We start from the raw sequence: 72,089 nt of genomic DNA, 5'->3' as shown, positions 1-72,089 counted from the left end.
TTGCTATGCAAATTTCTCATGCAAACTCAGGTCCACAGTGTGTGTTTCAGTTCCAAGCAGTGTAATGTATCAAACTTCCTGGCTGATTAAACTGTGTGCCAGACCGAGACTCAAACTTGGGACCTTTCCCTTTTGCGGGCAACTGCTCTACCATCTGAGCTACTACCCAAGCACGACCCACGCCCCATCCTCACAGCTTTACTTCTGCCAGTACCTCGTCTCCTACCTTCCAAACTTTACAGAAGCTCTCCTGTGAACCAGTGTAATGTAGCATTTCAGGCATGCAGTTGGATGACGGAAATTGTATGTTGCATCTGTGGCTGCTCACCAGAAATAATATGTTAACATCAGAGCCAGTTCCTACAAGGAAGTATTGATTTGCTGCTTGCTCTTAACACATGCAGTCTACTGACATCACTTGTAGATGGGGCAAAACATGTTTGGCCCATATGTTTGAACTGTAGTGTGTGTGTGTGTGTGTGTGTGTGTGTGTGTGTGTGTGGTTGCACTGTGTAGAACAGTTGTGTGCCTCGTGTGATATTCCTGGCTGTGGCCGCCAGTATTTTATCTTGTTAGGAGCTCGCCGCCTTGACGCAGCTTCGTACATGTGAAGTAGCATATGGCACAAAAGTGGAGTGAGATACAAGCAACAAATGGTACAGTATGTACCACTCCCATGGGAGAATCCGCCAAATTATCTGAACTTGCTTCTAATTGGTTGGCACATTCGGGTGCTAGGCGTCGAAACACCTAACTTCTCTTATTAATTATTTATATACTGTTCATTATATTTACCCCAGTTCTTAGTATGACAATCTCTCATGGTTACCCTACAAGTCTATTGTTTTTGTTTAATATATTTCACTAGTTTTGAGAAACATAAGAGGAACGATATTGCAATCAAAATGCATCTGACACCTTGGGGTCCCTTTGGCATGCCTGGAATATGAAGTATTTCGGCTGTGCAAGTCATTCTGCTTCAGGCGTTCTGGAGAGACGGACAAGTAATTCTGTTTTGGGCGTTCTTCAGAACTGGACGTCGTACTCGATATCAGAGGTCGGATGGAAAAAGTTAGCGTACAATTATGAAAGCTATATCATATGTTGCAAAAGACAGTGTAAAATATGTGAATATTTAAATAATAACCAAACAGGATACATTAATGAGAAGTGTCGCCCACCATCACTGTCGGTACTACACATCTTGCCCTCTGTAGATACAGAGACTAACCTTGGCAAGTGGCAGCCCAGGACGAATAATTTATACTGGTCGCTGAAATTTGAGTGAAACCAACACAGCTGTGTGCCCCTCTTTGCTGCTGGGAATGCTATTGTCAACCATGGGTGTGGCAGTTGCGGTTGGCCGAATGTCACCATTCCCATGGCAGTTACTCATGACACCATTAACGTGAATGTACTTTAACACTTGGGGTTCCGTATTTCCTCGTGGCTGCAGGTTATGTGGTACGCCAGGAATGTGCTGGTGGCATACATTGTACACCATATCTGAATATAGTCATCGCTTTGTGATTGTGAAGAGCCTGTCATCCAGAAATAATATGTTTTTCCTCATGTTACATTCACGCAAAGTCGTTGCTTACTGTATCAGAGACGGTAATTTAATTAACTAGAGCATTAAAAGTGTGCCGTGTGGTATGATAATCAGGGTTGATTGATTCACGAAGATGTCTCCTCCACTGACAAGGAGAGGTCCCGAGTGGTGGGATCAGATTTTTTAAGCCCTCTGCATGCTGATGTAGCTTAACCTTGAAGGTATCAAACTCAGCAGCCATTCAGTCTGGGGGACCCTCATTTGTGAGTAATTGACGGAAAAAACTTCTGTATTTTGTGTGACATTCAATAGCATTAAAAAAGTAGTATCATATAGACTGGATGTGTGCTATAGTAGGTGACGTACTTCACATGCAGAAGCTGTGCGTTCGAATCTATCAGACATAAACCTTCCACTTTACTGTGTTAAAAAAGATTTTTTAAAAACCACATGTGGTGCTTTAATTATTTTTTAAAAAAGTTTATCAAAATTACTTTCATAATTATTTTTCTTCTAACTGGTTTAAATGTATTTTTTTATTTATGTTCCCTTCTCACATTATTTTAAGCATCGTATCAATTTCTTCATTTGGTCTCATTTTTCTTCCTGTCAGTTTTTTCCACTTGAAATCTTTGTTCATGTGATTTCAATTAATTTTTTTCATTACTTTCAGTTAAATTTCTTTTGTTTTATCATCCATGTTACAGCATTTATTAATTTTATTCCTCATTTCACTTGGATGTCGTTTTACTTATAAACCTTCCTTCATTCAAATCTTCTTTGGTGTTATTTTGTACATAGTGCACAGGAACTTAGGCTATGTTTTAAAGGTTTGTATGACAATTACCATTAAAAATATGCTCAACCTGCAATACAATTTGGCGTCACTGCATAATCAATGTAACTAAATTATTTCGTCTTTCGTTTTTTTAATTGATAGATCAGCATTTTGAAATATTTAGCTATTATAATGCATAAATAAAATTAAGTTCACTTTCAGAAAAATTCTGAGTGGAAAAAGAATGATATGAATAAAAATGAGAACAAATGAAAAAGTTCATATGGTGATTAAAATGATCTGACAAAGATGTTGTTGTTGTTGTTGTTGTGGTCTTCAGTCCCGAGACTGGTTTGATGGAGCTCTCTATGCTACTCTATCCTGTGCAAGTTTCGTCATCTCCCAGTACCTGCTGCAGCCTACATCCTTCTGAATCTGCTTAGTGTATTCATCTCTTGGTCCCCCTCTACAATTTTTACCCTCCATGCTGCCCTCCAGTACTAAATTGGTGATCCTTTGATGCCTCAACACATGTCCTACAACCGATCCCTTCTTCTAGTCAAGTTGTGCCACAAACTCCTCTTCTCCCCAATTCTATTCAATACCTCCTCATTAGTTATGTGATCTACCCATCTAATCTTCAACATTCTTCTGTAGCACCACATTTTGAAAGCTTCTACTTTCTTCTTGTCTAAACTATTTATCGTCCACGTTTCACTTCCATACATGGCTACACTCCATACAAATACTTTCAGAAACGCCTTTCTGACCCTTAAATCAATATTCGATGTTAACAAATTTCTCTTCTTCAGAAACGCTTTCCCTGCCATTGCCAGTCTACATTTTACATCCTCTCTACTTCGACCATCATCAGTTATTTTGCTCCCCAAATAGCAAAACTCCTTTACTACTTTAAGTGTCTCATTTCCTAATCGAATTCCCTCAGCATCACCTGACTTAATTCGACTACATTCCATTATCCTCATTTTGCTTTTGTTGATGTTCATCTTATATCCTCCTTTCAAGACACTGTCCATTGCGTTCAACTGCTCTTCCAAGTCCTTTGCTGTCTCTGACAGAATTACAATGTCATAGGCGAACCTCAAAGGTTTTTTCCTTCTCCATGGATTTTAATACCTACTCCGAACTTTTCTTTCATTTCCTTTACTGCTTGCTCAATATACAGATTGAACAGCATCGGGGAGAGGCTACAACCCTGTCTCACTCCCTTCCCAAACGCTGCTTCCCTTTCATGTCCTTCAACTCTTATAACTGCCACCTGCTTTCTGTACAAATTGTAAATAGCCTTTCGCTCCCTGTATTTTACACCTGCCACCAACAGAATTTGAAAGAGACTATTCCAGTCAACATTGTCAAAAGCTTTCTCTAAGTCTACAAATGCTAGAAATATAGGTTTGCCTTTCCATAACCTAGCTTCTAAGATAAGTCGTAGGGTCAGTATTGCATCACGTGTTCCAACATTTCTATGGAATCCCAACTGATCTTCCCCGAAGTAGGCTTCTACCAGTTTTTCCATTCGTCTGTAAAGAATTCGGGTTAGTATTTTGCAGCTGTGACTCATTAAACTGATAGTTCGGCAATTTTCACATCTATCAACACCTGCTTTCTTTGGGATTGGAATTATTATATGCTTCTTGAAGTCTGAGGGTATTTCGCCTGTCTCTTACATGTTGCTCACCAGATGGTAGAGTTTTGTCAGGACTTGCTCTCCCAAGGCTGTCAGTAGTTCTAATGGAATGTTGTCTACTCCCGGGGCCTTGTTTCGACTCAGGTCTTTCAGTGCTCTGTCAAACTCTTCACGCAGTATCACATCTCCCATTTCATGTTCATCTACATCCTCTTCCATTTCCATAATATTGTCCTCAAGAACATCGCCCCTGTATAGACCCTCTATATACTCCTTCCACCTTTCTGCTTTCCCTTCTTTGCTTAGAACTGGGTTTCCATCTGAGCTCTTGATATTCATGCAAGTGGTTCTCTTTTCTCCAAAGGTCTCTCTAATTTTCCTGTAGGCAGTATCTATGTTACCCCTCATGAGGTAAGCCTCTACATCCTTACATTTGTCCTCTAGCCATGTCTGCTTAGCCTTTAGCACTTCCTGTCGATCTCATTTTTGAGACGTTTGTATTTCTTTTTGCCTGCTTCATTTACTGCATTTTTATATTTTCTCCTTTGATCAATTAAATTTAGTATCTCTTCTGTTACCCAAGGATTTCTACTAGCCCTCGTCTTTTTACCTGCTTGATCCTCTGCTGCCTTCACTACTTTATCCCTCAGAGCTACCCATTCTTCTCCTACTGTATTTCTTTCCACCATTCCTGTCAATTGCTCCCTTATGCTCTCCCTGAAACTCGTACAACCTCTGGTTCTTTCAGTTTATCCAGGTCTCATCTCCTTAAATTCCCACCTTTTTGCAGTTTCTTCAGTTTTAATCTACAGTTCATAACCAATAGATTGTGGTCAGAGTCCACATCTGCCCCTGGAAATGTCTTACAATTTAAAATCTGGTTCTTAAATCTCTGTCTTACTATTATATAATGTATCTGAAACCTTTAAGCATCTCCAGGGTTCTTCCATGTATACAACCTTCTTTCATGATTCTTGAACCAAGTGTTAGCTATGATTAAGTTATGCTCTGTGCAAAATTCTACCAGGCAGCTTCCTCTTTCATTTCTTAGCCCCATTCCATATTCACCTACGACGTTTCCTTGTCTTCCTTTTCCTACTGTCGAATTCCAGTCACCCACGACTATTAAATTTTCATCTCCCTTCATTACCTGACAAAGATATATAAATAAAAAATTACTTTTAAACCAATCATAGAAGAAAAATAATTATCTAGGTCATTTCGATAAAGATTTAAAGCTAAAAAAATTGAAGAACTTGATGAGATTCAAACCCACAACCTTCTGTACATGAAGGCCATATGCTGTCCATTACACAACACACACAGTCTATACAATGGTGCATTTTAACACTATTGTTACACAAAATTCCAAAATTTTTGTTCATCACTTACTCACAACTAAGGGCTGGTTGCAGTGTGTGATAACTGGGATTTTAACCTACACCACTATACATATGGTTTCAAAAAGTCACTCCCACCCCTGCGGACCTCTCCTTGTGAGATGTTGCCCCACTGCCCAGTTTTTTGTCATATATTACTTGTCGTAGCTGTTGTTCTGGCGTCTTTGCAAGTCAGTGGGGTTGCAGTGTCGAATTTACCTTCAGCTAGGAGTGCTTGTATGACATTAATTTGGTGAGCATAATCTCTTGTGTTTGCTTAGTAGGGCCATGGACTGAAGTACATTGGCAATTCTATAACTGTACAGTACAAATTCAATTGTCGTGAACCATGTTGCTGAGCGACCCATTGGAACAATTGGAAAATTGGTAGTTTATATACAATTTTCCACAAAAGTCCCATTGGGGACATGCTGGAATTTCCAGTCTGAGATTGACAGTGGATAAGATCCCACGGACCACGTGCTGCGTGGGTGGAAAACTTAGTCTTCTCACATGGCCCAGCTGGCTGGGACCTGCATTTGATTATAAATGCATTCGTCTGGATGATTCCCTATGCGGACAGACCAGTAAAAGCACAAGGTATTGTCATGGAGACCGAATTAATTGTCTAAATACTGTCTTGCTCATGTGAGGCAAGATATGTCTCATCACCAAAGAGGTCAAAATACATTACACACTGTTTGTGCACACATTCATCACTCTTTGTAGACAGTACGACATAGCAGAATTCACTTTCACATTTTGCATCAGCTGTAGTCTGCTAAAGGTGGAAGACAACATTACGCAAATCACCCTTAAAGTCAAGATTCTCTTCTAATTGTTCGAAAATACAGTGATCATGGCATGACTCCATTGTTGAAAATAACACTACACTTGTTACATGAAAATAGAATCTATTGTCCATTGGGGGTCACCACTGTAGGAATTCTCGAGTGGGTGGCTCCTGGCATGAAGTTGAAATTTAATGAGAGAGGTTAACACAACTTATGTTGCAAACAATTGCATGTACAGAATAATGGTGTGCACACAATACCAATGTTCACAATGAACTGAGGAAGGCAATTATGTCAAAGATATTCCTCCCTGTGGCAGGGTCATGCAAGTATAATAAGGAAAGCTGTCATGATGTCACAAACTTGAAGCCAATGTCAACCATGTTAGCTACCCGAAATACACTATGTGATCAAAAGTATCCGGACACCTGGCTGAAAATGACTTACAAGTTCATGGCGCCCTCCATCAATAACACTGGAATTGAATACAGTATTGGCCCACCCTCAGCCTTGATGACAGCTTCCAGTCACAGAAGCGTATGTTCAGTCAGGTGCTGGAAGGTTTCTTGGGGAATGGCTGCTCATTCTTCAGGGAGTGCTGTACTGAGGACAGGTATCAATGTCACTCAGTGAGGCCTGGCATGGCGTTCCAAAAGATCCCAAAGGTATTCCATAGGACTCAGGTCAGGACTCTGTGCAGGAGAGTCCATTACAGGGACGTTATTGTCGTGTAACCACTACGCCACAGGCCGCGCGTTATGAACAGATGCTCAATTGTGTTGAAAGATGAAATTGCCATCCCCAAATTGCTCTTCAACAGTGGGAAGCAAGAAGAAGCTGCTTAAAACCTCAATGCAGGCCTGTGCTGTGATAATGACATGCAGAACAACAAGGGGTGCAAGTCCCCTCCACAAAAAACATGACCACACCATAACAACACTGCCTCCAAATTTTACAATTGGCACTACACACACTACCAGATGACGTTCACCGGGCATTCACCATACCCATACCCTGCCATCAAATCACCACATTGTGTACTGTGATTCGTCAGTCCACACAACGTTTCTCCACTGTTCAACCATCCAATTTTTATGCTCCTTACACTAAGCGAGGTGTCGTTTGGCATTTACCGGCTAATAGGCAGCCGCTCGACCATGAAATCCAAGTTTCCTCACCTCCCGCCTAACTGTCAGAGTACTTTAAGTGGATCCTGATGCAGTTTGTAATTCCTGTGTGATGGTCTGGATAGATGTCTGCCTATTACACATTACGACCCTCTCCAACTGTCGGCGGTCTCTGTTAGTCAACAGATGAGGTTGGCCTGTACGCTTTTGTGCTGTACATGTCCCTTCACGTTTCCACTTCACTATCACATCGGAAACAGTGAACCTAGGGAGGTTTAGGAGTGCAGAAATCTCGCATACAACCATATGACACAAGTGACACCCAATCACCTGACCACATTCAAAGTCCATCAGTTCTGCAGAGTGCCCCATTCTGCTCTCTCACAATGTCTAATGACTACTGAGGTCGTTGATATGGACTACCTGGCAGCAGGTGGCAGCATAATGCACCTAATATGAAAATCATATGTTTGTGGGTGTGTCTGGATACTTTTGATCACATAGTGTATTAGCTTCTGGTTGAAGTGCATTGGCATGTATAGTGTATGGTTTTCTTTTCTGATGAGATATCAAAACCAGGTTACAGATATTTTACTTATCTATAAAAAGCAGATTAAAATATAGAAAAATTGAAAACAACAATGGACAACTAGGTGGTGCAAATTGCATACCATATTTACTGTAACAATTTCGTGGTTCCAAATGCGTTGTTTTTTCATAACACATTGGCGTCATCTATAGTGTCACTGTAACTGAGACCCAACAATATGGCAAAGTGCAATAGAAAATGTAAAAAATAAATAATGTTTGCTGTCACTTCTTATGCCACCAAAGAAAAATTGTTTATTGTATATAATGTGGACTGTGAGCTATGATGCTGTGGCATAAAAGCACAATACCATTGCTTTTCTCATTTTTAAGACAACTTCAGCTCCTGATATCAAATGGCTAAGATTTCTGTACAACTCATATCCAGAGTTTCACGGTACTTCTGAAGGTGATTTATCTGTAGTAGCGAAGCAATAACACTCAAAATACGAAAGTGTACACAGACTAAAATGCACCATTCCAAAATCACCTGACTAGAGCTGCAGAAGATATTGTAGACGAAATTCTCATTCTACGCATCCAAATGCTCACTTCACAGATATTTATACTCTGAGTGGAGAGGTCACTTCAAATTAATAGACCATCCGACCTATTTTGTGGCATCCTACTCACATCCCAATTGACAGTGCCGCCCGGGTCATATTGCTAGTTGTGAGTTGCTCATCCTACATTCACTGATGTTACATGCTACAAGATTATAAGCTCCATGCTTCTCTTTGCAACACAAACGTTCTGGGCCACTCCCACCCCCCCCCCCCCCCTCTAGACGAACAATCACTCCAAGACTTACAATACACAGCACTAATGCATCTGCAAAGTCACAATCAATTTTCTCTTCTGCAACAAAAAAATAAAATAAAATATAATAGAATTAAAAAAAAAGCTGCTTATTGTGTGTTTACAGAGTTTAAAACTGTTGTCAACATTTTGCAACAGTTGCAAGATTGCCCAACTCACAACAGGTGTGAGTTTTCGTTTGTTGGAATTGATTTTCAATGCAAAGGCACACAGACACAAAAACTGGGATTTCCCTTGGCTGCTTTAGAGCTTACAAGGCCAAAAAGAGCCAAATGAAAGCTGTAGGCAAATAAATGGATAATGCAAAGGATGAATTTGACCCCACACACTGTTGTTAAAGAGCTGGGAGTCAATAATTTTCGGAATGATTTAAGAATGGATGTAATACGCTTTTTGGAGCCACTGAATGTCATAAAATCATATTAGATTAAAAGTAATTCGCTCATGAGAGAAGGTGTGAATTTCGAGGAGGCCATTAACTACATTACAGTTTCTAGACAATGGCAGAAATTACGATGACTCAAAATCAGCACAGCTGTATCCCTAAAATTACTAGCTAAAATGATTCCTGAAACCTGCAATTTGATTTATAGGTATGGGGAAATACATCGTGCTAAATCAAAACAAAACAAATGATGTTCTAAATCAAAACAAAACAAATGATGTTCAAAATCAAAACAAAACAAATGATGTTCACGTACAATTTACTGAGACGCTGAGAACAATAAGGGCCTAAGGCACACAGTCATCGATTTTGAGATTGTATTATATACACTTGCTCCTGAAATCTTTTTATTTTATGGTAAAACAGTTTTGTCAACATCTGTAGGCCCACACTGTTTATACGAGCACTCACGAAAAGCTGCCTCACCGATTTCTTTGATATTTACTTCCATACGGGCCCAAAGTACGAAGCATAATATTGTTGCACTGCACTGCTCAATTGTTATCTAGTGTTGCCAGCACGATTTATTTACTACATCACATATATAGTAGTAGTAGTAGTAGTAGTAGTAGTTGTTGTTGTTGTTGTTGTAGCGGCGGCAGCACTTCATAATCAGAGGTATATCAGCAGTTTTAAGTGAACATCAAGTCACAAATGTGCTTAATGATAATTATAAAAAGGACCATGAAGTGTTGGGACAAGTTAGAAGTGGATATGTGGTGAATTTAGTACCTGTTCTTTGCGTTCTCCTCCTAGTTTCACATTAATTACAAACTTTACAATTGTCAAAAGATACTATTGTCACTAGCCTATTTCCAGAAATTTTGTGTATAATATAATCCTAAATATCAATTAATATTTTATAACTTGAAGTGGGTACAATGTCTATTCATAGGCAATTCAGACTTATGAGACTGGTGACTTGTCTACAAATTTGATTTTCACAAACATCTGTGTTCCTCAAAACTTGGTCTGTGCATTTGGCCCTTATGGTTCTTAGGGCCTCAATTTCTTTTCTATGTAACATAAAATATGTCCCCTATAAATTTAATAAACTGATTTCAAATTAGAAGAAGAAAGACTACAAATGGTGGTGGCACACTTCTGATAAATACAGCAACAGCTACATAAGAAATGAAGCATTTCACAACTGTTAGAACTGTATTTGCTCTTCATAGAAGAAAACTTGGAAACCAGCTCGATTTTTTAGCAGATCTAAAAATTAAGCACTTACATATTACGAATAAAAGTCACTTGATTGTCTGTATTTTGAAATTTTTTATTTTATTTCCAATACTCATTGGAAATGGAATCTAAAATCCAGTCATTTCCATATGTATCGGACTATATATACAGCCTGTGGCTTCATTTATTGCATCCCTATTGTTATACTCTTCGCACGTGTCCCACTACAACCTGCAATCTTGAAACTTCTCCCGAAAAACTTGTTGTCAAACTTTCATACACCTTGCACCCTGTCATGTTAGCCACATTTAAAATGCATTTAATCCTGTGCGCACTGGCAGAAGACTAAGTTTTGTCACGTTGTTGTTATGAAATCGCTACACACGGCACAGTTTGTTGGTTAAAGTGTTGGTGGTATTGACTGTCGAGCGGTCATACCCAACCAACCTCCCAACACGAAAAATTAGATGTTCATATGGCCAGAAGGCCTATGCACATCCAATTTGTCAGATGTTTTGTGCTGACCTCTTTATGTATCGGGCTTTGGTGGGTGGAGAATGCTTTGTCCACTGTACAGAGGCCCCTGGTATCTTGGTCAGGATGTTATGGACAACCTAAAATGCTCACTGGTTGTGAGGTCGAGGCTATAGGCTGAGTGGCCATAACATTCCCAATGGGAATGTTGACACTCAGCCTCAGTATGGGCACCAGTGTGTGAAGGTGCATTGTCATGTTGGAAAACTCTCCCAGTCTTTGGGATTCCCTGAATACTTGCATATTATTTAATCTACTCTTAACTATTGTCAAATGCAGGTATCTAGGGCATAAATGTGCATTTTTTTCACATCCATCTATTGCTGACGGGGATGGATTTTTTTTCATCTTTCGATTATTACAGCTGTCCGTTTTGGAGATCTTTCTTTCAATATGTGCCATACTGTATACTGATTTCCTGCAGAAATTGTGAATTACCTCAAGATATAATGCCTGTTCACAAGTAATCACAAACATTACAATGGTTTTGAAATATACTTCGTACTACAAATATGAAATGTACATGTAACAGATTACTCCTCAGGATGAAAGCTAAGGCCACCTTCATAAGACAATGCGCAGTTTTTATTAGGAGATATATTACAATTAGTGTGTGTCATTCTATATTTAAAACAGTTTACAAGACCACTCCACTGAAATATAACAGAATGCAAACCTGTCCCTCTGGGGAAAAAAAAAGAGTCTCTGAACAAATGTAAACATAGAACTGCTTTCAAATGTACTGCATCATCACTTCTTTTACCTCCAAAGCTAATCAACTATTTAATTTACTTGAATGTGCACTAAGTCATTTTTAACATTCTGGGAAAATACTGAAAAACATTCTCATCATCAATACAAGCATGGCATCCGTTCTCTCTCTCTCTCTCTCTCTCTCTCTCTCTCACACACACACACACACACACACACACACACACACGTGTGCACACACACAAAACTCTGTTTCTAATTTTAGAGCAAATAACAATGAAGCAAACCTAAGGAACATAACTAACAACCTCAGATCACTAAAATCAGCTAAACATGTTTTATTTAACAAAACTGTTGTTTTTTTTAAACTAATAATATATTTATCCACTGAAAAAAATATTTGAGAAAAATATAACCACTGCATTAAAAAAAACAGTTTCTTTTAAAATTTAGATTGGTACACAATAACAAAACCCTTCATTGCATCAATCATACAATTTAACAATGTCACACACAAAAAATAAAGATCGTGCATTATTATTATTATTTTTTTTTTTTTAATTTACACTTTGAACAACTTCCTTTGAAAATGGCTTGCTTAATCCCAAGTTAAAAGGAACTTCATATTTTCAACAAGGACACAGCCAACAACTTTGTAACTACAATCTGTATTAAAATATAAGATCTTGTATGTGGACTCACTGGTTAATACAAAAACTTTTAGTGTGCCAGCCAATCACAGTATTTAGTACTGGTAAACAAACTTAATGAACACACAGAACAGCTCAAAATCTGCAATGAGCTACAACCACAACTGAACATATATGCAGAGGTCAATGTTACCATTAAATGCAAAAATGGACATATTACCCTGAAACATCTTAACATCAAGAAACTGTTTCTCAACTCGCTGCTGGCCTGTTTACACTGCCACTGACCAAAGACACAGGTTCCCAATCTTTAAATGCTGGTGCATTCTCATAGGTACAAAGTCCAGTTGCAATTCACACATACTGAAAGGGTAGCATTATCAGTCTGTAAAAGCGGTAATTTCTTTTATTGTACATCTGACATAACTAGTCCCTACATATCTTTAAACAATGTACAAATCTGTCTAAGATGAGTCTCATGGCATCACATGAGAGGGGAAAAGAGGACAGGGATGCAAAAATCGCTGCAGAGGCCAAATGACTTTGATCATTACGTAATCTCAGGAAAACTGATCAAATACAGTTCAAAATTTGTATACACAACATTACAGTCAGACTGTTTACAAATAACTTTCACTCGTCATTTGCTTCATAAACATATGGCCGTGTGTGACTTACAGCACTGCTTCCTGACATGGAGAAAAAAAAGTCAACAGTTCACAGTTTTCAGTGGCAAACACTGAATTATCCTGGTGTGATTCGTTGTCACAAACTGCCAGTTATGTGTAAGGACTGTAAGGGCTGTGAGATTAACATATATTTGTCAGAAAAGAATATATAACCAGAATTGTCTGTTAGTGCTACCTTTTGTATCCTGGATTCTGCATATAGCTTCTTCCGTGTCCAAATATTTCAACAGAAGGAAGTTTACGATTTGACATCCCGGACAGAATGCAAGCTCGGGGTGACGAATGATGGGGAAGGACACATCTAAGCAACTGAATTAAGCAATTGAAAAAATCATGGGAAGCACTTTAAATACAGATGGGGATCTGAACTACTCTCATTCCAAATGTGAATATGGTTTCTTACAACTTCACTAACTCATTCAGTACAGATATGAAACTTCCTGGCAGATTAAAACTGCGTCCCGGACTGAGACGAACTCGGGACCTTTCCCTTTCGCAGGTAAGTGCTCTACCAACTGGGCTCCTGCAAGCAGAAGAGCTTCTGTGAAGTTTGGAAGGTAGGAGATGAGATATTGGCAGAATTAAAGCAGTGAGGGTGGGTCGTGAGTCGTGCTCGGGCAGCTCAATCGGTAGAGCACTTGCGTGCGAAAGGCAAAGGTCCCGAGTTCGGTCTCGGTCCGGCACACGGTTTTAACCTGCCAGAAAGTTTCATATCAGCACACACTCTACTGCAGAGTGAAAATTTCGTTCATTCAGTTCGTACTGCAAAAAAAGGAGGAAGTTAGATTTTCACATCTCATTTACTATGTGGTCATTACAGATGCAGTATAAGCTCACAGGACAAAGCTGGGGGAAGAAAATGGCAATGTCCTCGGAGGGGAGGGGTGGGGTGGGAGGGGGAGAGAGGAAGGGAGGGGAGAGGAACAGGTATGGGAGAGGGACATGAGAGGGAGTGAGTCTGTAAGTCAGCACAAGACAGAGTAATTTTAGTGTCCACTTGCTCACCTTTTGTTAAGACTGGTAACTGTAGCAGAATGTACAAGTACTGCATCTCACCTGATACACTGCAAGAAACGGAGAGTACAAAGATTGAGGACCTGTGTATGCCTCAAGACTCGATACTAATGATCGCAGAATGAGCAAAGTAACCGCATAAAAATTACTTCCTCTGGAGCAGTGCTGCACCGTAAACGAGACACCACTGTATCGGTAGACTCTGTGCCAGCTCTCTGGCGATGCTAGTTGCTACGATACTGCTAGCCTCCCTCTCCCCTTCCAGTACTTTGTTCCCCAGTCGCAAAGACTGATGTCACAAGAGATTCCGGCCATGGCAAGGTGTGGAACGTGACGAGAGCACTCCACACCATGACTGCTACTCCACGTGAGACCACCAGACGAGCCGGAGGGAAGCGGACACCCTACGGACACCACAGCGAGGAAGTGTTACGGGCACGCTGCTCCTCTCCTCCCAGGCCACCTCTGGACCGGACAGGCACGTGACACGGTTCGACTGGCAGCGATATTGCAGACCTCAGACTCTGGCGCCGCCACCCTGGAGAGCCAACTGCGAGTTGAGCTGCTGCAAGACACCCAGCACCACATCGTGCAGCGTCTGCAACACCAATAAAGCATCGTCTGCAATGAGTGACAAGGTTACAGAATCATCACCACTTATCTACATGTGCACTTGTGAAGGATGTAATGCAACTGCAGTATGGCAGTTTCTTTCAAGGGGTATCAGTATCTTCACTGTATGTCACTGTGCAATAAACAAGTTCAATTTGTCAGTTTTGTTTATATCATTAAGATGACTCACACATATTTACTTTTGGAGCAGATTAAGCTTAAACAATGATTGTATATGTTGTCCTGTCATATCTAAATACAGTTATTAGTAATGTTTTCAAATTACCTTTTCAACTGTCTATAAACAATATGAATACTTCAGACCAATTAATTTATTTCACAAAATTATTTCATAATCTCAAATTATTATAAGAAGTACACAAAAAACTTAAAAACAAGAAGTGTTATTTTACTTCAAATCATTTTCATCACACATCTTTTGCATGAAACATTATGTCTTTGATTCAATTTGTGTCCTGAATTTTGGCGGGAGAGGTAGTTGCAGCACAGCTGTATGATGGGAAGTAGTGCACAGAGTTACAGTGCATGAGATTGTGGCTGAACAAGCAGAAGGCAAAAATTTGCTTTCGATGTTATGTCGGCAAGAAAAATGTGAATAAATGGAAGAATTGCAGTATTTGGCTGTTGATACTTATTCAAAAATCCACACTTCTACAGGTTGTGTGCAAATTAATAACAATCCAGCCTACTAAAGAAATGTTTACAATCAACAATCATTAAAGGCATTGATCCGAAAAGGCAAGTTTCACTTCCTGGTTTTGAATAATTTTGAAATTATTGAAACAAAGCTGTTAGTTTGGAGTAAACTGCAATTATACCTAAATGTTATACAAATATTAGCGAACAATGAGAGCAGGAATGTTACAAGGTATAAATACGCATGAGACACAATAGGAATGACAAGACGGAATACACGAACCAAGTGGGTTACTGAAATACAAAAGTATGGGTCTCAAATGGGGATCACATGGAAGGAAAGGAAAATTGGAGGAGCAAGTACACACCGACCAATATACCACAGATTGACGACTGAGAAGGATACAGGAAAAGGATAGTGTGTCACTAGTGGAGTAAACAAGAGAAGAGGATACTAAGGATCTCGGAAGAAGAACAGAATAGGAGAAGAGAAATGTTGCCGGCACATAACAGCAAGTCATGACACGCTAACACTACTATAATCCGATCCACGGATGATGGCAGTTTGTGCATGTCAAGGCATGGACAGGAATGGCATTGTTGACAATTCCAAGCACCAGTTGCAGTACGCGCATGCTTTCCGCTTGAATTCCTGCAAATTATGTCTCTCACTTGCTTATGCAGAATTTATCATACCACCACCGTCAGCAATGACAACTCCCAACAAATGAAATAAATTTACTAAACAACTCACTACAATCACTCATGTTTAACGCTTACATTAGCTATGTCATTCAGAGCAGAGCATTCAGAACACTACTGAATGCTCATTGGCTGTTGGAGTATCCATGACGTAGGAGCGCAGAGCATTCCTAAGCTCGACCGCAATCACTCATGGCTCCAACTATAACAATGCAAATCCTACAGTGCACATTCTGATCATCATTCCTACAAAGTTGGGTACCAATACGGTAAATAGTTTTCTGACTACACTGGTCCAATTAGTGGAAGTTTAATTAATCACTCTGTATTTTGGGGCGGTTCCACTTCAGAGCCTTTAACTATGAGCTGCATACAAACTTTTTTAGCACACACTGCTACTTAATGGCTTATATCTTAAACACAGATATCAACTATAAGTATGGCACATAAAGTTTATCCACATATAAAAACTACCTGTTTCCAGTTTTCAAAAACCTTAAAAGTTCTTAAAAGTCTGCAGGCTAAGACCTTGTGTTGTGCTCATTGATAACAAACATAAACAAATATTTTATTGTTTAGAATTCAGTAAGTGTATGGGAGAAATTTATAATTTGATAAATCATACAGGAAGCAGTTTTAATTTTTTTTTAAGTAAAACAGAAACAGATGGAATCGTCCCTCAGGAACATCACATTTTCATTAAATTATTTGTTAATGAACTTCTAGAATGTTTCTTGTAACAATTAACGATTTCGGGTACCCTTGTTATGCAAAAATTGGCAACTGACCATAAATAATGGAAAGTACAAAGTCATCCACACAACTGCTAAAAGAAATCTGTTAAACTTTGGTTACACAATAAATCAATCAGATCTAAAGCCCATAAATTCAACTAAACACCTAGGAATGACACTTACGAACAACTTAAATTGGAAAGAACACAAAGAAAATGTTATGGGGAAGATGAACTAAGGAATGAGTTTTATTGGAAGAATACTTAAGAGATGAAACAGATCTAAAGACACTCACTACACTATTCTTGTGCATCTTCATTTCTTTTGCAGTACCACTGCACAGTGTGGGATTCATAGCAGATTGCTACATATTGGACTACGAGAGTGTGGCCTAAGAGGAGAAACATAACAGCAAGTTCAAAGTACATTGTGAGTAAGCATTTGAATAATCCAGATCACATTCTAATGCCTCCACTGTACATTAAGTTCACACCGATGAAGCAGTTTGTGATTCATTGGACAAAAGAGGAAACTGTCTCCAATACCTGTGTAACCAATTCCCAACCGTGTAGCCAAATCCCAAACCTGTTGGCTGCAAAGTTGAAAGAAGAATTGGATGTACATGGGTTGATGTCTGAAGAAGACTCCAAGTAGAATGACAAATGGAACAGCAAGCTAAGAGCAGTTGAAAATATATTGTGCATCATTTCCCTGGCCAGATAAGCACCCTGATTACAAGAAAATAGTGAAAGATCTGCTACAGTCGTTTGAACAGTTGCGATGCAAGGTCTCCCTAAAACTACACCTTATAATCTCACAACTAGACAATTTTCAGGACAATCTGGTTGGCAAATCAGAGGAACATGGTGAACAGTTCCATCAGGAACTTAAAACTCAGGAACATCATTATCAAGGTTATTGGGTAATAAATATGATGTCTGATCACTATTGGCATCTCACATGTGATGGCACATAAAAGAAGGACTAGTGTTCATTCATGGACAAATGTAAATAGAAGTAATAATGTCCAACTGTCCATTCAAGTGTTCCTCATCATCAGAAATTGAATGACATCCTCAACTCTGCCCTCGATTTCTTTCTTCACCAACTAAGTCTCTTATAATACTTTTACGGAAAACTCTGAGACACAATTTTTTCGAGTTGTTTATCTCACAGTGATTCTCGTACAGCAAATAGCTGTTTACAAGTCCTACCTCCAACAACCAGAAGTACAGTTTTCGCCACCACTTCAGGCTTTTTTTCATTATTTCTTCCCTCTCCTTTCTTTCTCCTTCCTGTAAGTCGTACTGAGTTATTAGCTGCTGTAGAGAGCAAGAGAACAATTCATTTATCTAGCCATGCCAGAACCATCATTTTGCTATTCCGGAGACATTTTATTTCATGCTTCCATCAATTGCAGAACTGCTTTCTTGATTGCAGCTGGCAGATTTTTGCGATTGCCGTGGATCGTTCCTGTGAGATGCACGTTCTGATTTGACAGTTCACCTGACAATTCAACGCCTATATGATACACTGATTGCTCAGTAGCATTTCTCATATTAGCCAGCAATTGAAGAACTATGATCTCAAAAAATTCAGGTCTACACGAATCAATGACTCTTTTGTTACCGTGCCAAAATAAGGTATCAAATTGCAACTTGATGAATCTGAAATCATGTAAACTCTGAGTCCCCATTTTGTTTGTTTTTGAGGAGTACATTTTGAGTAACAGATGACCCTTGAATGATACTGTAGATTCATCAGCAGCTAAATACCTGTACCGTCAATAAATTTTGAGAAACTTGGGAGACAAGTAATCCGACAGATTCTTCGATTTACTCAGATGTGACTGAACCTGACTGCTGACATGTGTAGCACTCTCTGGATTAGAAACATGACGTGCCCAGAAAATTTACATAAATAGTCTGCAAGTAAAACGGTCTGAAAAGAAGTCAGACGATTGCAACCATTCTCTTGATAAAAAGTCATGTGAATTTTTACATTTTTGTAATGCTGTATTCAATAACACATCAAGGAATCATTTCATTTCTTCCTTGGTAACTTTTCTCCAGTCTCACCACGCAGAATGTTGTGGAAGTGGTGTCACTTTACTTATTTTTACTGTAGCATACCTGTTTGTTTGGTCTGCTATTTGTTGAAATATGCTGTCTGTAAAAATTAACTGAAAGAAACCAACTGGTGATGATGGAACATTAACAGATCCAATTATAAAACCAAACTTCAAATCTTCAAAAGAAAAGTCTGTAAAGTCAGAGTCATTTTCGTTCCCACCACAAATATTCTGCTGAATCACTAGATAAATGTACATTTTCGTGGTTTCCATCATCATCATCTTCACTAAAACTGTTTAGAAATGAACCACTCCCACCTTCAAAATCACTCTTACTACCATTGATTTCTCACAAAGCTGTAAAATCTCTTCCTCAGAAAGAACTGAACATGAAAAATTAGCCACTGCGCGCTTGTGAACTTGAACGTAATAATTCCAACATTCCTTTCAACACAACTTCTACAGTTTGACACTGGGTTAACACACGTTCCCCTAGATGGCAGCACTAAGCACCATTGATGCCCAGTACTCTCAGAATCGAGAATTGACGGTGTGGGAGCTGCGAAAAATCGTGTCGTATGAGGCTCGACATTGGAGCGGAAAACTCGACATTGGAGCGGAAAACAAAATTCACAATGTCGTGCGCTAATCGACACTGCAGCAGAAAGGGTTAAGGTGGTTGTTACATTAAATAATATTTCTCCTGCAATCAAAACAGAAACACAGTTATGTACAGTTCTACTATCCCACCATCATAAGTTTTATGGAATGTTTGCAACAGGTGTTACCTACACCTCGAGGTCGAAACATAGATGGCCCCTTTTAAAGTTCTACCAACAATTCTCCATAGCAGATATCTCTGGAACACAAACACTGCAAATACTAAAGAAAGAAATGCTGATATGAAACCTCCCGGCAGAAAAACGGTGTGCTGCACGGAGACTCGAACCTCACGGAAGGTGCAAGATGAGGTACGGGCCGAGGTAAACCTGTGAGGGTAGATAGCTGAGTCAGAACAGCACCTGCCTGCAAAAGGCAAAGATCCCAACCAAGAGTCTCAGTCCTGCACACAGTTTTAATCTGCCAAGAAATTTCACTGCAAATATTGATCATACAATTCAGGCTTCTGTGGCCAGTTTTTATTCGGTTTTGTGGGCATTAGGACGTACTCAAAGACATGTTTCTGAGCCTATGTCCTGGCTTCTGGTGCTGGAGATATCCTCTAAAGTTATAAAGACTTCCGTTAGTTATTTTCAAGCTCAGACGAGCTTCATAATGCTAGCTTGTTGGAAATCTACAAATGAAGTCTTTACATCCTCTGAAGATGTCACTGGCATTAGAAACCAAAATGTTGTGCAGAGAAATACGATGTTGCAACACAGCTTAGTCATGGGAATGAACTATTCCTGTGTTGATAAGCAGAACGACATCATAGAGAGCAGTGCGGTCATCAGCCTCAGGTTGACCATTGGGCAAACAGGCGTCTCAGAATGGAAGAGTGAGATTCAGGATGCTGACAAACTGGAAGACACCTTCTAACACCCTCGAACGCCAAAGCTGTAAAATCTTACAGCTCCGGTAGGGCCTCTGGAGAAGCCGACTAAACAAGAAAACTAAGTCAAATGAAGGCATTGTCGCCAATGGTGAGGCCCTGCTGCTCCAGACTCCTAAGAGTTCCAGTGTGGGAAAGCTGCCAGACGAGAAGTACCAACCAGCCAGCTCACATATGTCCCCCCTTCCCCAAAATCAGATTCTCATTCTCAGATGTTCATTGTATCCACTAGTACCTACAAGGATGAGGTGAAAAATAATGCCTCCAAATTTTTTATGTGAAAATTCTTAAAGCTTTTCAAATAAAATGAACTTTATTAACATTCTACATCTTTATTCTTCTTGTCTAAACATTTATTTCCCAACACAGTCACCCTGGCGACAAACATGTTTCTGCCACAGAGAGACCAGTTTGCTGATACCGTCACCGTAGAATGTCTGACTTTGTTGACAGAGCCACAACCCTACCTCTGCTTGCACCGCTTCATCACTATGAAGGCATTCTTTACGATTTGTAAATGGATGAAAATCAGATGGGACCCAGTCAGAACAGTATAAAGGATGATCAATGACAGTAAACCCAAGATGTCGGATTGTAGCAGATGTCGCAATGCTCGTGTGTGGTCTGCTCCATGTGTAGACACGAACTCTTTGAAACCTTGCTTTCAATTTTCTGAGAGTCTCTCAGTACCTTGCAGAGTTTACAGTGGTGCCTTTAGGCCGAATTCCAAGTGCGGCACACCTCGATCATCATAGAACACTGTGAGCATGACTTTGCCATCCGACATCACGGTCTTGAACAGTGTCTGTGAACCTTTGCGGCCAGGAATGAGCATTCGAGGCACCACCCGTGCACTGTTTCCTGTACCACAGTTCTGCAATGATGGTCTGAACACGCTCTTGTGATATGCCACACCTCCCTTAGAACTATGTCTGTGTTAGCTGACAATTTTTTATGACGAGTTCATCAACCCGATTCTGAGGGGTCTTGTTGGTTGCTGTATGCAGTCATCCACTCCAACCTTTGACACACAGGATGTTATTGAAGTGTTTTTGGCCATCTTGTTATGTGTCTGGAGCTGAATCAGAACACAAACACTGATCTGTCACCCTATGCATTGTGGATTAATTTATCTTTAATGTAACTCAGTCACCGTTCGTTATCTTCTTTATGTGAAGGTCCTCCAAGCAATAACTCCATAGAACTGTGCGCAGCCCTGCGATGACTTGAACTCATCTGCTCTGCAGCTGTTATTGGTAGAAGGAAAAACAATATCTACTCTAATTACTAAATATCTCAATGTTTCATCACTGACTATCTTTTATTTGCTTCAATGGGTGCACAGACCACAGTTACTTCATAATTAAATTAAATATAACAATTAAATATAACGTCTGCCTTGAAGGCCCAACAAGAAGTAAGTTATTTCATTTTAGACCTTCCTTTGTTTGTTGCTGTTTACATTCTTGGAGAGGATGGCTCTTCCTTTACAGTCAAGACACCACCAAGCTGTGACATCAACGCATAAAAGTCCCCACGCACAGTAGGTGAAGACATTTATCCTCCGTCGCATCTTGCCAATTACTCGAGCCTCACATCTCTCTGTTCAACTCTGCACAAACGTGAAACAAAACAACTGTGCACAGTATGTGTTTCACGACATATTTCCTACCTAATACTACTTCACTATTTTGTCACGATCACCATTCCTTGTCATAAATATGGAGTCGGAAGTGTCATTTGCTTAAACAGCGTGTAATATTACATTATGACCACTGTTCCCTTCATTACGAGAATAAACAACCGAACGTCTCAAATCTGTGATGCCAATACGATCACCACTGTACACAGCTTTCATTCTTCTATGGACTTCAATTGGAAGCACCTTCTCTGTGGTTAGCCGACACCATTGCATTACATACTACCGTGTTACACACTACAATACAGAGCCTTCTAGGCCACAGGTTGCAACTTGCATCAGCAAAGTGGGAAAGTCGATTGAATAATATGCAGAACATGTAATACCTCAGTCAATACTGAGAACAGAGTAAAAAATTCAGAGCTTTACTTTTCAGCATGTCCCCGTAGGTGCATGCGGCACGTCGTGCAATGTCAGGGTGCATGCAGCATGCCATGCAATGCCAGGCTGCATATGCAAACAAGAAAAAAAATAAGATTTCAACAATTTTTCCCAAATTTCACAGTTAAAAACGCACTCTTTCCCAGGTGAAAATACAGTGTTTCCCTGGCGAAAGTAATTTTCTCATTGTCAAGTGACGATATACTTTCCCTCGGAGCTGTAAAACTTATAAATCCTATAAATGGCAAAGGCCATTCACCCTTTTACTAACAGAATGCATATCTACTAATGAAGAATGAATAAAATATTGTCATGTCTGTGCTACTGTTCCCTTGCACCCTAGTTCGAAAAAACACAACCTGCATCAGATCATATGAATTTAGATCTGTCAATATCCTTTTTCTTACACAATCATATAAAAAATTTATATTGCAGTAACCATATAAAACAAATTTCTGGTACTTCCTATAAAGTGAATCAAGAACCCCCTCTAGCTTGAGCAGAAATGCTCTGAAGTCAGAGTTTGGGGACCTATAAACAACAACAATTAGTAGTTTAGTTTCACTAAACTCAGCTGCTCCTGCACAACATTCCAATACCTGTTCAGTGCAGTGCCATGATACGTCTATGGACTCAAATGGAATACTGCTTTTTACGTACATGGCCACTCCCCCACTTCACAAGGAACCCCTTGAAAAAGAGCCAGCTAATTTGTGTCCTGGTAGAGGAAGCCTCTGAACTGTCAAATTATTTAAGTGGTTCTCCAATATACCAATAATTTCAGAGTCAACATCTACAAGCAGTTCACTAACTTTATCTCTAATACCTCTTATATTCTGATGAAATATGCTAATTCCTTCTCTACTTGGAAACATGATGTCCTCTGAAGGTGAGCCCTTTGATAAACTTCCGACTTCAATCCAAAATAGGTGCAGCTCTAGCACCAACTACTACAGGAATTTTTCCATGAGCGATCTCACCACCACTCCTGCACCGTCACCTATAAGCTTCGCCAGCCTCCCCTTCCCATACCTATTGAGGTGCAGGCTATGCCTAGTGAAATCCGATCTACTGACAGACTCAACCGGCACCAATGCAATGTGACCCATGCCCTCTGCCATCAGTGCATTCTCCAGCCCCGCGTTAATGTGCCTAACAGCTGCATTAAGATGAGGCCAATCATGACGCTGAAACAGTTGCACGAAATGCAGTACTACTTCACTATTAAAGTTACCAAACATGGCAGGTATTGACTTGTGAATTTTTATTTTGTATATTAGTTATCTACTATCACCCACCTGTGGCTTACAATGTTCCTCCAACCAGCTGAAGACACAAGCTGACAGTTCAGTGAAATTTGACACAGAGATGTTGCTGAATGATTGGAAGAGTTGATCCATCACAGCCTGAAACTGAAGATTAAAGACAATTTTTATAATTACACCCTGAAGTTATAAGGGTTTTTTCATTTCAAATTCAACAGTTATTTTAATAGTCTGGGGTAAATTATTGGATGTGTGAACAGATGAGGTGGAAAAAAATGTTAAAATAACGGTGCTATCTCTCTTGTATACGTTACTGGGTTAGTGTCTGCATTAGTGGTTATGGCACATTACTGTATCTTTAAAAACTTTCCACTGTCCACCTTAGTTTCTCACATACAAATTATTCCTTAGGTATGATATCAATTATTTAAATTTTTCATTACTAAGAGAGTGAAATTTACTTCAGTGTCCTGGACAATGCTACGAATAAACAGTAGTAGGCTACCTATCCAAATTATGTGACAGAAAACAGATTCAATATGCACTGATGCCGTTCACTACCATACACGTATGAAGGCGGCACTTTTTACAAATGTCGTCAACGATTGAGGGAACCGTGGCACACACTCACCACGCGGAACTTGGTCTCATCCGAGACGCGCTGCACAGCCTGCCCTGGCTGGCTCTGCTGCGCCTTCACAATCTGCTCGTAGTTGGCCTGCATGATGCGCAGAGCCGTCACCTCCTTGCGCAGGCTGTTGCGCTCCTCCTCCTGCTTCTTCTTCTGCTGCAGCAGGAACTGCAACGAGAGTGGCAACAATGTGACATGTTGTGGGTATGTTTTCTGGTAAAATGCAGTCTCCAGTCAAAGCATTTTATTTTTACAATCAAATTTGAATCATTTCGGAGTTACGATCCAATTTTCCTGCATATTAACACCTTAGAGACTGAGACCAAACCGGAACACAGCTTGGGCCGCAACTCTGTGCCAAGAAGACTGCATGAGTATAGGCTGGGCCCTGATTTTCTCAATGTACGAGCCACCAATTGCTCAAAAATTGGACTCATTTCATACGAGAACAATGTACGGATGTCTCACGATCTTGACTGGTGATGCCTACTGGAGTCAATTTCTAGAATTATTTCGAAACAAACATTAGCGAACTTAACAGCTGCTGTCACAAATGGTTGAGCCAACACAGTCGCCCTGATGTAATTTCGTGGGTGTACTCATTAGGTTTCGCAGTTTGCTGTAATTCTGCAACAAATAAATCATGTCTGTTGAGTGAGCAAGAAATTTTGAAGTTCCAATAGGAAGGAATTGCTCAATTAGTCAACTCAGACATTTTTCTTGGGGTGATAATTATACTTTCTGTCATCATTATTTTAAAATTTGTAATCTGTCAAAGAACTAACGTAAATACAAAAAATAAATCTTGAAGCTTGGTCCTGTTTTAATATGTCTCTTCAACATACATCAATTACATATGTGTCAGTAACACTTCAAATAAAAGCATACAAGCCGAGTTTCCTGGCCCAATGTTGTTCTAAATGGCCGGTTTTCAAAGTGTTAATACAAGGTGACAGTCAGGTTCCCTCTAAACTCGATAAAAATGTCGATTAAAAATTTTGAAGAGACTCAATCTGCTCTAAAAAAGAAATGACAGGATGACCGAGAAGGGCTCATACTCCACGCGTTTCAGTCTTACGGAGCCAACGGCATTCTGTTTGTAAACAAGCAGCTGTTAGCAGAGTGCCATGAGGGAGTGTTCACTGAATTCTCCATTATGACTGAAATTTCATCCTTACAAGCAACCTGCGTAACTACTGAAGGACAACAATTACCAGTTATGATTGGAATTCTGTCAGCAAATTATGACTAATGTAAATAAGGGCAATGGATTTCCACACAAGCTGTGAATGTCGACGGGGCCCAATTTCATCTCACAGGTTATGTGAATAAGCAGAACTACCATTACTGGGCAAATAGCAACCATAATGAAGTACATGAACACCCTTCAAACATTTCAGATTGTTATGCTGAGACCTTGCAATCTTCTGTTGCACCTGCATCGAACAGTAAACCACAAATTACTGAAACCTGGATTTAACAGTATGGCGGACATTGCAAACTACTAAGCAATCAATGGCAGCTGTCCAAGAATTGTTTGGTAATCATGTCATTTCAAGACTCCATGGCATTCTCTTGTCCTCCAGATTAATACATCTGTATGCCCTACACGACTTGCCCGAGAACAATGGGTGTACCAAAGCAAAGAACTCAACACGGAATTTGTGGTTCCCAGCTGACATGTTGCAGCAATCAGTGAGGAACCTCAAGTGCAGATTGAAGGATCGAGGAGGAGGAGGAGGAGGAGGAGGAGGAGGTGGTAAGTGTTTAACATCCTGTCAACAACGAGGTCATCAGAGACAGAGCACAAGCTCGGATCAGGGAAGGTTGGAGAAGGAAAGTGGCCATGCTCTTTTGAAGGAACCATCCTGGCATTTGCCTTAAGCGACTTAGGGAAATCGCGGAAAACCCGAATCAGGATGGCAGGACACAAGTTTGAACCATCACCTTCCTGAATGTGAGTCCAGTGTGCTAACCATTACACGACCCCGCTTGGCAGCAGATCAAAATACTGCATATGTACAGGAGGACAACATCCACAGGATACAATTTTCAGACATTAATAATTTGGATTACTGTCTCTCACCAGGTAAGTTATTGTTGTTCAGTTGCTGTCAGTAAAAATCTTTGGTACATTTTATTCTATTTTTTATTAGGTGTTCCAAAAGTTTCCATTTTTCTGTGTCAACCTGTATTAACAGTAACCTCAAATTACTGCCACAAATATTTACAGAAGAAACATGAAACTAACTGAAGCTGTGATGAGATCAATTTGAATTCCAGAGACATGTAAGAACACACAAGGCTACACTGATCACATAATGTACCTTAGAAAATAGCTTCAAGAAAGGCAAACCTTTATTTATAGCATTAGTAGATTTAGAATAAGTTTTGGAATACGCTGCTTGAAATCTGAAGATAGCAGGGGTAAAATACAGGGAGCCAAAGGTTATTTATAACTTGTAAAGAAATCAAACTGCATTTTTTATGAATCTAAACATTCTGCCACATGAAGGTAAGTTCTGGGCAATTTCTCTTTTGATACGAATGTCATATTATTTCAGTTTAAAAAAACAAAAAAATAAAATAAAATAAAATTACTCAAAGGAATGGCAGTTAAAAATTGTTTTTCCTATTGTAATGTACACACTGCACGGAATTGGTATGTTTATCGATATAATGTGCAGCTCAAAATACAGATAATTTGTACTTCCATTGACATGCCTGTGTAAGTATGTATATATAAAACAAAGCCTCAACTATTCTATCATAATTATGAGGGGTATTTTCATTTAGAATACACTATTATGAACATGAGTCATGTTCTACCAGGTAACACAATGTTCGCACCAATTCCCACGGTTAGATACCCCCGAAATACTTTTCTGTTGTATCCCACTAAACCTTCAGGTCGATGTGAGGACCCTACCCTCATAATACGTCTGCAGCCAATTTCCTGTCTATATGTCTGACTACCCACTTTCCTCGGAAGTACAGGTTGGTTATTCCCACATCACTTAAAGTGTACGGTAAAAGGAAACTACTTGCATTATTGTCTGGGATGGTTCCATTCACAAATCTTGCTCTCTGTTGATGTAAAATGAAAACTTACTATTAAGCATCACCACAAGGAATGCACCGTTCATCATACTTTTCTCACAACCTATAGATGTCAACAATATTGTAGCTTTTACAGAAGATCATTGGCAACAAGGTTAACCTACATCACATTTCTTATTGGTGCTGAAATTACGATTAAACTTAGGTTTCACAAACCATATACACACATATATTTTGCTCGAGTTCAACATAACTATTGGCCTGAAAGTTGCACATAAAATTTTTTGAGAAGTAGGGAATATTCTCGGTCGTATTAAGGTGAACCGACGGAACTAAAATCCTGAATGTGGAATACAAGTACTCGCACAGTCACACACTGAGTCTCTCATAAATAAAATGTGTTTACATGTAACATGACATAATAATGTCATCTCAGATGTTACTAAAATTGATTTCATAGTTTTCTTAACAACTTTTTTGCTGGAATTTCTACAAGGTCCAACAGAAGGCAAATTCATACGTTTTTCGTTACACAGGTCGAACAGATTCACACCTCTTACAGAACTTTTATTTTTATGTCTCAGAATAGTTTTACGTTTCCATGATAAAATGAATATCCCATGCACCTATAAACTATGAGACTGTCCTTTTTTCATATTGCACAGTAAAAGGAGAGATGACTATTTATTTATTTATTTACTAACATTTGAAATTATCACTAAGTGGCAATGCTGTAAGGCTGTGAGAAGACTTTGAGGTGCCTATAGTGAAGGCAGCAGAGGATCAAGTAGGTAAAAAGACGAGGGCTAGTAGAAATCCTTGGGTAACAGAAGAGATACTGAATTTAATTGATGAAAGGAGAAAATATAAAAATGCAGTAAATGAAGCTGGCAAAAAGGAATACAACCATCTCAAAAATGAGATCGACAGGAAGTGCAAAATGGCTAAGCAGGGATGGCTAGAGGACAAATGTAAGAATGTAGAGGCTTACCTCATGAGGGGTAAGATAGATATTGCCTACAAGAAAATTAAAGAGACCTTTGGAGAAAAAAGAACCACTTGAATGAATATCAAGAGCTCAGATGGAATCCCAGTTCTAAGCAAAGAAGGGAAAGCAGAAAGGTGGAAGGAGTATATAGAGGATCTATACAGGGTCCAGTCTCTGAATGTGGCTCTCCAGCAGGGATACGACTTCCTCAAATCCTGCCCTGAAATGAGATCCATCCTTCATGAAATCCTCCCCACTCCACCAAGAGTGTCTTTCCGCCGTCCACCTAACCTTCGTAACCTCTTGGTTCATCCCTATGAAATCCCAAAACCACCTTCCCTACCCTCTGGCTCCTACCCTTGTAACTGCCCCCAGTGTAAAACCTGTCACATGCACCCTCCCACCACCACCTACTCCAGTCCTGTAGCCCGGAAGGTGTACACGATCAAACGCAGAGCCACGTGTGACAGCACCCACGTGATTCACCAACTGACCTGCCTACACTGTGAAGCTTTCTATGTGGAAATGATCAGCAACAAACTGTCCATTCGCATGAACAGACACAGGCAGACAGTGTTTGTTGGTAATGAGGATCACCCTGTGGCTAAACATGCCTTTGTGCACGGCCAGCACATCTCGGCACAGTGTTACACCGTCCGGGTTATCTGGATACTTCCCACTAACACCAACCTGTCAGAACTCCGGAGATGGGAACTTGCCCTTCAGTATATCCTCTCTTCTCGTTACCCACCAGGCCTCAACCACCGCTAATTTCAAGTTGCCGCCGCTCATACCTCACCTGTCATTCAACAACATCTTTGCCTCTGTACTTCCTCCTCGACTGACATGTCTGCCCAAACTCTTTGCCTTTACAAATGTCTGCTTGTGTCTGTGTATGTGCAGATGGATATGGATGTGTGTGTGTGTGGGGGGGGGGGGGCGCTTTTTTCCGCTCCCGGGATTGGAATGACTCCTTACCCTCTCCCTTGAAACCCACATCCTTTTGTCTTTCCCTCTCCTTCCCTCTTTCCTGATGAAGCAACCGTTGGTTGCAAAAGCTTGAATTTTTTGTGTATGTTTGTGTTTGTTTGTGTTTGTTTGTGTGTCTATGATTGGGAGGTTGTTATACCTTGCATTTATGTTCAAGTGTCAGTGAATATATATCATAATTCTTTTTTCACCAACATGAATTGTGAGAAAATCATACTGAACAACATATAGTCTCTTAACAGTTATATTAATCACAGATATATTGGTACCAACTTTGCATTTTACTTAGGACTACAGAGTAGTGGCAATCAAACGAAAGAGAGACAGACGGAAAAAAGTAAGCAAACTGTTCATTATTTCAAAGATAATCATCATAACTGTTAAAGCATTTATCCCACTGTGAGACAAGACACTCAGTGCCTTCCTGGAAAAATATTAGCTGTTGCCTACGGAAGTCTTTCTTCAGCACTCCAGAAATACAAAAATCTCATGGGGAGAGATCAGGACTGTGTGGTGGAAGCGAGCTCGCCTACATATTGCCAAGTCTGCTTTGAGTATACTCCAGAAGTTTCGCTGGGAAGCCCTTACACATCCTCCATACCGTCCCAATCTCTCCCCATGTGATTTCCATACTTTTAGGGCCCTGAAGGAAGACATTTGTGACCATCAATTTCCTTTGGATACAGAGGTGCACACCTGGAGGCAGGGAACTGCAAACATTTTTCAACAAAGGCACTGACCATCTTGTCTCACAGTGGGTAAATGTACTAACAGTCCTGGCAATTCTTTCTCAAATTATGAAAACTTCACTTACTTCTTTTCTGTCTGTCGTTTTTTCATCTGACTGTCTCTTATAATTTCTGCTGCTGGCATCATAGTTCTACAACAGACTAATTCAATAGCATTTCACTCTAAAATATGATTATTAGTATCAGAACAATTACAATAATCAGAACTTAGGCTTTATCAGTTTTCAACATACATATGCAAAAGTTGGCGATTCTGTGCCCAAACAAGAAAACGTGTCTGTTCGGATAAGGAAGAAACTGAATTGCACCACCACAATACCAGCATGAAAGGGACACCGAGGTAATGTAGCTTTTTTTCTGCCTGGCTTTCTCTCTGTCATTCACTTGTGTCAAGAGCTAGTTAGTTTGAAAAAATAAATGTCTTTCACACAAATCAAGAGAAACCATACATGTTATCACTTTACAGAGAATGCAAAACGAATGCGAAGTAGTTGAGCTGTCCTCTCATAGTTATTCTAACAGAGAGTGGCAGACAAGAGTGACAAGTCACCAAATGTGCAAAAAAATTGTCACTGGAAGGACACTGGAGGGTAAGAGCAGCCACACAATTAGTGGAGTGAACAAAATATATTTTCTGGCAGCTGTTGCTCATAATCAATATTTTAGCCCCATAGAAATTACGAGTACATCTGGAATAATTCAACCCAGCATTGTTCGCATTTTGTGCACAAAGAGCTTCTGTCCGCATAGTGTATCACTTCACCAGCCAATTAACTAGCACGACTGCAGTAGGTGCTCAGAATTCTGTCACTCAGTTCTGATGTGACAACAGGTTCTTTCTTCAAAGAATTCTCTTTACTGATGAAGCTACCTACACAAATCATGCCTCCATCCTTGCTACCCTCCCTGTTTACCTTTCCCTGTTGCTTCATAACCTGGGTTGTGAGTAACTGAATCCACTTTTCCTTCTTCCCTTTTTTATCCTCTCTCTCCTCCCTGATGAAGGAACAAAGTTCCGAAGGCTAGGAATGTAAATTTTCTGTTCTGTTTTGTGAATCTATCGGCTGTACTGAGCTGAGGTAAGTACTGGCCAGCCCCTATATCTCTTTGTTAGTATTTGTTTCACATCTTAATATGAGATTTTCCATTAATCATTTGGATACCTGTAATTAATAAAGTTGTGAAGAGAGACTACACATCAATTAGTGAGAACATATTCACAATTCATTTGGGTGAAAAGAGAATGACGATATCTTAAATTTTTCAGGAAATATTTGAAATGAACAACTTAGCGGATTCACTGTACATTGCCACACAAAATGATCAAGAATTTTTTGCCATCAGCTCTACACAGGCCACAGCCATGTTGGGGGGGCTGAGTAGTACCTCTATGTAGTCTATGGACTTCTGGAGGACGGTGGCCTTGCTCAGCTTGTAGCCAGATGTCTCGGGCTGCTGGCACGTCGGAACCAGCGACTGCAGCGCATCGTAACCCTTCTTGATGGCATCCCGCCTCTTCTGCTCTGCCTGCAACCGATACGAAGCCAACACACATAAGTTAGTTGTATTAAGGATCATGATAATGATTCCACAGAAGAACAAAGCAGTTTACATGTAAATACCACAGGACTTTGAGCATTCTATTTCGCACTTTTCTCAGATTTTCCAGTTTCAAATACACTTTTTCCCAGTTGAAAATACACTGTACTCTGGGTCAAAATACATTTTTTCCATGTTAATTGACAATATACTTCCCTTGGAGCTGTAAAATTTATCAATCCTTTGAATGGTACGGATTTTATACACTGGCATAGAACTTCCTGACACTTTTGGGGGGGGGGGGGGGGGGGGGGGGGGGGGGGGAATCCACCAAATACAGCACGATAGCTTTCAAAGCACTGAAACTGAGATTGCAATGCACTTTTGTCAGTCAATCAAAGCTCATGTCATGTAATCCCTGCAGATAGGACAAGTAATGCAGTCAACCAATCGCAACATGACTGTTCAAGTAGCATGAACAGAAACATAAACACGCAATCAGGAAAAGTTAATATGTGTGTGTGTGTGTGTGTGTGTGTGTGTGTGTGTGTCTGTGTGTGTGTGTGGGCGGGGGGGGGGGGGGGGGGGAGGAAGGGGGGGGTGTATTAGGGTTAGGCAGGACCCTAAGGGTACAGATTGAATTGCAGCAGCTGAATATTTCTTACAAGCAGGATTTTATAGACTGTGCAACGAATATTTTGTAGGTTACCTGACCGAATACATGTTCCATCAAGTACTTCAACTTTATATAGAAAAGCCAATTACATGTGAAATTGCTGACGAACTCACCTGAACTTTTTTAAAGTATAACTGTACTTCTTGCCAGCATTATTGCATAATTTGTTATCTATGAAAGAACTAACAGAAATATGGAAAACTAACCTGCAAGGTTGGTCTTTTTCACTATATATATAAACAAAGATGATGTGACCTACCAAACGAAAGTGCTGGCAGGTTGATAGACACACAAACAAACACAAACATACACACAGAATTCAAGCTTTCGCAACCAATGGTTGCTTCATCAGGAAAGAGGGAAGGAGAGGGAAAGACGAAAGGATGTGGGTTTTATTTTAAGGGAGAGGGTAAGGAGTCATTACAATCCCGGGAGCGGAAAGACTTACCTTTGTGTGTGTGTTTGTGTGTTTTTTATTGTCTCCCATCAACATACCAACGCTTTCGTTTGGTAACACAAATGTACCACTAAAATTTTAAGTAATGCCATAAATGGCTGGTCCTCTGGACCCGAAATTTTTCTAAGTGCCTGGTCCTCAAAGTATTAGGTATCGGATGAGAGTCAAACCCTCCATGATTTAAGAAATTTGGCGCACATTCTCACACGTACCATACATAATTCACCTAGTGTAAAAGGAAATTTACTTTGAAGGTAATGCTTTTCAAACCACCATTCGCAATATTTTCCCGTGATCTGCTAGAAACCTAAACAGTTATTGCATCATGTTCATTGAAAGCATTTCATTGATACGAAGTATTGCATAGTGTTTGTCCTGGAACCTTTTTGACACATTTTGCTGTTAGCAGACACTTATGTGTCCATTATATTTTGTAGCTATAAATAGTACGTTTTCATTGCAACTGAAGTTTTATTTTGGAGTTATTCTTTCATTTATGATTCATCGCTACAGTCTTATTCTGCAGTAGTGTCCTAAAGTAAAATTCTTTGTTAGAGTATCAGTTCTTATCAGTCAAAATTACAAAAATTTAACTGAGAACTAAAACAATGAAAAATTGCTGAAATTCTAATAGACTTCAGGGGTCTTCCTGGATGAAAAAATTCCTGGGTTTTTCACAGATTCTCCAATTGTTCCGGGGCACTTACACCATTATAATGTTGACCAAACTCAAAAATTTAAAATGCTGCCATCATCTACTTATTAAGATGTATGATGTTATGTTAAAAGTTTAACACAATAAGACAAGTATTACCATTATAAACTTTCTGTTTGGCTAGAGACAGTTTAACTTATCGCAACAAATACCTGGACTTTACTCAAATGAAAATGAGGGCACTCAGCAACTTCTGACAAATTTTAAAAGCATAATTTCATACCTTTCCTAAATATTTTCTTGCTTATGTGCTTGAAGTCCAATATTTAACACATTAACTCCTTGGTGAAACAATCAGGCGTTTGAAGCTGTTTTGCACAAGGGAGTTCAATTCTGTAAAAATGCGGCATTTTAATAGTTGAAAAAGAATGCACGGAAGTAAAAATGAAAGCAAATACAAAATTAATAAAATGACCTGACAAAGGATTAGAAAGGGGAAAAAATGTATTTGAACCAAGTAACTGAATAAAAATAATGACCATAGTCATTTCAAAAAGAGGTAGACTCAATAGGACTCAACTACATAACCTTCAGTACTCCACCCCAGTAACTTAACCACTATGCTACGGCACCATTTTAAAAACTATTCTTGATATTAACGCTCTAATAGATCAGGCTCTAATAGATGAGAACAAATGTTTTTTTATCGATTACTTGCAGATGACAGCCCACCAAGGTGATCAGCTGCAGGGTGTAATACACAGAACTGTACATATCCAACAAGTTGTTACTACCACCGAACGCCTGTCTCTAGCAAGTTACCAACTCCTCTCACTACGTACCTGGGTGTGGGCCTCACGGCGGCGCTCCTTGTAGCTCAGTGCGTTCCCCATGCTGCTCCCCCTGCTGCTGCCCGTGCCTCCACCGTCACTGTCGTCTTCCTCGTCTGTGCGAAAGACGAAATTACACATCACTTCCTGTTTTTAACAAATAGACCACTAACAGTTCTAAACTACATACCCACCCAGCACTTCCGACTGCTGTCCCGCCACAGTCTTACCATACCCCATCAGAAGCAGGGATGAACTCTGCTGCCATCACTACACAACCTCGTATGTTGGTATGACAACCAAGCTGTCTCCAGCATGAACGCCCTCCGCCAAACTGTGATGACAATTGGTTTGTGGAGCCCTCAACTGTGAGGTCATCAGTGCCCATACAAAGTCCCAATTGTTACACAGTCCAAATTTTACACAATCCATTATAGCCACTGTCATGAACAATGATGATGATGAAATGATGAGGAAAACACAAATCCCCAGTCCCCGGGCAGAGAAAAATCCCCAACCCCGCCAGGAATCAAACCTGGGACCCCGTGATCCAGAGGCAGCCCTGCTAGTCACTAGACCACAAGCTGCGGACTGCCAAACTGTGGCACAAAATGTGGCTGAGGGCAAAAGCCAACAAGTTTTCTTTCTCTTTTGCGTGTGCCTACCGACAGGGAAGGAGTTTACAACGTGTGTCCAATTGCCTTACATATTTACCATCAAATATAAATCCAGGTGCTACGAAGGCTTTTCGGAAGGTATTTCTTTGGAATACAGCTTTGCACGGAAGCGAAATGTGGATGATAAACAGTTCAGATGAGAACAGAACAGGAGATTTTGAAATATGACTCTACAGAAGAATGCTAAAGATTGTTTGGGTCAACACGAAAAAGGAAATCTGCTCTTATGAACTGACTGAAGAATCAAGCATTGAGGTAATAGCATGATTAGATACTGATTTATTATAATTTTCAGAGGTTGCTTGCAGCATCACATTTATATAGAAAGAGGTACGGCAAAGGATAACTTCGTTATATTGAACTTTTTCTACAGTATTTTTGTGAATGTTCTTTACAGTTCATTGAGAAAAGCACTGACTAGTACCGTATCAGAAACTCTGACATAAATTTAAATGAAAAAAAAAAATAAAGTATTAGGTGACACTTTGTCATTCCAAAGGGTCAAAAAGTTATACGGAAATGATGAGGCTTATACAGGACAGACTAGCATTGAAAGCTGCATCTTCATACTGAAGACCATGACAACAATTCAAGCTTTACAACCACCCACTACACCTGGAATAGGATCGCACAGCACAGGTATCAAAACACACACACACACACAGAGTAATGAGTGAAATACCCTCAGACTGCTTCCTCCACCCACTCTCGCCTATCCAGTGCAGCCACGGTTCGTCAGACCCGCGCCGCCCGTTCCCATTGCGCCGCCAGTGGAGCCAAGCGTCCCCTATAAACGGCTGATAGTTCAATCCACTCTCTCCGGTCTCCATCCCGTGCTCGCCACCACCCACTTCACTATCTGCCACTGGAGGAGCAGAGTAGCTACTTCGTGCTTTGCCAGCTGTTATATTATCAGACCCGTGGACGGGTAGCAATTGTGCTTTTTGATAACACACACTAATGGCAGCTAGGCACAGATAAAGACTGATCAGTGGAACAACTTCCTCATAAAGGTACAATTTTAGCTGAATCAATATTAATTAACATGAAACCAGAGGACTGAAGTCAAGTTCCTAGTCACATAAATACGCTGTGTGTTAAATCTAATTCTATAAAGAAAATTTAGCGCACATAGGATTATAAAAGGCCAGATAGATTATTTCCATTCAGCCTTTGTCACTGATGAATGGCGGTCAGCACAGGTGCACGAATCGGGTGCCCGCTGCGGAGGCAGATATACGAAGCAACATTGGCTGAGCGGTCATTGAGGAAACACGCTGGTAGCCCCTCGGTTCATCTGGACTGTCTGTTACTAAACACTTTAATGTCTATTCATCTGAACACATCTCTGCAGCCATCATTCACCCTTGTGTTCTATGGCCCATGGTGCACCACAGTTGCCGCAGTGCCCTTTTTGGATAGTGCCATTTCACCAAGTACAGTATACTTTAACCGTGTCCCCATACAGTGAGTTGACGAACTTAGCCATTTTGGAAATCCTCCCACCCTTAGTCCAAAAGCCAATGATCATGCCTTTTGGATGTCAAATAAATCACCCCATCACAACATTATAACAATGACTGCACTTTTTCCGCATGCCCCCAACGAGCTTTATATACCTTCCACTGCTAGTGACCTGCCATCTGTGAGTGGATATTGCTCGTTGACATCAAACATGGGCAGTGGTCGTATTAATGTAATTGACTGCGTACTTAGCATGTGGCAATAAATACTGCACTGCAACTATCTTAGATGAACTGTATAATTTTACAAAATAAATAAAACTAAAACAATAAATCTACAAATTAATACCTAAGTTTTTGATCCGTTGTAGTGCTGCCACTGTAACAAATCTATATTTCCAGGGTAAGCTAATCTGCTACAGTTTGTTAAAAGTGCATGGTCATCTGATGTTCACTTCCACAACCACACTGAGAAGATGAAGACACACCAATGGAGACTTTCAGCACAGGCACCACAGCATGTACAAATCCTGTTAATTGTCTTCCAAACATGTCATGCCAGTTGGTCTCGTATCAAGTCTTACAAGGTCTGATATTCCACGTGAGCAATGCTAATCCAAGCTTCTGACCACTTCATCTACATTTATACTCCGCAAGCCACCCAACGGTGTGTGGCGGAGGGCACTTTACGTGCCACTGTCATTACCTCCCTTTCCTGTTCCAGTCGCGTATGGTTCGCGAGAAGAACTGGCGAAAAGCCTCCATGCGTGCTCGAATCTCTCTAATTTTACATTCGTGATCTCCATGGGAGGTATAAGCAGGGGGAAGCAATATATTCAATACCTCATCCAGAAACGCACCCTCTCGAAACCTGGACAGCAAGCTACACTGCGATGCAGAGCGCCTCTCTTGCAGAGTTTGACATTTGAGCTTGCTAAACATCTCCGTAATGCTATCACGCTTACCAAATAGCCCTGTGACTAAACGCGCCGCTCTTCTTTGGATCTTCTCTATCTCCTCTGACAACCCGACCTGGTACAGATCCCACACTGATGAGCAATACTCAAGCATAGGTCGAAGGAGTGTTTTGTAAGCCATCTCCTTTGTTGGTGGACTACATTTTCTAAGGACTCTCCCAATGAATCTCAACCTGGCACCTGCCTTACCAACAATTAATCATTTCACTTCAAATCGTTCCGTACACATACTCCCAGATATTTTTACTTCCTGCTCACGTTGAAATCCATTATTTGCAGAAATTCTGCCAACTGCCTGGATTTTAAGGGGCTAATTCTACGTGCAGGCATGTCAGAGTGGATTGGAAGCTGGTGAATTTTAATTAATTTTTCATGTTCCATGAAAGGGGCAGTCTGTATCTGAATATCTTGTGGCCACATGTGACTTAGAGATGTTCACCAATGAAGGGGAGTAGATATGATGCAGCCCGTTATTGCACTCATCACTACATTTAACTGAACGAAGATCTTTCTCACATTTAAATTGTAAGCCACACAGGAGAACAGTATTTGGCAAGAGAGTAGACAAGTCCTAAAGAAGAACAGTCTAAAGCTATAGCTCCCGCACTCCACGAGATACCACTCACCTTCCGTACGATGCTGCAGTGTTTTCTGTGTATCTTGTAGGACAGGAGTTATTTCTAAATATTGTGGGAAGTCTTGGTGGTGGAGCCTGTGACCACTAAAGGTGAAATTCAGCTTTACCCATTGAAGGTGACATTTAGTTTGGCATTGGCCACTGTTAAAATGAAAGCAGCTAATTTCAGTCTTTGTTGGATTTAGTGTTAATCTCCACTTTTTGAGGTACTCATGCATTGTACTTGGATCTGCAGGGAGTATCTCTACATCAGATTCAAGGCTGGTCAAAGACAGATCATTGTATAAATGAACTTCCTTGATTATTTCATGGAGATCACATGTATGAAAGTTTAATAGCACTGGTCCCGAGACTGAACCTCGGGGAAGACAAAAGTTTTTTGTGTCTGCTTAATCAGCTGAAGAGGATCACTTGGAAGTACCCCTCAGGTAATATGTTGTTTATGAAACTAATTATAGTTTGGTATTGCAAGTTTGTAAAGGAGTCCTTGGTTCCAGACTGTATTGTAGACAGCTGTAAGATCAACAAGAGTCACTGACATTTTAAGAGTTCGTTAAAACCCAGCTTCTGTGTGTGTGTGGGGAAGTTAAGTACTTGGTCTGTACAGCATTTTTTTAGGTCTGAATCCTGCTTGTCCGACAGAAAATCCTGCTTGTTCAATAGAAGTAACTTCACAGATCTTTGGACAGATTCTGTTAAGAACAAGCCTTTCTAACAGTTTGCAGCAGCTTAGGAGGGTGACTGGATGATAGCGAACAGCTTTATTCACCGGTTTGCCAGGTTTCAGTATAAGTCGGATTTTTTGTTCTTTTGAAGGCTTTTGGAAGGTTAGTCGACAGCATAATATAGACGAAGCTTGCAAGCCACTTATGAGTTTTGTTTCCACAACTGATGAGGAACTCTTGTTGTATCCCATCAAATCCTGAAGCTCTTGTCTTTTTTTCCATTTCTTTGAGCGCTCCGTTGTTCACATATACCACAAAAAGTCTGGAATACTCTTAGTTTGCTGGGCGCCCTCTGCTTCAGATTATAAAGCTCTTTCTTTCTCATTCTTGCGTGTGGCTTTCATTAGGGTGATATAGAGAAGGAGGTTATTCTATTTTTCAGTCTGATCTGGTGTTACATCAGGATCTTATTGGGTAGTTTTCTTAAGAGAAGCAGAAAATTCCATTGATGCTGAATTCTAAATAAAAGTCAATTCCAAACTCTGAACACCAATTTAAAGGAAGGCAATTCAAGGAAAAGTTGTGTTCTTCAAGCTTGTTGTCCAACTGTCTGTAACCTATTGAACCGTGTCAAAGATACAAGGAAAAAAACTAGCAGTTGTAAGACTGCAATATGATCACCACATTTTTAACAGAACAAAAAGCAAAGGACTGGGATGAGCAGATATTAGCCCTCAGCCATCTGTTCTGTGGCATATATCTTATCATCATGTGTATTGTCTATTGTCTCCACCCCTTTCTGTACTAATTAGGCCTGACAACGAGACAAAACAAACACACACACACACACACGCGCGCACACACACACACACACACACACACACACACACACACACACACACACACACACACACACACACACACACACAGTTGCACTCCATAGCTTTTACTGCTTCAACATCATACATTTTATATTGTCTGTTGCATCAAAGGGGTAGAAAAAAAGGCTAATGCATAATGAAGGACTTGCAAGGCAGTGATTACCTTCTGGAGGTGAAATGGGTATTACTGCTGATACACAAATTAAGTACAAACTGGCCAAATGAGCGGAACTTGAGATCTGAGGGTTCCATTAAAACTTAATTCTGTATACAGATAGGTCATCCATCCTTAAAAATTGAGACTCTCAACAATTTTTGCCTGTTGTTGATATCGATACTAGCAACATGTCGGCCCTGGAAACTCCAAAACCACATAAAAATCTTTATAGTCGTTCCTGAGAGTACCCCAGACATACAAAAATAAGATAGCAGTAGATTTCAGTTTATACAGGGTGTATCATAATTAATGGCGTAAACGCATACAATTGAAGGTATATTATATTAGAAGCAAAAAGTCTCAGTAAACACAGGGTCAAAATTGCATACCTTATGAGCTACGAGCAATTTTTCGTCTTCGATACTGTGAAGTAAATCTCTTCTACTGAAAGTCTTTGCTTTCCATATTTTGGGAAATGGTAATGTGGACCAAAACAAGAAAAAAAGTCCAGTAAACATGTGTGCTTTAAAATTCATACATTAAGAGCTATGAGCATGTGCACATCTTCCCTCTTCTAATGAACAATTGCTCAAAACTTTTACGGTATGCATTTTAGAGCAAACGTTTACTGGACATTTTTTCTTGCTTTGGTTCATACTACTACTTCCCAAAATGTGGAAAGCAAAGAGCTTGCAGTAGATGAGATTTGCTTCACAGTATCGAAGATGAAAAATTGCTCATAGCTCTTAAGGTATGCATTTTCGACCATAAGTTTACCGAGACTTCTTTGCTTCTAGTATCACATACTTTCAACTGCATGCATTTACGCCATTAATTAAGATACACCGTGTATATGTTAAGAGCAAAAATTTAATTAAATATTTTTATTTACTTACCAAAACGTGACTACAACTTGCATTTTTAGTTTGCATGCAGTAATATTTTTCTATTAAACTTCTGATGGATGGTGACTGTAATGTAAGTTCCAACGGCAAAAAGATATTTTTACACGATACAATTTTAGAATTTAACCATTTTTGGATTTTTTACCCTTTACTTGTCTGCGTAACTTCGCTTCTTGCCAAATGTCATGATTCTAGGTGAACAGGTAGCCAGCCTCTGATGGGGTAGGGTAAGCCTATGATGGGACTGGGGCAGGTGGTGCTGGGTGGGTAGATTGTGCAGGTCTTGCATCTGGGTCATCCACAAGGGTATGATCCATATGGCACGGGCTGGGGGTTTGAGTGGCATATGGATGGACTAGGATGTTGTGGAGGTTGGGTGGGTGGCGGAACACCACTTTGGAGGGGACGGATGTATCTTGGGTAGGATGTCCCTCATTTCAGGGCATGATGACAGATAATCAAAGCCCTAACAAAGGACATGGTTCAGTCATTCCAGTCCTGGGTGGTATTTGGTGACAAAGGGGGCACTTATTCGTGGTTGGTTCTTGGGATGGATAAGAGGATCGTGTGTATGGGGATATGGCTTTCCTTCCATCTGTACCTTTTGTTTGTGTACTTATCAAAAACGCAGCACTTCTGTCTTTTGATGAGCCATCTCCTGCACTTCTAAATAATTTTCCACTCCCCAGAAAAAGGGTTCTTAATAGTCAGATGGAAAGACAACAAAGTAATCCTGTAACGGTTCTGTCTTAACAGACTTGGGTACAGAACCCTAAAAATAAGACAATTCCTAGCATTGGGAACTAGCATTTCTTCCTCAGAAAGCAAAGAATGATAAATTTGAGAAGGTTAAAAACAATGGGCAGGTTACTCAGACACCAGGATGAGAGAGACACATGATTCAATATGGTTGATTATACTGCTTAGCTGTGCAACTTGACAACCTGTGACACACTTGACAATCCCATCAAGTGTGAGACGCGCAGTGTTATCCATTTTTTAAATGCGCAAAAAGTCTGACACATCAAAATTTATGCACCGATAACTAAGGTTTACAATAATGTGATGAACGAAACATCAGTTCTGAAATGGTGTATCATGTTTAACGGCAGGCAGAAGAATGTTCATTACGGAGATCACTCGGAACGGCACTCAGTAGGTGACTGGCAGATTCAAAGTACGAACTGAAACAAAAATCTAAGGAGATATCCATTTTGTAATTAGTGGACTACATTGGCCCACTGTCAGACGCTTCAATGACTTCGTCATTCCATTAAAGACAAGTGCAGTGGAATGCTAACCAATGGAGTCATCCTCCTTCATGATAATGTACAATGGCGTGCTGTGGGAGTGACACTGGACTTGTTTCAGCAGTTTTAGTGGTAAATGTTTTAACATAAATCATACAGTCCGGACTTAGCCCCAAGTGATTATCACTTATTCCCCAAACTGAAAGTTTCTTTTGAATGGACAATGCTACAGAAGTGCTGAAGCACTTAAAGAAGCCACTAATCAGTGGTTCAAAAGCTTGTCAGCAACTAAGTAGGCAGAAGACACAGAAAAGCTAATAAAACAGTACAATAAGAGCCTAAATTTGAATGGTGACTGCGCAGAAACGCTGCTTGGGTATCAAACTTATGCAAAATACAGTCTCGTATCATTATATCAAATAAAAATTTCTGTAGAAAAAATGTTCTTTACTTTCCAAATGACTCTCATACATAGGTTTCCTTGACAGAGCAAATAGTGAAGGCTGCAGAGAATCAAACAGGCAAAAAGACAAGCTCCAGAAGTAATCTACATTACACTTACATCTACATGGTTACTCTGCAATTCAGTATTCCCTCATGTGATCCAACATTTCACTGTAACTCAAATTGATCTATGATGCAGTCGGCTTCTACCAGTTTTTCCATTCTTCTGTAAACTGTGTCAGGAACACAATGTGTAAACTCACTGATATTTTGATGAAGCCTAAGATGACCATTTCAGAATTAAGTCATATTTGGTACATGGTTATCTACTTCTCTTAAGAGTAAAACTGCAAAATAGCTCAAGTATCTGACTAAACAGAGGCATTTGGCTCTAGTTTAAACAGATGATTTTAAGGCCACATAGAAGGCAAAATTGCGAAAAATTTGTTTTTTTGTGTGTGTGTAATTTATTAGATTGATTCTTTAAGAATAACCCTGCAAAGTTTCATAGCTGGATTCTGGCTAGAAACATGTTTTAAAAATATCTGCCTGGGCATCTGTGTCTGTTACACCCCCTCTTTGTATGCTGTGATCCACACCTTCACCAAGCTAGAAATTTTTTGTGCTTTAATTTTTCGTTCACACAATCTAAACGAATTGCAGGAGAGTCTAGAAGGTGGTGAGAAGTCTTTACTTGTTCCTTTGTTTACAACGTGTGTTTTTTAACAGTACATGCTACAAACTTTTTTCAGTTGTTAGTTTTGCATATATCAACCTGTTTTGCTCTAAATGGGTCATAATCATAGACCTATATTTAAAAAAAAATGAGGAAATGTTGAATTTCGCGTGTAAAGATACAGGAAATTTAAATAACAGTTTGCAGATGCTGCTCTTAAATGTGAAGAACAATTTTCGATAAAGTCACAGAGTTCATCAAAGAAGAAAATAAGTGAAGGAATTGATGACACTGTGTACAGTGCCAAAGACGAGTTCTCCAGTGGATTTAGGTTAACTGACTCAGAAATACTTGTCCATATGATTAAAGTTTCATGTGCATGTGGTAACTGTGGGTCAAAGGGCCTTGGGCTGTATGATGACATTGTCCGCATTTGTTATGAAGGCAGCTGAATGTGATGCCTGTTTAGTGTTCAATAGTGGAAATGTATGTAGGAATAAGTGCCTGCAGAGACTAGGTTCCAAGCAGATGGATTCATACTGAAGATACTCTGAAGCATCGATTAAGTGTAACTGGACAAAGCTCAGGCAGCAGAATAAAAAATGCAAAAGGTGGGTAGACAAAGAAGGCAGGGGAAGAGATTACTCCAGGAAGAGAACAAAGATTATGGATATGGACAGCATCAGTCACTAGAGGTACAGCAATATTGTCAGAAATTGAAATCTTTTCAAAGCAACTATGACTGTCAGCAAAAATCTGTTCCACATGTTTTATTATCCTTTAATGCATACGTAAACTGTAAAATTCCAGTTTTATTGCTCGATTAGTTTACAAGAAAAGGTACATAACAGAAACAATGGTAATTAATAAAACGTATCGTCACAAAATGTATGTCAAACAAAAACTGCACAGAACATCAAACTTTATGTTTTACATAATGATCTCAAGTTTTACTATTTTAGCTGTAATATTTTTGGACATACATAAATGTTTAAGTACTTTAGTCCTTAACTATCATGTTGGGTGTGTTCACTGGTAGAGGCAAAGTATTGGTCAACAACAAGGCGCATAAGGGCTACAAATTCTAAGTCTGGAATTTAAGGAGGGATTGGTTGAATGGTGAAATTCAGAGGTCCCCACTTCTTGGAGCAATACCAATGGTTAAGTAGAAATAAGGAAAAGTATGTGGAGTAGTTGTTTGGCTATGGTGAAAGGATGTTTGCAAAAGGAATTTATGGACTGAAGCACAGGAGCTAGGGTGCATTATGAGATTACTGAAAACATTGGAGATGACTAACCGGTTCACTTTAGAGAAGAAAGGTTAGAGCAACGTGATGGTTTATTCTGCACTGACAAATTAAACATTGAAAGAATGGCCAGAAAATTAAAAAAAAAAGGACATAACCCTTAATGTACTGCAAAGATTGATGAGTAGCAGGAAACACTGAGGAAATGGAAATACAGAAAACAAGCAGTCAAATAAGAAAGTGTCAACAAATGGGAAAAAAAGATTGAAGATAGCGAAACACAGAAGCAGATTGCTAAATAGTGAAAAAGACGTAATTAAACAAAGCAAAAATGTTACCAAATACACCACCACAATCAAGATTTCACATTCACACTTGTTTCGCATTCACATACATTGAAAGGTAGGTTGTGAAACCTAACTATTACATCCCAGCCTGACCTAGATCTTGGGTTACATTACAGATTAGTCACTCGGCACAAGCAAGATATCATATTTCACACACTATCATCAAATAACCATAGTATCAAAATGAAAGGCCATTCAGGAAACACACTTGCTGGTGTACGGACATCGCCACTGTAGGAGCTTGTCACTAGTTATCTCATACCATCCTCCAATTGGCTTCCTTCAACTTGACATAATGATTCATTGCAAACATCTGATTTAAAGCACAGCACACTGACAGTATTTTTTTTTAACTTTGACCATAATTTTCAATTTATTGATTCTTAATAACTCTATCGTGTTGAATATAGTTGGTTAAGTTAGGTTTTCCTTTACAAAATCCAAATTGTTTAAAATAAGAATGCCTTTCTGGAACAAATGTTAAATATGTTCTGTTGCAAACGATGTAAAAATATTTTAATGATGTGCTTTTGGTGTCCAGCAGAGCTGTCAGTACCAGCATATCAGCTGAAGATCTGAAAGCACACCATCAGACTCAACTGATCCAGAACTTCACCTCAGGCTACACTAGAGATCAGGCTATCTCTACAACAGAGATGTTGAGTTTCAACCAACCAGGTATGAGAAAACTAAGTGCCTACTCACCAGAATTGTGATTGGAGGACGATAATGTGTGTATGGAGCCCGCACTGCTACTCCGGGAGAACGGGTAGCGCAGCTCACGTTCCGTGGGGCTGGACGGCTCCATCTTCATGTCGATCGCGCTGCCAGTGCTGGAGTTGCTGACATCCATCATGGCACTATTGCCGACGACTGCCCCGTGGCTCACACTGACTGCGCCATGGTACTGGGTGGGCGCAGACACTGCCCGCAGGTTGCGTGCGCCTCCTGTACAGAATGTCACCGGTAAGCTCTCGAGCACAATCGTGAGGAAACGCTCAACTATCGTGGAGAAATTGTCGCTATCAAAGACATTTTGGTACGTGTATGTGTTACATTAGAATGTACTCCTTGCAGATATCATGTGTTAGTGTGAAAGATGTGGAACGTAATACAAATTCTGTAGCTAACTGGGAGTCAGTAACACTGGCATGTCACATTCGGAGAACACATTAACACTTAATCAAGCAATGGAAAATCCAGGATGGAATGTAACAATATTATGAAAAGGAAAGTTGCTTCTCACCATACAGCGGAGATGCTGGGATGCAGATAGGCACAACAAAAAGACTGTCACAAATAAAGCTTTTGGCCACTAAGGCTTCATCAACAATAGACCACACACACACACACACACACACACACACACACACACACACAGGAGGCCTTAATGGCCATAAGCTTTATTTGTGACAGTCTTGTTGTACCTGTCTGTGACTCAGCACCTCCACTAAATGGTGAGTAGCAACTTTCCTTTTCATGATACTGTTACATTAACACTTAACTGTGACAAACTTTAATGCATACAGTTTCTGACCCCGAACTCTTGTAAAACTGAAATTTTATTGTCAAAAGGTGGTCGAACTGTCATAGAAATCGACCATTTTAACCTATTACGATTGTGGGTAGATAGAAGGCTTTCTTGAAAGTCATGTATAAATTGCTGTCAGTTCTTTCCAACATGTCCGAAGGGACAGACACCACTTTGATCCTGCATCCACTATGAATCATGACACAAAGGGATTAAAGACATTAGCTGCCAGTGGACATCGATTTATATCAATGGGGTAAGTTGAAAATTTGTGCTGGACCGGGATTCGAACCCAGGTCTCCTGCTTATTAGGCAGATGCTCTGATCACTATGCCATCTGGACATAGTGGTCACCACAACTGCACTGACTATCCCAGCACATCTCACAAGAGACCCAAATTCATCTTACCAATTCCTGTAGATGTTCAGTGCAGATGCACACTAAGCTCAAATTGTTGCGAGAATGGGAAACATCCCAAGAGTAATGGGGCTAATGACCAGGGGACACTACAACCACGGTGTGTGGTATAAGTCAAGAATTTGAGTGTGATGGGAGTTGTGCTAGGGTAGTCCATGCAATTGTGGTGAACAGTGTGTCTGGACGGTGTAGTGGTCAGCGCATCTGCCTAGTAAGCAGGAGACCCCGGTTCGAATCCCGGTCTGCAATAACTTTTCAACTTATCCCATTGATATACAGGGTTATTCTAAGTGCTGGACTCATTTTCAAAACTTCGTATTTATTCAAGTACAAATCCAAAATGAACAAGCTTTATACCAATGGAAAAAAGAAGTTTCAAAGTTTTTTTTTTTTTTTTTTTTTTTTGTAATCTTTGATATCAATTTAATAAATTTAATAATTTGTAATTAATTAGTTTTTAATAATTAGAAATGTGGTAATGTTATAAATGTTCAATGTAGCAACCGTCGGCTCACGGCAAACATCGACGCTGTAGCCAAACTCGTCCCACACATGCGAAAGCGTATCTGCTATTACTAAGTGCACAGCAGCAGTGATCCCGTTCTGCAGATCATTCAGAGTTGTTGGTAGAGGTGGGACATAAACAGCTTCCTTCACATAACCCTGTAAGAAATAGTAGGGTGTGAGATCAGGAGATATCGGTGGCCAGAAGTGCAGAGCCAGGTCCTCAAGTCCGCTGCAACCGATCCAGCACTGAGGAACGGAGTCATTCAAAAAGCCTCGTATATCACGGTGCCAATGGGGCAGAGCCCCATTCTGTTGGAAAATGAAGACGTGGAAATCTTCCATTACTTAAGGGAATAGCCACAGTTCCAACATGTCCACGTACGTGATTACCATTACAGTTCTTTCCTCGAGGAAAAATGGTCCACAAACCTTTGTACGGGATACGGTACACCAACACGTCGATCTTCGGTGAGTCTCTTCCGTGTTGCAATGGTGAATGTGGATTTTCCAAACCCCATATGCAACCACTGCATCTCTTGACTTTTCCACTAAGGTGGAACGTCACTTCATCGCTAAAAATTACACGCTGTAGAAATGCGTCATCCTCCATCTTTGCTGGCATATAACCACAAAATACGAGACACTTCCCTCTGTCATTGGGTTGAGAGCCTGCACAAGTTGTTATCGGTAGGGCTTGTACAGCAAACACCTTTTCAGAACTTTCCATACAGTTGGTTGAGATATTCCAAGTTCTCGACTGGCTCTATTGGTAGACTTTCAGGGACTGCGCACAAAACTTACTTGAATCTGTCAGGCACCACACACACACACACACACACACACACACACACACACACAGTCAGACAGTGCTTTTTCCTTTGTACACATTCCCTGTCTGTTTACATTGCTTAAACCAACGGAAAATGCTTTTGCGAGTTGGTGGTCAAATACCAAATTTGGTCCACCAAATAACCCCGTAAATCCATGCCCACTGGAAGCTAATGCCTCCTCAAACTGCAGGCCACTTGCAGCCTGAATCAAGTGTGTGTGTGTGTGTGTGTGTGTGTGTGTGTGTATGGGAGGTGGGGGGGGGGGGGCACCTGCGGTTCTCAGCCATATTTTATAAAGATATGCTTCTAGCACTAATGGCACAATCCAAAAACATCAACGAATGCTAAGAGCTCCCCAAGAGGGTATTTTTCTTGCTGAGTAACAAACAAAAATACTAACAGAGACAGTAATATTTTAAGATGTGCTTCATTTTAATTAAAGCTGATGAATTCAGCCATGAGCTACATAAAGTTAGGCACTTACATCAGTGACAGGGTGGTGTACAGCACGGCATCTGCACAGTTAACAGGAGTGAGAGTGGAAATACTTTGTTCATCTTCCAAAGCTGGCAACTCAAGAGCATGCGCGACTAGCACCAATCAGCTGCTATTATATAAACGTCACATATTAATTCATGAATGTGTGTTATTGAGATGGTCATCTTCAAATGTGGTACATGTCTGTAGCAAGTAATTTCGAATCAAATTAAGGCTGTTGAAATACAGTGAGTAAAAAAAATTATATTCAAAACATTTAGTAAAAATTTGTGATCATGCCTCATACTGCAGTTACTGTTATTAATTACAACAACAAACAAATTTATGTGGGTTACCAAATAATGTTAAATCTGTAGGGAAAGGTGTGGTAAAGTGTCGAGGACTGGAAAAGTGGCCAGTGCGTATTTTTTACTCTGAACAGCACTGCTGCCTGCCGAGAAGTGGTCAAATTAGTTGTAATACACATCGGCACTGTTGTCAGTGAGATTGACAATGGAAGCTTGTTCTGTTACTTTTTATTACAAACTGTTTTGTTTCTTAGTCATCTGATATAAAATGAGTGTAGTTTCAGCTCTCTGAGACTGCAGACGTGTGTGCAAGTTGCGCCTGTGTGTGTGTGTGTGTGTGTGTGTGTGTGTGTGTGTGTCTACTGCTGACAAAGGCCTTAATGGCTGAAAGCTATGATTGTGTGAATTTTTTTATTGTGCCTGTCGCGAATCAGCATCTCCGCTATATGGTGTGTAGCAACTTTCCTTCTCTCGTATTGTTACATTCCATCCTGGATTTTCCATTGTTTGATGTAAAATAAGTCATTTATATTATTCTTGTTCCCTCACATGCACAGAGAGTAATAATTTTCTGCAATATCAATGTTTAAACAATGTCTCTTGGCCAATAAATGTAGTTCCTTCTTATTTTTTTCCAATTTTATGGTTTCTTTTGTGGATCACTAATGCCGACATGGCATTTGATCGCGAAAAGTGGCGACACTACATGTCAGGTGTCTACCCGAATAACAATTAGTTAGAAAAACTCAAGTAATACAACACATAAAACTGACTTCTAATCCCTTTTATATATAATCATCCACCATTCTGTCCCTTTGTGACAATTCTGAATTAATTACATAACTTAAAAGCGTCTCTGTACTGTTACACTGGGCCTAATACAATATTCTGATTGTAAACTGTATACTGCAGCCACTTGCTATCCTTCCCAATATTAGGGCATGAAGACGCCTAGAAAATGTGCTCGGAATTCAGAAAAACAAATACGTAATTGTATTGCGATGGCCCCTTCGGTAGGGAAAACTGGACACCATGTAAACCTTCGGAAAAATACGTTTAGTACCACTATATTATTTTCTTTTTCCATTTAAAAATATTCGGTGTGATACCTTATAATATGGATATTCAAAATGAGTATCTGCTAAGCTTCTGTCAGTAGCCATTGTTTGCTGAAAACTGAATACGTGTTTAAGGTGCCAATCCTCCCTTCCATATGCAGTGCAAGGTGTCACCCTGCTATATTGGCTCTAAAGCAAAAAAGTTTAATGACCGCTGCTTTGATTCCCTTGTGTCTTGTTTCTTGGAAGTATCAAGTTCAACATCTGGTGCAGAAACTGATTGCCGCTATCTTCACTATAAGGTCAATCTCCCAAGTTTCTGACAATGAAACACAACAGCTTGTTTACACTGGTTTCTTTCACTCTATTATCTCATATGGTGTTATATTCTGGGCAACTCCAACACTCACCAACAATATTCTTACACCCGAAAAGGGCAATCAAACAGTTCGTGAACTTCAAGCAGACCATTGCTCAAGTGTCTCAGAATTCTAACTCTGCTGACGGTGTAAATATATTCCACCGCGGGTTTCATTGTTGACAGTATTGACTCATTCAGAAGAAACTGCAGTATTCATTCAGTGAACACTAGATGGAAAAGTGACATGCACTCTGACTGTATTTCGTAAGGACTGTACACAAAGGTGTACACTACTCAGTGGGCTTCATTAATAACAGGCTGCCAGCAGAACTGAGTGAATGAATGAGTGAGTGGAGGAGGAAGAATGCCAGCTGCAAAACTCAGTAGCATCTGTTACCAAACTGATCAGCTACAACAGGAGTCTGATCCATATTATGTGACCTGTTAAGACCCCTATAGCAATTTGAGCACAGACGTAACATCCCATAAAGGATTAACTGCCATTCCTAATTTACTTTCAAGCAATATATAACAGTGGACACACAATGGAAAACTACTCCCAGAGGTAAACAATCCTCCATCACTGGAAATAGTGATGCAAGTAGGCCATCAGCTTCTGGAGCGCCTAGTTCATGATGTAAGGAACAGTCAGAGCTTCTTAGAACGTCTCACATACTGCCTAAGAAGAAGAAACATTTGCTTGTCACACAAACATCTTCACCAACAATGAATTATATGCACAGTAATGATTGTTGGAAGATTATAAGTATGATGTCCTGTAGGATGGCAGTCTCATTATTGTTTTAACAGGTTTATTCGTCACAGGTTGTTGTTATCGTTGGCACAGTTTTCATGTCCTCAGTTTATTTTAAGTGTTTCGATGATTTTTTTGTAGTAAACCTCAGGACTGAAGAGAAGCAGAAATGTTTTTGTTTGCATCTGTACTCCAACACTAAAATCTCGAGACTGAATATCATCTCCTACACGAGCTAAGTACATCATATTTCTCTATAACAAGTTATTCTGTAAACATTATTAATGCACTATACTAGCAGTGTTGTCAGCTACAGAGTGCTTAGGGGAGAACATTATGTATCATGTTATACTCTTTGTTGATTACTCTGTTTCCCATGATAACCCTTCACTGTAGTCAGATACATTATTTATTGTGGGTAGCTCTGCCTCATAAACACAAGAGGCCATTCCATTCACTACTGGGTAGTGAAATCCCAAGGTAGTGCCTGCCCTTACTGCCTGGTCAAGGCTAGCATTAGGTTTTACACTTGTGACCTCATAACCTTTTTCTACACCTGTTGGCCTGCACCCCTCCCACGACAGCAATCTAGCAGCAAGAATTTTGGGGTCAACAGAAACCTCCGATCTTACTCGTCGGCTTTGACCCGTGACGTAAGCGTGTTGTGGTGTGTGACGTCATTACGGCGCGGAGTTTGGTTTGTGATTGTGGCGTGTTTGTAGATGTCGTGGCGGTGTTTGTCGTGCCCTCTGGTGGTGTGTTCATGGTTTACGTTTGTTTGGTTTGTTGGGGTCAGTTTGCTGTTGCTCAGTGGTGAGTGCTGTGTTCGTGGTTTTGAAGCGGAATTTGTATTAGTGAGTTAACGGTTTTGTGTGATGGTTAATGTAATGGTAATTGCTGTACGTCGGGTGAGTTTGTTATTGAGTGTATTCGGTTGTGGTTTTTTGTTCAGGAATGGATATGAAAGACCGCATGAATAGTGTTCGGTTCAGGGCGATGATGGGCGAGACACCGTTAGACCTGATCAAGTTTCTACAGCTATTCGGATTAATTGCCGAAGTTGTAAAGTGCTCTCTTTGCCGTGAGGCGATGAAATTGGTTAAAGTTCCGGCCTCTCGGACCAGGGACGGGTACATGTGGTGCTGCAGGAAAGATGGCGTATGGCATTCCATAAGGCGCGGTACCTGGTTCGAGAAGTCTAGATTGGGCATGCGTGAGATTGTGCTTGTTACGTATTATTTTTGTTATAGATCCCCACAGAGTTTTGCGCGTTTGAGACTGGTGTGAGTGAGAGGACTGTTTTAGACTGGTATTCCTTTTGTCGTGAAGTGTGTTCGGAATTTATTAAGTACAGGGGTAAGTTGGGGGGGCATGGGGTGGTTGTGGAGGTGGACGAGTCGCAGTTTGGAAAAAGGAAGTATGGGAGGGGGAAGTCTGTGGCTGGTCTTTGGGTGTGGGGGGCTGTTGTTCCGGGGGGTGGGGGTTCCGAATGTGTTTTTAGGGTTGTGGAGGGGAGGTCGAAGGCTGAATTAGTGGGGTTAATTGAGGAGTATGTAGAGCCGGGGCCCACAGTAGTTTCCGATGCTTTTTCTTCTTATAGGGGGTTGGGTGAGAGGGGATTTAATCATTTAGTAGTGAACCACAGTTTAGAGTTTAAGAATTATGATACAGGGGCTTGCACTAACACAATTGAGGGGATGTGGGGGGCGGTTAAGTCAGTTCTTGGGAGGGGGAAGAGGCGCTCTTCCAACCTTCAGTCTCATTTAGATGAGTACTGTTGGCGGAAGAGTGTCCCAGAGGGCTATTGCATTGTTCGGGTTTTTTTAAGGGCTGTGGGTAAAATGTATAGGCCGAAAGTGGTTAGTTAGGGTGGGCTGGGTAGGTGGGTGGGTGGCTGTGGTTTAGGGTGGGGTGGGTGGTTTATTTTGTTGTATAGTGTTTGTTAAGGTGGGGGGGAGGGGGAGTGTGTGTGTGTTTTCTTTTTGTTGTGGAGGATCTATTTTGTTGAGTTGTAGTGTGTGATTGAGATGTTTTTTATCTTGTATTTAGTTTATGTTTGTGGGTTTTTTATTTTGGGGTTGTGGGGGAGGGGGTTGACGTTTGGGTGGGTTGGGTTTTTATTTTAGTTCAGTATTTTTTCGTTGGTGTGTGTGTGTGTGTGTGTGTGTGTGTGTGTGTGCATTTGTGTGTGATTGTGGTGGCCAATCTAGGTTGTGGGGCTGGAACTTTTTTGTGGTAAGTTCCATTTTTTTTTGTTTTTGATGAATGTGTTGTGTATTGGGTATAGGGAAGTGTTTCATTGAGATTTGTGGCTGTGAAGGTTGGTATTGGTATTTGTATTGGAAGATGTGTTTGAGATCATAGGTCATGGGTAGTGGTCGATATGGGATTGGTAACTGGTGTTGAGCTATATAGCTGGAGGGAAGTGTTAATCTCAATGTTTGGTGGAGTATGTCGATTTTTGTAATTGGAGATGGGATCGGGAGTTGCTGTTGAGCTATATAGGTCAAGGGAAGTGTTCGATCCCAATTTATGGGATCGGGAGCTGCTGTAGATGTATGTAGGTTCAGGGAAGTGTTTGTTTGTTATGGTTTGTGGTGGTTTTTGATTTTTGTATTGGGTGTTGGGGTCGGGAGATTCTGTTGAGCTATATAGGTCAAGGGAAGTGTTCGATCACAATTTATGGGATCGGGAGCTGCTGTAATTGTATGTAGGTTAAGGGAAGTGTTTGTTTGCTTTGGTTAGTGGTGTTTTTTGAGTTTTGTATTGGTGGATGGGATCGGGAGATTCTTTTGAGCTATATAGGTCAAGGGAAGTGTTCGATCCCAATTTATGGGATCGTGAGCTGCTGTAGATGTATGTAGGTTTAAGGGAAATGTTTGTTTGCTATGGTTTGTGGTTTTTTTTTGTTTTTTTTTTGTGTTGGTGGATGGGATCGGGAGATTCTGTTGAGCTATATAGGTCAAGGGAAGTGTTCGATCCTAATTTATGGGATCGAGAGCTGTTGTAGATGTATGTAGGTTTAAGGGAAGTGTTTTTTGAGTTTTGTATCGGGGGATGTGATCGGGAGGTTCTGTTGAGCTATATAGGTCAAGGGAAGTGTTCGATCCTAATTTATGGGATCGGGAGTTACTGTAGATCTATGTAGGTCAAGGGAAGTGTCTGATTCTGGATAAGAATGTGTTTTTTGGTATTTGGTCAGTTTCGTGATGTTGATTTTTTTCGTCGTTTTGCGTGGTTTTGTATGGCGGTCGGTGGCTACATTTGTGTATATTTAGTTTCTCCCCACCCAAAAACCCCCAATTTCCCACGCTTGTCCCGTTAGAGTCATTAGGCTTTTTGTGAAACCTGTGTATTTCAGTGTTTATGATACGTATGCGATGTTTTTATATCCGCCATATTGGAATTGTCGTTTATGGTCGTTTCCGCCATATTTGTGACGTCATGGGTCAAAGCCGACGGGTAAGATCGGACGCTTCTGTATTTCCGAATTTTGTTCCTTTCCCCTGTAATTGGTTCATCTAATCTGCCACAGAGAGCTTAACAGTTTGGCCTGATGGCACCAGTATGTATGTTAAAGCTATGAATGAAGCTGACCTAGAGCAAGTTTCACAGTAGCTGCAGAAGAAAACAAACAAATGGTTTAGATATAGCAAATTAACTGTGAACAACAAAAACATAGCTTAGATAAACTTCAGACATATAACAAATGAACTATGAACCAATCTCACAGTACAGCTTGAGCCGTGTAAGACACAGCAACTCTCCTCCCCGCCCCTGATCGCAATACTAAATTTGAAGCAGTATGGCTCAATGAAAAATTAATGCTGAAGAAACATACAGAAAAATTAAGTAAGCATTGATATGTTTTTAGAATCCAGTGTTATGTTCATACTTTGCTCTCATACCTAGCATATTATGTTATGACACCATATTTTCGGAGAATACGAATCTGGTGAAACACACATTTATGCTTCAAAAGAGAGCAATGAGAATAATGAAATGAGTGACACACAAAGAATCACATAAAAAATTTTTCAAGGAAATAAAAATCATGACCCTATCATGTATCCATATTCATATGTTTTCTCAAGGCATACGAGGAACATTCTGTGTTAAACAGTCAAGTCTACAACTACAAAACAAGAAACAGAAATGATTTTCATACAGAAATTTACAGAAAAGCGATGTATCAAGAAACTGCTTTTTATCAGCCTAAAATTCTGTTTTGTGAACTACCAAGGAAAATCAAAAGAACGTCAAAATTCCATATATTCAAACAATGCTGATTAGCAAGAGTTTTACTAGGAATACTTGAATCATCAGCATTCAAAATACAGCGGTTTATTTCCTTCATCATAGTGGCCTAAGTGCTAATTTGAAAAATAAATTGTATTCATTTTTATTCTATTTCAGTATATTATGACTATTGTTATGAGTATGGTTTCATGTTATACATGTTGTTGTGGTCTTTAGTCAAAAGACTAGTTTGATGCAGCTCTCCATGCTGCAAGCCTCATCACCTCCAAGTAACTACTGCAACCTACATCCTTCTGAATCTGCTTACTGTATTTATCTCTTGGTCTCCCTCTACGATTTTTACCTTCCACACTACTCTCCAATACTAAATTGGTGATCCCTTGATGCCTCAGAACATGTCCTACCAACTGATCCCTTCATCTAGTGAAGTTGTGTCATAAATTCCTCTTCTCCACAATTGTATTCAATTCCTCCTCATTAGTTACATAATCTACCCATCTTCTCTTCAGAATTCTTCTGTAGCACCACATTTCAAATGCTTCTATACTCTTCTTGTCTAAACTGCTTATCATCCATGTTTCACTTCCATGCATGGCTACACTCCATACAAATACTTTCAGAAAAGACTTCCTGGCACTTAAATCTGTACTCGATATTAACAAATTTCTCTTCAGAAACACTTTCCTTGTCACTGCCAGTCTACATTTTATATCCTCTACACTTTGACCATCATCAATTATTTTGCTGACAAACAGCAAAACTCATCTACTACTTTAAATGTGTCATTTCCTAATCTAATTCCCTCAGCATCACCTGACTTAATTCGACTACATCACATTATCCTTGTTTTGCGATTTATACATAAGAATATTTTATTAGCAGACATGTAACTGTAAATCTTTCATGTCCTGTCATTCATGTAAGAACATGTTTGATGAGATAAATCGAATCAAATGCATGAAATTCGACTCAAACCAACTTCCCACATAAAAATACTTTGTCACAGGGGGTCACATGTCAGAGAGAGAACTTAAAGACAAAATGGGAATATTGGATTATTATTCCAGCAACTGACAAACATTTCTGATTTGGAAGGAAATGTCAACTTCCACTACTGTTCTAGAAAAGACATACAAGCACAATTCATGTGCACTTTTATTGCAACAGCCTGTGACAAGCACAACACCCTCTTAATTTGCAATCACAAACCACAAATACTTTTCAAAGGAAGGATCATTCCTTTGCCATCTCACTCAAAGCACATGAAAGTATAGTAGCACTGAGTACAACACTCCGTATTTGCTCCGAGTATGAAACACGATTTCTTACAGCTGATAAATTCTGAAAACACACTCTCAGTATGTCTACTACACTGAACAGACATGTTGTCGAAAACACACTTCAAACGTGACATGGCAGTTTGTATTCGCGTACATACAAAATACAAAGGTCTACGTCTTTCTCACTGACTGCAACAGCACATCAGGCTATGTTATTGTTTTGGTATTTCCCAGTGTCTCAGCGTGCCAGTTGTACGCTGGGCAGTAACGAGTTTTCTTAACTTCCTGGCTAGTCTTTGAAAACCCAATTCACACGTACATGCGTCCAATATGTCATCAGTTTCAAAATTGTACTATTTCCCTGTATATGGTATGGAAGACTGGTGCATGATGACTGTCAATAAGAAATATTGACGAGCAGCAAACTGCTTATGTATTAAACAAAGCTGTCGTTTCTTCGCCACTGCTGTTTGAAATATCCACTATAACAAGAAAAAGAGGCTGGCGGTAGTTAACGTAGACTAATGTAATGTGAGAAATGAACTGAGGAACAGAGATAGTGTCAGCAAATTGTACATATCGTAGTGTTGATCCCTAATGAATAACTATCCAACAACACACAAATAAACATTTAACAAAATATTCTGTAACAGCTGTTCATATTGTTACTTAACGACACCATTCACCACAAACATACAAACGTCACAATAATGCTGATCTTAAATTGCTTAATTTCGCTCACTCTAAACAATGCCGCCTGCTACCTTTCTCCCCAAACGCCTGGATATACACACGCCATGACAAGGAAGTGTTGCCAACATGGAAGGTTGCTTATTTAGTATTTACCCAAATAAAAATCCATCCCATTGGTGTACATCTCGGCCGAATCTCAAGATGCAATGATCATTTTACTGACGCAGCGTCTGCCTCAGGCTGTCTTTAGACTACTGTAAACGGTTTAGAAGAATTGAACCTTGGACCCTGTTATCTCTCACTTTTCATTAGACGTATTCATCATTCTCAATTGACAGCATTTAAAAATATTATTCAGAATTATTCGTAAGGGGTTTGTTAAAACATGCGAGCTGCAAACGAACGAATCATTGTCCAATTGTGAGTTTGAAATGAACAGCAGTATAACATTCGTTTAAAAAGAGCTTTATTGCGTTTCATTATCGTCCTATTAGTTATCTCGGCGTACGGAGATTAGTTTCAAGGTCACAGTAAAAAGTAAACACCAACTTCGACAGCGCAAGCAATTGCAATAATTACGGATCCCATACAAAGCGTAGAAGACTTGTGCAAATCTATACATGATTCTTGTGAGACTTAAAACTGAATTCATCAACATGTTATGAAAAGTGTGAATAGGCCTATTCGCTATCTGACAAAAGCTGTAAAAATTAAGAGAAAATGCAATTTACCAGCAAGGAGACTGATAGAGTCGTTTTAACCAGAGTTTCTGCCGCACTATTTGATACATTAGCCGCAATTTTCAATGTTTCTCTGTAGTACGTCGTCTTCCTATGAAATGTCATGGAGTTAGGGATATGCAAAACGGAGGCAAAAGAAGGAGCAAGGAAATAAAATGACAATTACATAAAAAAAAGAGAAGATTTTGTTGACAAGTTTGCCCACAACTGACATTTGCCTTCTTGCCTGACCCAAAAGAAAAGTGCTAAATAGGCTTTCACGGTATAATTTGCGTTCACTTAAAAGAGTTTGCCAGAATTTTTTTCAGCATCTCCAAGGCACTTCCCCAAACGAAACTGTGACCATAAGTGATGCCCTTCGCATACTTTTACTATCTTCTTTTACCAATTTGATATGGTTCCAACAACTTGAGCAATATTAGAGGATGAGTCACACAAGTGTTTTGTAATCCATCTCCTTTGTAAACTAATTGCATTCCCATAGTATTCTGCCCATGAACCAGATCCTTCCACCTACTTCTCCTGCGACTGAACGTATTTTATTTATTCATCCATAGAACATTTAGTACCGTAGTATCGGACATGTCAGAAACATTACAGAAAAATATACAGATATAAAACATTAACAAAATAGGATAGGATAACGCGAGAATAGCGCAGGAAGACATCCATGACGTAATCAAAGGAAATGTCCCAGCATTCGCTGTACTGACAAGGGACAATGACGTAAAACCCAAGTCAGGATGGCTGCATGGGGAGTAAACCACACACCTCTTGAATGCGAGTCCAGTACATATGTAAGCATTCCATTTAAAATCCCTACAAATTATTGCCTCAAGATTTTTTTGAGTTGACAGGTTTCAGCTGTGACTCATTGATATTGTAGTCACTGGATATTACTTTTTTTTCATTTTGTGAATTGCACAATTTTACATTTTTGAACATTTAAAGCAAGTAGGCAACATTTGTCCCACTTTTAAATCTTACTAAAATTTGGCTGAATATTTGTGTTGCTTCTTTCAGAGAGTAATTCATTATAGGTAATTGCATCATGTGTGAAAAGTGAGAGGTTACTATTAATATTATCTATGAGGTCGTTAACATGCAACATGAACAGGAAAATCACACTTTCCTGGAGTACGCCTGAAGTTACTTCTATATCAGTCAATGACTCTCTTCCCAAGTCACATCCACGTCTACATCTACATACATACTCCGCAAGCCAGGATGTACCCTGTATGATTACCTGTCATTTCCTTTTCTGGCTTACTCACAATTAGACCTGTGTCCTCCCTAACATGAAAGCCATCTTCCAATCATGAATTTCACTGGATATGCAATGTGATATTACTTTTGATAAAAAGGGTATGTGTGCTATTGAATCAAATGCCTTCCAGAAGGCAAGAAATACTGTGTCTATATGACAGCCTTGATCAATGACTTTCAGGATGTTGTGAGAGAAGTCCATGTTGGGTTGCATCAGATGATACATGTTTATGGAATCCTTGCTGGGTGACATAGAAGAGGTTATTCTTTTTCAAATGCACTATTACATTTGAGATCAGAATATGTTTTGAGTTTCTACAACGAATGGATACCAAGGATATGGGATGGTAGTGTTGTGGATCACATCTGCTACCCTTTTTGTGCTTTCTTCCAACTACTGAGCAGTTTTTTATTTAAGAGTTCTTAGGTAAAAAATTGTTAAAAATGCTGCAGATTGGGTGTAAATCTGATAGGGATTCCATCAGGCTCTGGAGCTTTGTTTAATTTTAACAGTTTCAGCTGTTCCTCGACACTAATGACTATTTCAGTCTTCGTAGTAGTACAAGATCTGAACTGGGGCAACAGCCCTGAGTTTTCCTTTGTGAAAGAAAATGTAGCCTTTGCTTTACTACCCTGAGTTTCTATTCTTGTCTCATCCATAAATATCTGGACATTAACTGTTGTGCTGCTAACAGCCTTTACACCCAACCATAATTTCTTCATATTTTATGAGAGATCTTTCAATAATATTCTGCTATGGAAGTCACTGAAAGCTTCTAACATTGCCCTCTTGACAGCCAAACTCATTTTGTACACCACCTCTCTATCTATAGCCCTATGCTTCATTTTACAAGTGTTATGCAGTGACTCTACACCATGGAGGGTCCCTCCCATCATGAACTATTCTACTATACACATATTTATCCAATGCATGGTGACTATTCTTTTAAACTTGAGCTATAGTTCCTCTATATTATGTTCCTCTCCTGAGCCAAAGGTTTCAAGTTCCTCATTGAGATATGACACTGGTTCCTCTTTATTTAGTTTACTGAACATGTAAATCTTTCTACTTGTTTTAGTTGTCCTCTGTACTTCAGTAATTACTGTAGCTATAACTGCCTCATGGTCACTGATACCAGTGTGGACATCCTCAAAGGTGTCAGGTCTGTTTGCTACCATTAAATCCAATATATTTCCATCATGAACGGGGTCCTAAACTATGTACTCTAGATAGTTTTACAGAAGGCATTAAGTAGTGTTTTACAGGATGCCTTATCATGTCCACCATTAACAAAAGTGTAATTATCTCAATTCATTATTGGCTGACTTAAGTGTCCTCCAATGATTACAGTATTTTTCGGATACCTATGTACTAATACGAGGGTTGAATGAAAAGTAATGCCTTCACCTTCATTAATTGGGTTTGGATGGGAATATTTTAATAAATGAAATGCAGAAGTATCCTTAGAATGTGATCTTTAATTACCAATATTCACTTTTCCACATAATCACATAGTGGCTACCACTTGGACGAGTCACCATCTAGGTCTGCCAAATGCTGTTGGCAAATGGGGTGCACTCAGCCCTTCTGAGGCCAAATGAGGAGTACTTAATTGAGGGCTACCAGCTCCAGTCATGAAAACTGGCAATGGCTGGGAGAGCAGTATGCTGACCACAAGCTCCTCCATATCCGCATCCAATGACGCTTATAAGATGCGGATGACACAGCAGTCAGTCAGTGCTGTTGGGCTTTCTGAGGCCTGTTAGGATGGAGAGACTATGTTAATGACAAAATTTCTTCAAGAAACAAATATATTTGGAATCAGAAGATAGTATCCCACTTTAATGAACAACCCTGTGTAGGATGCTCTTGGGTCCATACCACAAATAATTTGTGTTACACCCTTTCGACTAGGGACTAATGAAACTTGGCTTGAAGAGTTAACACAAAAAATGATCCCATATGACATTATGGAATTAAAGTGGCTGAAGTTTGTTAGCTTTGTTATTTTTATTTTGTCTCTGTATCTACATCTATATCTATACCCTGCAAACTACCATGAGGTGCATGACATTGTACCAGTTGTTACGGTTTCTTTCTGTCCCATTCACATATGGAACACAGGAAGAATAATTGTTTGAATGCCTCTCTGCATGCAGTAATTATTCTAATCTTGTCCTCACAATTCCTATGTGAGCGATATGCAGGGGGTTATAGTGTATCCCTAGAGTAATCAGTTAAAGCCGGTTCTTGAAACTTTGTTAATAGACTTTCTCGGATAGTTTACTTCTATCTTCAACAGTCTGCCAGTTCAGTTCCTTCAGGATCTCTGTGACACTCTCCTGCAGATTACACAAACCTGTGGCCATTCATGGCACCCTTCTCTGTATATGTTCGGTACCCCTGTTAGTCCTATTTTGTACAGGCCCCAAACACTTGAGCAATATGCAACCTGCATTGAAAATGAAAATTTGTTAGGTTGCTTCAGCAGTTCTGTGATATGTTCCTCCCATATGAATTTATTGTCAAGTTTTAATCCCAAGAATTTAATACTGTTAACCTCTTCTAACTAGTTATCATCATATTTTAGACATAGACTGAGAGGAAAAGTCTTACAATTTCTGAACTGCTCACAGTGTCTTTTTTTCAAATTTTACTGACAACTGGGAATTTCCCCACAGCTTCACCTGCATATATGTTTGACACATATACTGAACACAACCCCTCCTCCCCCTCTCTGTGTCTATGTCTTCCTCTCTCTGCCTGTCCATCTCAAACTAGTATACCAGGAGTAAATCTAATGATTGTCTCTAACAAGAAGTCTGTGTATACAAATTAGCTTATTTTAAATTAATCTAAATTTGTAAATACTGATACGAATATAATAGAGGGAAACATTCCACGTGGGAAAAATATATCTAAAAACAAAGGTGATGTGATTTACCAAACGAAAGCGCTGGCAGGTTGATAGACACACAAACAAACACAAACATACACACAAAATTCAAGCTTTCGCAACCAATGGTTGCTTCATCAGGAAAGAGGGAAGGAGGGGGAAAGACAAAAGGATGTGGGTTTTAAGGGAGAGGGTAAGGTGTCATTCCAATCCCGGGAGCGGAAAGACTTACCTTAGGGGGAAAAAAGGACAAGTATACACTCGCACACACACACATATCCATCCGCACATACACAGTCACAAGCAGACATTTGTAAACGCAAAGAGTTTGGGCAGAGATGTCAGTCGAGGGGGAAGTACAGAGGGAAAGATATTGTTGAAAGACAGGTGAGGTATGAGCGGCGGCAACTTGAAATTAGCGGAGGTTGAGGCCTGGCGGATAACGAGAAGAGAGGATATACTGAAGGACAAGTTCCCATCTCTGGAGTTCTGACAGGTTGGTGTTAGTGGGAAGTATCCAGATAACCTGGACAGTGTAACACTGTGCCAAGATGTGCTGGCCGTGCACCAAGGCATGTTTAGGCACAGGGTGTTCCTCATTACCAACAAACACTGTCTGCCTGTGTCCGTTCATGCGAATGGACAGTTTGTTGCTGGTCATTCCCACATAGAAAGCTTCACATTGTAGGCAGGTCAGTTGGTAAATCACATGGGTGCTTTCACACGTGACTCTGCCTTTGATCGTGTACACCTTCAGGGTTACAGGACTGGAGTAGGTGGTGGTGAGAGGGTGCATGGGACAGGTTTTACACCGGGGGCAGTTACAAGGGTAGGAGCCAGAGGGTAGGGAAGGTGGTTTGGGGATTTCATAGGGATGAACTAACAGGTTACAAAGGTTAGGTGGATGGCGGAAAGGCACTCTTGGTGGAGTGGGGAGGATTTCATGAAGGATGGATCTCATTTCAGGGCAGGATTTGAGGAAGTCGTATCCCTGCTGGAGAGCCACATTCAGAGTCTGATCCAGTCCCAGAAAGTATCCTGTCACAAGTGGGGCACTTTTGGGGTTCTTCTGTGGGAGGTTCTGGGTTTGAGGGGATGTGGGAGTGGCTCTGGTTATTTGCTTCTGTACCAGGTTGGGAGGGTAGTTGTGGGATGCGAAAGCTGTTTTCAATTTGTTGGTGTAATGGTTCAGGGTTCCGGACTGGAGCAGATTCGTTTGCCACGAATGCCTAGGCTGTAAGGAAGGGACCGTTTGATGTGGAATGGGTGGCAGCTGTCATAATGGAGGTACTGTTGCTTGTTGGTGGGTTTGATGTGGACGGAGGTGTGAAGCTGGCCATTGGACAGATGGAGGTCAATGTCAAGGAAAGTGGCATGGGATTTGGAGTGGAACCAAAGGAGTTGAGGTTCCAACCTCCATACCTCACCTGTCTTTCAACAACATCTTTGCCTCTGCACTTCCCCCTCGACTGACATCTCTGCCCAAACTCTTTGCGTTTACAAATGTCTACTTGTGACTGTGTATGTGCGGATGGATATGTGTGTGTGTGTGTGCGAGTGTATACCTGTCCTTTTTTCCCCCTAAGGTAAGTCTTTCCGCTCCCGGGATTGGAATGACTCCTTACCCTCTCCCTTAAAACCCACATCCTTTCGTCTTTCCCTCTCCTTCCCTCTTTCCTGATGAAGCAACCATGGGTTGCGAAAGCTTGAATTTTGTGCGTATGTTTGTGTTTGTTTGTGTGTCTATCAACCTGACAGCGCTTTTGATTGGTAAGTCACATCACCTTTGTTTCTAGATAAATTTGTAAATACTTTGACATGTCCTATATCCTTGTAAAAAGAGATCTGCAGATGAATAAAGCTGCTGCTACTACTACTACTACTACTACTACTACTACTACTAAAATTCCACCTTTATCTGTATATCTCTCTCCTTTTTGTCCATTTCCTCCATCCCTTGCTCTGACTATGTCTTTCTCCCTCCCCTCTCTGACCCCCAGGGGTTTGAAAATCATTACACAGGCCACCATGCAAAGCAGGTTGATAAAGCAGGCTGATACTACTCCAACACAACACACCTGTCATGCAGGGGAGACTACGTGTTTAGATCCAGAAAACTATTTCTTCCTCCTGACATGGGAGCTGTCCAGCAAAGCAGTTTGATTTGGCATTCCGATACTGTTCCCATATAACATGCATGGCAGCCTATACACCAGGAGCTAAAAGTACGTTTTTACCTGTATCTCGACTCCTATTGAAACAACAAGGTTATAAACCCACAGTACTGATACTTGCGAGGTATGATGCAGTTTCTGTAACACATTTGGTTGAAATCGATCCAAAGGTTTGGGAGGAGATCACAGTATACACTCATACACTCTGTTTTACACTGACATGACAAAAGTCATGGGATTGTGATATGTACATATACAGATGGTGGTAGTATCATGTACACAACATATAAAAGGTCAGTGCATTAGTGTAGCTGTCATTTGTACTCAGGTGATTCATCTGAATAGGTTACTTATGTGATTATGGCTGCATAATGATAATTAACACACTTTGAATGTGGAATTGTAGTTGGAGCTAGATGCAGGGGGCATTTATTTTCAGAAATCATTAGGGAATTCTGATTTTGTGATCCAGTGTCAAGAGTGTGGTGAGAATACCAAATTTCAGATATTACCTCTCACCATGGACAATGCAGTGACCAACAATCTTCACTTAGCGAGGGAGAGCAGTGCCATTTGCGTAGAGTTGGCTGTGCTACACTGAAGTTATGAAATTCATAGGATACTGATATCTGCATACAGAGATGGTGGTAGTATCATGTACACAACCTGTAAAAGGTCAGTGCATTGGTGCATCTGCCCCGATAGCTGAATGGTCAGCGTGACGGACTGCCATCCTAAGGGGCCCGGGTTCGATTTCCGGCTGGGTCAAGGATTTTCTCCGCTCAGGGACTGGGCATTGTGTTGTCTTCGTCATCATTTCATCCCCATCCGGGGTGCATGTCACCCAATGTGGTGTCAAATGTAATAAGACCTGCTCCAAGGTGGCTGGACCTGCCCCATAAGCAGCCTCCCAGCCAATGACTACAGATGCTGATTTCCATTTGAGTGCATTGGTGGAGCTGTAATTTGTACTTAGGTGATTCATCTGAATAGGTTACTGATGTTATTATGGCTGCACAATGGTAATTAACAGACTTTGAATGCGGAATGGTACTTGGAGCTAGGTACATGGGACATTTAGTTTCAGAAATTGTTAGGCAATTCCAAAAATTGTTAGGCAATTCCAATTCCGTGATCCAGTGTCAAGAATATGTCGACAATACCAAATTTCAGACATTACCTCTCACCATGGACAATGCAGTGGCCAACAGCCTTCACATAATCATGAATAACAGTGCCGTTTGCGTAGAGTTTTACATGCTAACAAACATGCAGCACTGCTTGAAATAACCACATTAATCAATGTGGGACATACGTTGAACATGTCCAATAGGACAGTGTGGTGAAATTTGGCATTAATTGGCCATGGCAGCAGACAACCAACACATGTGCCTTTACTAACAGCATGAATCACCTCTCTTGGGCTTGTGACCATATCAGTTGGAACCTAAATGACTGGGAAACTGTGGCCTGGTAAGATGAGTCCTGATTTCAGTTGGTAAGAGCTAATGGTAGGGTTGTAGTGTTTCGCAGAAGCCGTGAACCCAACATGTCAACAAGGCACTGTGTGATGTGGTGGTGGCTCCATAATGGTGTGGACTGTGTTTACATGGAATGGACTGGGTCCTCTGCTCCAACTGAACTGATCATTGACTGGAAACGGTTATTTTCAGCTACTTGAGAACCATTTGCAGCCATTCGTGAACTTCACGTTCCCAGAAATTATGCCCATTTCACCAGGCCACAATTGTTTGCAATTGATTGAAGAACATTCGGAACAGTTTAAGCAAATGATTTGGTCATCCAGATCGTCCAGTATGAATCCCATCAAACATTCGTGGGATATAATGAAAAGGTCAGTTCATGCTCAAAACCCTGCACCAGCAACACTTTTGCAATTATGTATGGGCTTACAGACACAATAATCAATGGTTCAACAATATACTGTATGCATACATGCCAACAGTCATTCATTTGACCACTTCCTGTGAACTCTTCCTCTGCTGTAATGAGCACGCTGGTCTATGTTCTGTGTAAATTGTTCCTAGCATCAGAAATTGCCATCAGGGACCATATGTACCCTAACTAAATATATTTGTTTTGGTATTCTCTACCTTCCATATTAATGTGAATGAATGGTTTCAACACACCATGTATGTAACACAAGGATTGACAATGAACCATTTCATTAGCTGATCTTTTAAAACTATACTTAATTTAAACAATGGAAAGTCCTGGATGGAGTAACAACAATGTGGAAAGGGCAGATTGCTACTCACCACACAGAGGAATTATTGAGTTGCAGACAGGCACAACGGAAAGACTGCTAAAATAAACTGATGGGGAAAAAATCGCAACACCAAAAAATAATTAACACAGACTAACAAAATTTTGGGAATACATTTGTTAGGTAGCATATTTAAGTGATTAACGTTGCAAGATCTCAGGTTACTGCAAACATGAGATAAGCCATTGTAAATGTGATATTCTTGTACATTAATAACCAGTGTAGCTACCAGAATGTTGAATGCAAACATGAAAACATGCATGCATTGCGTAGCACAGGTGACAGATGTCAGTTTGTGGGACAGAGTTCCATGTCTGTTGCACTTGGTCAGTCAATACAGGGATAATTAATCCTGTTTTTGGATGATGCTGGAGTTGTTATCCGATGATGTCCAATATGTGCTAGACTGGAGACAGATCTGCTGATTGAGCAGGCCAAGGCAACATGTCAATATTCTGTAATGGCATGTTGGGTTACAACAGCAGTAGTATGTGGGCAACCATTATCCTGTTGGAAAACATCTCCTGGAATTGCGTTCACAAATGGCAGCTCAACAGGTAAAACCATGAGACTGACGTACAAATTTGTGGTCAGGACGCATGGGATAGCCACAAGAGTGCTCCTGCTGTCATACAAAATCATACCCCAGACCACAACTCAACGTGTAGATGCAGCGTGTCAAGCACGTGGACAGGTTGGTTGCAGGAACTCATCTGGCCACCTCTAAACCAACACAGGGCCATCACTGGCACCGAGGCAGAACCAGCTTTCATCAGATGAACAGACCTTGCAGCAGTTCACCTACATTGTTTCTTCATTTGTTGTCCTCGGTGTTGACGTACTGCGTTGCTACACTGGCTGGAAAATGGGGTTTCACAGTTACGTTTCACAGTCTTTTACTTTTGCTGTTCACAACCCCCCAATAATACACAGTGATACGGCCAGTGCACTATTGTTTAACCTTCGATAAGCCTCATTAATAGGTTGCAGGCGAACATCCACATACTGCTACAGCAGTTTCCTGTTGAACATCTATGAGCCGTAAAAGCCCAACTACAAAGATCACAGTTCTCAAAGAATAGAAAGGCACATATGGAGCAGACACTGTCACTGTTTTAACACATGGACTAATTGTGCAACACTTATTACACTCTTAAGTTGATGCATTGTTGTCGTTCTAATCCACACAGATTCCTCGTCTGAAGCTCGGCTGAGGACTGACGATCTTGTGACCAGAAATCAGGCCCTTATATATCATCACAATAATAGATACTGAAACTACACATTGTTCAAAGTTAAATTTACAGAAATTACAATTAAAACTTAACTCATTAAATTAACTGAATACATAAAAAAAACTGGTTCTTTTTCAGGTTCTTCTACTACAAGAGTTGGGCCAAATTATTTGTTTAAATCATGAAATTAACAAATATAGTTATGCAAACAATACTTTTGACAAAACTGTTAACTGAACTGCAGTGTGATGCCGACCGTTGTTAGTCGAGCAGCGGTCATGTGCCAAATAGTTTTATCTTGTGACTTTGGTTTTATATATATGATGGAACAGAATGATGATGAGAGCAGTTGTTTCTATTTTTTATTTCTGTGACAATGATTTTATATCAGCTGGTCTGCCTTATGTATCATTATATCCAAATGGTTTATAAATGTTAAGCTACATTCAGATCCAATGATGGCACCTTTAGCGCGTTGAAACTGGTCATCCAGTAAACAGTATTTAAGTGATCTTGGCCTTTGAATTATTTCTACAACAGAGTGGTCACCCCACAACACACTACATGTTCACTGCAAAACTGTTAATTACTTTGGAATTAATTAAGGGCTGGTTTTGCTAACATGTTTTCAACTAGAACCAAATAGATAATTTAAGAATACTAGCATTTCATCTTCCAAATGTTTACAATTATTACAGAATTTATATTTGTTTATACATCAACAACAGAATTTAAGTTATGAAACAATTACTGGTTTCACACTATAACAAAAGATACTAGCTGGGAATAGTCAAAACAAATTAGAAAATCAATTATGTACATAAGACTAAGCATAAAATTAAATCTGGTGTTAAATTCTTTAAAACTGAGGGCCAATCTTTCTCTTTCATGAAAATGCAGATTATACTCATGTATGTTAATGCTAATTAGTTCAAAAATAAAAAACTGAATTTTAAGGAGGCATATGGCAAAACAAGAGGGGAAGTAAAATTATCCCAGCTTGCTTCGTCACAACCTCCACCCTGCCCTCCAATGAGCTCGACACCACTGATATCGCAAGTGGCAGTGGTTTGGGTTCAGTGGAATGCATGCTACAGGGCATCTGGCTTGAAGATCCTCGAAGTAACCAATTTGAAACAGTTTGTTCTGTCACCGCGGTGCCGACTGCTACTCAAATTGCTGCTGCAGATACAGTACAATTTGTCACAGCCATATGCTGAACATGATGATCTCTCTGGGTAGTGCCACATGGCTGTCCAGAGTGTAGTCTTCTTGCAACTTTTCATTCCTGTGATCACCACTGTCAGCTGTCATGTAAAGTGGCTACATTGCTGCCAAGTCTTTCTGCAATGCCGTATAAGAAACATCCACCTTCTCGTAGCCCTATTACATGACTGTGTTACCTTAAAGGCATCCACTCAACATACCCAGTCTTTAAGGTAACCAACTCTCACAACTGTTGCAGAGTGTATTTAAGCCTGCCTACCAACTTTTGTTTATTTCGTACAGCTCATTGTTGGTGCTGAGATTTTTTTCCCCCACTGTAATTGAGGTATTGGTAATAAATATTAACCCTTTGAGTGCCAGTGGTTTCCATTTGTTTAAAGTAACAGTCCCCTCTGCATCAAATCATGAATGCTGTTGCAAGACACAGACTCCAAGTGGTACTCCGACGTACTTCTACAAGTGTAGTGCATTGCAGCAGTCACTTACAGCGTTCAAAGCAACGGTCAGCTGTGTAATTGTAGAAGATTTGCATCTGGAGATTTTAGTTATATAATTTACTTGAGGAGTTCATTGACAGCAACGTAAATATATCTAAAGTTACTGTAATGTATGAGGTGTGTTTTTTAAGTAAGTACCATTTTGAAATTAAAAAAAGACGTGCTAAGATATCTCAATCATTTTATTTTTACGTGAAAGCCTGTACCTTAATCTGAGCACTGACACCATTACAGTCTGATTCTTCCTTGTTTACATTGTGTACTGAGTGTTTAAGATGCCTCTGATAATTGAGAGTCCCGCCGACTGTGAAGTACGGGCTGTTATAAGATTTCTTAGTGCTAAGGGCCTAAAAGTGATTGATATTCGTTGTGAAATCTGTGCAGTTTACGGAGAAAACATTATGAGTGATGGAATGGTAAGAAAGTGGGTGAGAGCATTTAAAGATGACCGCACAAATGTGCATGACGAACAACAGAGTGGGCGTCCTTCGGTCGTTAATGAAAGTTTGGTGCAGCAAGTGGACAATAAGGTGAGAGAAAACAGACACTTTATGATTTCCTCCCTGTGGGATGACTTTGCTAATGTTCCTTGTAGTGTTTTGTATGGCATTGTGACTGAGCACTTGAATTACTGAAAACTGTGCACATGTTGGGTACAGAAAATGTTGACAGATGTGCACAAAACCAAACGTTTAGACAGTGCGTTGACTTTCCTTGAGCGGTACCGCAATGATGGTGATGATTTCTTAAGCCAAATTGTTATGTACGATGAAACATGGGTGGCCTACGTCACACCAGAATCAAAGCAACAGTCCATGGAAGTCGGGCAAGGGCATCATTTTGCTGCAAGACAATGCCCGTCCCCATGTGGCAAATCAGACCAAAGATCTCATCACACCTTTTCGATGGGAAACTCTAGATGCCTCCGTACAGCCCCGATCTTGCGCCTAGTGACTACCACCTGTTCCTGCACTTGAAGAAACACCTGGGCGGTCAGCGTCTTCAAGACGATGACGAAGTCAAAACAGTGGTGATGCAGTGGTTAACAAGTCAGGCGGCAGACTTCTATGAGGATGGTATTCAAATACTGGTACAACGTTATGACAAATGCCTCAATATTGACGGAAATTATGTAGAAAAGTGGATTAAGATACAGGCTTTCATGTACAAATAAAATTATTGAGATATCTTAGTATGTCTTTTTTTAATTTCAAAGTGGTACTTACTTAAAAAACATGCCTCATAAATTCGAGTTTGTACTACCACTTTTATAGTGGTTTCAACAGGGAACCACTGATGTTGTATGTAATTAATTATGTAATTGGGTGTAAGTTAATTAAATTTGAGGCCCACTTTTGCTTGTTCTTTAGGACTATAATTTGGTTTTGGCACTACACAGAGGTCACAAAAGTCATAGGATAGTGATATGCACATATACAGATGACCGTGATATTGCGTACACAAGGTACAAAAGGGCAGTGCATTGATGAAGCTGTCATTTGTACTCAGGTGATTCACGTGAAAAGGCATCTGATCTGAATATGGCCGCACGATAGGAATTAAACAGACTTACTGGAAGAGTGCAGAAAGTTGAAATAAGTAGTTCTCATAATATGCAAAGATCAGCACATTCCTCAAACTGGGGAACTATCAAGAATGGGGTTCCACAAGGGTCAGTCTTGGGTCCTTTGTTGTTCTTAATATACACTCCTGGAAATTGAAATAAGAACACCGTGAATTCATTGTCCCAGGAAGGAGAAACTTTATTGACACATTCCTGGGGTCAGATACATCACATGATCACACTGACAGAACCACAGGCACATAGACACAGGCAACATAGCATGCACAATGTCGGCACTAGTACAGTGTATATCCACCTTTCGCAGCAATGCAGGCTGCTATTCTCTCATGGAGACGATCATAGAGATGCTGGATGTAGTCCTGTGGAACGGCTTGCCATGCCATTTCCACCTGGCGCCTCAGTTGGACCAGCGTTCGTGCTGGACGTGCAGACCGCGTGAGACGACGCTTCATCCAGTCCCAAACATGCTCAATGGGGGACAGATCCAGAGATCTTGCTGGCCAGGGTAGTTGACTTACACCTTCTAGAGCACATTGGGTGGCACGGGATACATGCAGACGTGCATTGTCCTGTTGGAACAGCAAGTTCCCTTGCCGGTCTAGGAATGGTAGAACGATGGGTTCGATGACGGTTTGGATGTACTGTGCACTATTCAGTGTCCCCTCGACAATCACCAGTGGTGTACGGCCAGTGTAGGAGATCGCTCCCCACACCATGATGCCGGGTGTTGGCCCTGTGTGCCTCGGTCGTATGCAGTCCTGATTGTGGCGCTCACCTGCACAGCGCCAAACACGCATACGACCATCATTGGCACCAAGGCAGAAGCGACTCTCATCGCTGAAGACGACACGTCTCCATTCGTCCCTCCATTCACGCCTGTCGCGACACCACTGGAGGCGGGCTGCACGATGGGGCGTGAGCGGAAGACGGCCTAACGGTGTGCGGGACCGTAGCCCAGCTTCATGGAGACGGTTGCGAATGGTCCTCGCCGATACCCCAGGAGCAACAGTGTCCCTAATTTGCTGGGAAGTGGCGGTGCGGTCCCCTACGGCACTGCGTAGGATCCTACGGTCTTGGCGTGCATCCGTGCGTCGCTGCGGTCCGGTCCCAGGTCGACGGGCACGTGCACCTTCCGCCGACCACTGGCGACAACATCGATGTACTGTGGAGACCTCACGTCCCAAGTGTTGAGCAATTCGGCGGTACGTCCACCCGGC

The 72,089-nt window shown here is 40.4% G+C and overlaps 1 protein-coding gene across 4 annotated transcripts; it reads right to left on the bottom strand.

The window, feature by feature from the left end:
* Positions 1-13,526: 13,526 nt before the first annotated feature.
* On the bottom strand, positions 13,527-57,296 carry LOC124718883 (max-like protein X). 4 transcript variants are annotated; one of them, XM_047244523.1, is made up of 8 exons: positions 57,118-57,259; positions 48,258-48,380; positions 45,193-45,435; positions 34,174-34,277; positions 31,391-31,531; positions 24,218-24,385; positions 23,620-23,733; positions 13,527-14,511 (listed from the first exon to the last, which is right to left on the bottom strand). In XM_047244523.1, the coding sequence occupies exons 3-8, from the start codon at positions 45,341-45,343 to the stop codon at positions 14,431-14,433; spliced, it is 759 nt and encodes a 252-aa protein (XP_047100479.1). In that variant the 5' UTR covers positions 45,344-45,435; positions 48,258-48,380; positions 57,118-57,259; the 3' UTR covers positions 13,527-14,430. The 4 variants fall into 4 exon arrangements, with proteins under 4 accessions (XP_047100479.1, XP_047100477.1, XP_047100478.1 ...); XM_047244521.1 differs by lacking the exon at positions 48,258-48,380 and having other exon boundaries at positions 57,118-57,296; XM_047244522.1 differs by lacking the exons at positions 48,258-48,380; positions 57,118-57,259 and adding an exon at positions 57,014-57,090.
* Between the last annotated feature and the right edge of the window lie 14,793 nt (positions 57,297-72,089).

The sequence above is a fragment of the Schistocerca piceifrons genome, chromosome 10 (genome assembly GCF_021461385.2).
Source record: "Schistocerca piceifrons isolate TAMUIC-IGC-003096 chromosome 10, iqSchPice1.1, whole genome shotgun sequence".
In the NCBI taxonomy this organism is placed as follows: domain Eukaryota; kingdom Metazoa; phylum Arthropoda; class Insecta; order Orthoptera; family Acrididae; genus Schistocerca; species Schistocerca piceifrons.
This window is presented reverse-complemented; position numbering and strand designations above follow the sequence as displayed.

Excerpts from the sequence above, each read along its gene's own strand:
- LOC124718883 (XM_047244521.1), bottom strand. The coding sequence starts at position 57,148 with ATGTACACCAATGGGATGGATTTTTATTTGG. Across the intron at positions 45,436-57,117 it reads TGGGATGGATTTTTATTTGG|GAGGCGCACGCAACCTGCGG; the intron begins GTAAATACTAAA and ends CATTCTGTACAG. Across the intron at positions 23,734-24,217 it reads ATGAGACCAAGTTCCGCGTG|TTTCAGGCTGTGATGGATCA; the intron begins GTGAGTGTGTGC and ends TTTAATCTTCAG.